The 72,089-nt window shown below is 37.1% G+C and overlaps 4 protein-coding genes across 6 annotated transcripts in view; 2 read left to right on the top strand and 2 right to left on the bottom strand.

Annotated features, from left to right (window-relative positions):
- Positions 1 to 7,803: 7,803 nt before the first annotated feature.
- Positions 7,804 to 26,032, bottom strand: mmp14b (matrix metallopeptidase 14b (membrane-inserted)). The gene is made up of 11 exons (XM_052133918.1): positions 25,869 to 26,032; positions 25,502 to 25,611; positions 17,351 to 17,499; positions 16,646 to 16,768; positions 14,598 to 14,905; positions 12,951 to 13,112; positions 12,401 to 12,567; positions 12,168 to 12,306; positions 11,902 to 12,052; positions 11,673 to 11,788; positions 7,804 to 10,942 (listed from the first exon to the last, which is right to left on the bottom strand). Exons 2-11 carry the CDS (start codon positions 25,592 to 25,594, stop codon positions 10,476 to 10,478), a joined length of 1,875 nt encoding a protein of 624 aa, XP_051989878.1. The 5' UTR covers positions 25,595 to 25,611; positions 25,869 to 26,032; the 3' UTR covers positions 7,804 to 10,475.
- A 10,593-nt stretch (positions 26,033 to 36,625) lies between these two features.
- sall2 (spalt-like transcription factor 2) lies at positions 36,626 to 44,127 on the bottom strand. The gene is given in 4 exon segments (XM_052134398.1): positions 36,626 to 38,107; positions 38,110 to 38,167; positions 38,729 to 42,282; positions 43,927 to 44,127. Coding segments are annotated over 4 exon segments (3,798 nt in total). The 5' UTR covers positions 44,003 to 44,127; the 3' UTR covers positions 36,626 to 37,997.
- Positions 44,128 to 60,893: 16,766 nt separating this feature from the next.
- cbln12 (cerebellin 12) lies at positions 60,894 to 68,162 on the top strand. Its single transcript, XM_052133409.1, has 4 exons — positions 60,894 to 60,995; positions 61,860 to 62,474; positions 65,739 to 65,858; positions 65,987 to 68,162. Exons 2-4 carry the CDS (start codon positions 62,178 to 62,180, stop codon positions 66,182 to 66,184), a joined length of 615 nt encoding a protein of 204 aa, XP_051989369.1. The 5' UTR covers positions 60,894 to 60,995; positions 61,860 to 62,177; the 3' UTR covers positions 66,185 to 68,162.
- Positions 68,163 to 69,522: 1,360 nt separating this feature from the next.
- The window catches only part of LOC127649485 (chromodomain-helicase-DNA-binding protein 8-like), a 41,644-nt gene continuing 39,077 nt past the window's right edge, over positions 69,523 to 72,089 (top strand). For all 3 annotated transcript variants that reach the window (XM_052134592.1, XM_052134594.1, XM_052134595.1), the window contains exons 1-2: positions 69,523 to 69,583; positions 70,263 to 70,400. The gene's annotated coding sequence lies outside the window, so the exon portion shown is untranslated. The remainder of the gene's footprint in view (positions 69,584 to 70,262; positions 70,401 to 72,089) is intronic.

Genomic DNA, 72,089 nt, shown 5'->3' on the forward strand with positions numbered 1-72,089 from the left:
TTTCTGGTGCAGAAATATGTGATTTTTTACTTGGTTGCTAGGGTAAGCCCATGTGGTTGCTATGCAGTTACCAAGGTAATACAATACATGGCTCCTTTCCATCCTGAGTGAAATAAGTGAACCCGGAAGTCTGTAGTGTTTTCTGGTGCAGAGATATGTGATTTGTTACTCGGTTGCTAGGGTAACCCCATCTGGTTGCTAGGCAGTTACCATATTGATACTAATGAAGTGTCCTTGCCATCCTGGTTGAAATAAATCAACCCAGAAGTCTGTACTGTTTTCTGGTGCCGAGATATGTGATTTGTTTCTCGGTTGCTAGGGTAACCCCATCTGGTTGCTAGGCAGTTACCATAGTGATAGTAATCAAGTGTCCTTGCGATGCTGAGTGAAATAAATCAACCCGGAAGTCTGTACTCTTTTCTGGTGCCGAGATATGTGATTTGTTTCTCGGTTGCTAGGGTAACCCCATCTGGTTGCTAGGCAGTTACCATAGTGATAGTAATCAAGTGTCCTTGCGATCCTGAGTGAAATAAATGAACCCGGAAGTCAGTACTATTTTGTGGTGCAGAGATATGTGATTTGTTACTCGGTTGCTAGGGTAACCCCATCTGGTTGCTAGGCAGTTACCATAGTGATAGTAATCAAGTGTCCTTGCGATGCTGAGTGAAATAAATCAACCCGGAAGTCTGTACTCTTTTCTGGTGCCGAGATATGTGATTTGTTTCTCGGTTGCTAGGGTAACCCCATCTGGTTGCTAGGCAGTTACCATAGTGATAGTAATCAAGTGTCCTTGCCATCCTGATTGAAATAAATCAACCCGGAAGTCTGTACTCTTTTCTGGTGCCGAGATATGTGATTTGTTTCTCGGTTGCTAGGGTAACCCCATCTGGTTGCTAGGCAGTTAACATAGTGATAGTAATCAAGTGTCCTTGCCATCCTGATTGAAATAAATCAACCCGGAAGTCTGTACTCTTTTCTGGTGCCGAGATATGTGATTTGTTTCTCGGTTGCTAGGGTAACCCCATCTGGTTGCTAGGCAGTTACCATAGTGATAGTAATCAAGTGTCCTTGCCATCCTGATTGAAATAAATCAACCCGGAAGTCTGTACTCTTTTCTGGTGCCGAGATATGTGATTTGTTTCTCGGTTGCTAGGGTAACCCCATCTGGTTGCTAGGCAGTTAACATAGTGATACTTATCAAGTCTCCTTGCCATCCTGATTGAAATAAGTGAACCCGGAAGTCTGTATGTTTTTGTGATGCAGAGATATGTGTTTTGTTACTCGGTTGCTAGGGTAAGCCCATCTGGTTGCTAGGCAGATACCATAGTGATACTAATGAAGTGTCCTTGCCATCCTGATTGAAATAAGTCAACCCGGAAGTCTCTACGTTTTTCTGATGCAGAGATATGTGATTTGTTACTCGGTTGCTAGGGTAAGCTCATCTGGTTGCTAGGCAGTTACCATAGTGATACTAATGAAGTGTCCTTGCCATCCTGATTGAAATAAGTCAACCCGGAAGTCTCTATGTTTTTGTGATGCAGAGATATGTGATTTGTTACTCGGTTGCTAGGGTAAGCCCATCTGGTTGCTAGGCAGTTACCATAGTGATACTTATCAAGTCTCCTTGCCATCCTGATTGAAATAAATCAACCCAGAAGTCTCTCTGATTTTCTGGTGCAGAGATATAGTTACTGCTAAACGGTTGCTAGGGTACTCTGTGTAGTTGCTAGGGAGTGGCTTGGCAGCTGCCAATCATGAATCTCCAAAGGCTGCTTGTCAGTATGAATGATATAAACCAACTCCCATGCCTCTGTGACATTCAGAATGGAAGATATCCCTCTATGGATTTTGGTTGTTAAGGTGCTCGACAATGGTTGCTAGGGAGGGGCTAGGAAGTGTTGATTTGATGCATGATTGGCTGTTTGCTGTCCCGAGTCAAACGAGACCACCCTTGTGTTTCTATGACACTTCTATCCGGAGATATCCCTTTGATCTGTTTCAATAGAAGTCTATGGGACTTGTTGCTAAGGTGCTCTTAATGGTTGCTAGGGCGTGGCTTGATAGCTTCACAATGATCCTGAGAGACTGATTGGTCGTCTGAGTAAAATGAGCCCACCCCTGGTCTCTATGACACTGTGATCCAGAGCTATGTTCAATACAAATCCCTATGCCTTTTCATTTCATGGGCCGTCCTACACCATTATAAGTCAATTGGGGCATTTTTGGGCAGCTCCTGCCCCCAGGGGTGCAACTTTTACCCCATATTGAGGTATGCTCTTACAGAGCCTGCCAGCCTCTTCAAATGTGGCAAATCACACGTTTCTGTGAAATCCTCGCTCGGAGCTGTGACGCCTCAAAGTTTGTCACAATGTTAAGTCTATGGGATTTTTCGGCCGCTTTTTTGCCCCTGGGGCAAATACCGTACCCCGATCGCTTATAAAAGTCATAGCACACGTGTCCTCAATAGGCCGTTCGATTTGACACCTCATTTGTGGGTCTACGCCAAACGGTGCGGGACGAGTTAGGTGCCGAAGTTTTGTACGGAGATAGAATAATAATAAAAAGAAGAAAAATAAAAATAAGTATGTGAGATTACAATAGTGATGCTTTGCAAGCACCACTAACTAGTCCTTATTCGTTTGAGTGACCAGAAGCAGTTCGTCTGTTTTGTTGGCGAGGGAGCGGACATTCACCAGATGAATACTCTGCAGCAAAATCCTAAAGCCGCTTTGACAAAGCTTTACAAGCGCGGCAGCTTGCTTCCTTCGGATGCATCTTTTGGATCGCTTTTATAGCACCGCTGCTTCTCCAAATAAAATATTTTAAAAAAAAAACGTCTGAATATTCAAACACAGGCAAAAAAATATCAGGTATACTCAGCAGTGAAATTAATATTCAGCAGTTCATCCCTGGTGAAACTGATTGGGAAAGAGTGACCAAAAAAACATGACAAACAAACAATAGTAAGAAAAACTTTATAAAGAGAGTGAGAGTGATTTTTGGATCAGGATTCAGATTTGACTGTACCGATCAGATCCGGTCACGCAGTCTCTGGTAGAGTTCGGGTTTCGGATGCCCATGCAGAGCTCTACTGAGTATATCGTTTTTAAGTCTTTTCAAACTAACTTTCATCTGCTGAGCACAAACAAAAATTTTTAGAAGCTCTGTAGGTCCATACAATGCAAGTAAATGGATACCAAAATGTTGAAGCTCAAAAATTACATAAAGGGAGCATAAAAGTAATCCATAAGACTCCAGTAGTTAAATCCATATCTTTAGAAATGAAATGATAGATATCTATCTATCTATCTATCTATCTATCTATCTATCTATCTATCTATCTATATATATATAGATATGTATATGTGCATATCGCCACCTACTGGGCATGGAGGAGAATTGAATAGTAAAAAAAAGACTTCCACACCTATTATATCGCTTCTGAAGAAATGGATTAAACCACTGGAGTCTTGTGGATTACTGTTATGCTGCCATTATGAATTTATATGCCTTTATCAATTTTGGTACCCATTTACTTGCATTGTATGAACCTACAGAACTGAAATATTCTTCTAAAAATCTTATCTTTGTGTTCTGTAAATTAAAAAAGTCATACACATTAAACGATAAGAGAATTTTTCTTTTTGGTTTAGCTATTCCTTTAACTTGGAACATTCCTTTAAGGGTGCAGTGAGAGACCTACAGAACAAATAAAACCACTTGTACAAGTGGAATTCAGAAATATTAGATCTTCATACTCCCCCTGCCCTCAGATCAGGCTACCATACCACATCCTGTCAGTTCTGTATGATAACTTCTGATGAATGAGCAATGTAAACCAGTTTTAACCCCAGTAAGCAATCTTCAGCAGACACACCCCTCCTCCATCCCACCACATTGCCTTTTGTGTCCAGCAGCCGGAGAAACTGACCACAAGACTCCCAGCTCCTTTTTCAAAGCCCACCTCTGATGTGGCTTTTCAGAACTCTTTTTAACCCAATTTCCTTCTCTTGCTACCCCAAACCCACTTAGTTCAAGCAGTAAAAACTTTAATTCTTCATGCAAAGAGTTACATCTGGCTGTTCTGTTTATCACACAAAAGCTGTAAACCACTGCCTTTTATCAAGACCATTACCACCATATACATTAAAACAAACAATATTCAGAATAAAGTTTGATCAATAGGGATTTTTCAATGATCAGTTCTTAAAATTTTACATAAAGTTCACCCAGTTTGAATCCCCCAGAATATGTGATTAGTTTCCTGATAGTTAGACATTTTAAGATCAATTTGGTTAAAAAATAATGTATTTGTTCTTGTGCGTAATTTTATTTTAACCGTTTCCCTTGTTTTTTTTTTTTACTTTGAGTTATACTTTGTGATGATGACATGGATTTATAGATAAGAACCATATGAGGTTTAGTGTTGTAAGGTGGAGGAGGGATGAAATAATCTAATCCAACACAAATACATGAGAACAGAGGGACCCCTGGTAAAGGAAATATTCAAGACTGAGACAAGGGGAACATATACCTCATGCTTTTGTTGTGGCAGTATAGTCATTAAAGTCATAAGGTGAAGAAAAATTGACCTATTGCAGGCCCGATTTTAAGCAGGGGAGTTTCCTGGAGGATTTTACTTGGTCAGAGTTAGGGTAACTGGTTTTGGTGAGACAGAGGGGGAGGTTAAAAGACTGAATCAGCAGCTTCTGGTGGGGAGCCCTTTCCTGCCCGCTTTGGAAATGTTTACCTTTAAAAAGGAGGGAAAAGAACCAAAGCTATGAGTTTAGAAATGTTGATTGTTTTACTTCCTACAACCTGTGTTTTTTCACATTGCCTGGCATTGTGGAAAAAACCACTGTTCTGCTCATACCACACCCAGCTGTCTTAAATGTAGATGTATGTTTCCCATAGCTCAACACATTTGTGCAGGTGCCTCTAGTTTATGTGCATTTCCAGCATATTCAGCATTTCCTACATAGATTTATCCTATACCAACATGTAACAAAATGTGCAAAGTCTCACATAAAGGTTTACATACCCCTTAATGTATGTCTTTGATTATTAAGGGCACACACTCACACTATATGATGTGTAAGCTGGAATGATCAAATAGTTTTTGTTGTGTTGTTCTGGGGAAATTGGAATAATATAGCCTTCACAAAAACACAATTGTAATTACACATTGTGCTGAAGTATATATTCATCGTCTATCTATAGTTTACATTTATTTTTCGGAAATGTATATAAAATAGAGAGCATGAATTGTCGGCTTACATTATAGATAGCTGTTTAGTGGGTGTTAGAACGTTTTCTGAGTCTGATTTGTTGGTAGATTTGTGGCTTATAACTAAAACTGTGTAACCCACATTAAGACTTAAATTTGACTTTGCATCATTTGCATGTGAAAATGATCAGTGGCGAATTTGCCATGAACGAAATCACTGCCACATTTTTTTTTCAAAACATTTATTTCTATTTATACATATAATCCTTTCTCTTAATTTAGAAATTTACAATATCTGGTTTATAGCTGGTTTCCTGTTGACCAGCTAATTCCTCAAAATGGTTAGCTAACTGGCTAAAAATTATCATAGACATTGTGGTCTAAATGAGATGTTATGATGTATCGTGCATATTTTAACATCTTCATAAAAAGTTTTGTTTTCTGAGCCTTAATCCACTGAAGGAAAGTTTTGATTAGTGCAATGCTAGCATGCTAGTACTTATCACTAGCTAGCAAACAAAAAGTAATTGGCAGGAAATACTTTCAATGAATGCTTGAAAGCCAACTTTAATCTGTTTATTTGACATTTTAAAGCCTGTCCTTTTCCTCTTTAGTCTGGGAAAGACTGGTGTTTTCTTGCTGATTAATAAATATGTGGAACCTCTGTAAAGCAGATGTTAAATAGCATGAGACTGACTTAACCCAAACAAGCACAGCAGTGGAGGTAAAACAGATAACAAAAAGCATGGAAGTATTTTCATATACTTCAAAAAAGAGATGAACTGGGGCAAAATGTGTTTTGAGAGAGAGACTTTAAATGTTTGTGGTGCCGATTAATGATTAATTTTCAGTTAAGCGAGTTAAAGTCACTGTGCAAAAACTGAGGAAACTCAAATCTACTTGCATGGAGAAGAAAGAGGGAGAGAAATTGAGGGAATTGTGGGCAGCACAGAAAGTGCTGAGTTTGTTTTTCATACTGCAGAATCAGCTGGGAAAAGTTTAAACTTGCTTGAAACGTGCACAGGGGGAAAATATGAAATACTTGTTTATGGGGATATGGTCGGACTGAAAAATATACTAAGCACAGCCTTTTGGAGCTACAAATCACAAATGGCTGATACGTTAATGGAAATTTCTGTCATAATTTACTCGCACTCATGTTGTTCAAAACCTTTATTACTTAATTTCTGTAACACAAATGATGGTGTTTAAAAGAAACTCCTGTAAATGCATATAGAATTAATGGGGACTGAAACTAACATTCTGCTTTTGTGTTACATGGAAGAAAGTTATACAGGTTTGGAACAACATAAGGGTGAGTAAATTATGGCCATTTTTATATTTGGGTGAACTATCCCTTTAAGCCACTTTGAAGGTCTGTCCAGATTCCTGGATATCTTGTTAGCTCACACTTAACATATATTTTGACAGATGCCTGATCAGAAAAAAGCCGTTTTATTTTGTTAATCTGAAAAGAACAGTGTTTTTGGAGAGCATCCAGTGCCAATGCAATCTAGGACCTTTCATTTATATTACATTAACAGCATGCACCTAAATAAGCCATTTGCCTTTCTCTGTCCTACAGTGTGCTGCTATTGAAGCAGTTTGGATACCAGATGTTGTTAATGGAATTCTCCTTCATCATTGTCCTCCATATGTCCATCCCCCCTGCTTCCCCAAAGCCTTGTGACTCACCCTTGAGAGCCAAAACATTAACTATTAAGCAAAGACTATTATTCCAAACTGCAAAAAGATCATCTTTGTCTCGTTTTACCTCATTGCCAAATTGTTCTTTCCTATTTTTTAACATACATATATTTAATGCCCCCCATATGAGCAAATGAAACATGAAAACAAGAATATTAACGAGACAGTTTTTTGCACTTTTTGCAATACATGCCTTATACCAAATCTATCTTAATTTGAGTGAATACCAAATACAATTGAGAATAACTGTGCCTCAAATCAGTATCTGGAAGTGTAATTATTCTCAAGGACACACACGCATTATAACTGAGATATGTTTCCTTGCGAACTTTGCCAAAGGGTTTGCAGAAATATAATCATTCCTGGTTTCACTTAATCCTTGGGCCTAGCCTGCATTTTCCATCCCACTTGCCAAGTGTTTTCGAGTCCCAGCAAGATGGAAGAGAAAGCATGGACCAATAGCACAAGAGAGAAATGCATGTCTATGCAAAAGAAATAAGCATATGAAGAGGCTGTCTTGCAGGAACTTTGTCTTATTGTGTGGTCATTATTTGTGGCATTGGATGAGATTCCCTAATGTGAGTTCTGGTTCTTAAAGGGGACTTTTGGAGGCAAAGAGTAGTTTGGAAAATATGGCAAAGAAAAGTTAGAAGTCTTGGAATAGGATGCAGGTTAAGGGGAACAGCTGGAGAATAGGATAGAGAGAACTGCAATTTCCTTTTAAATCAGTGTTGTACAGGTGTGTGAATGTAAAAAAGGTAAAAACAAAGACAAACATGTCAAACAACAGTTTTAAAAATAATTGTAGAAAGTAACAAGCAAAATAAAATAAAAATCTGACGGCAAAGAAAACTTAGAAAATCTTTTATTTCTTAAACATAAAGGTTTGAAAGACAAGCACTATGTTTTAGATAATAATCATCATCATTCAAATATTATTATTATTATTGTTTTTTCACTAAGTTTATATTCCACTTTTTAAAAAATCACCACCAGTTTTGAATAATTGTAAACACGAGCATTGAAACTTTATTTTAAATTTATTTCAGTTCAAAAATACAAAACCCACCCATTCACTTCCCCCAAAATTAAGGCCACTTCATAAGACATACATTATTGCCTGTCCAGCAGGACATTTTTAATGACAATTGTTAATAATAATAAAAAAAAACACATTCTTGACATGGAGAACAATAACAATACTAATAGTCAATGATAATGACATCATCATTATCAATAATAGTAATTATTTAAAATACAGTACAATATAAAGCCATACTACTGGAGGACATGGACAGACAGCACAGCTTTGCAGGCTTCTAAAGGCACTGTTAGTGAGTTAAGTATCAATTATCTTTGGAATGGCAGTTCTTTGGCTGCGGGTTTGCATGCGTTGGGAGGGGCACAGAGACTACAGCCCTGTGCTGTTTAAGTGTTTAAAGAGATAGTTCAAGATTTGTAACAACAACAGGGTGAGTAAATTATGACATCATTTTTGGGTTAACTATCCATTTTGAACCTTGTGCATCTGAGAGTCCTTACAAAAGGTACTGTGGTGGTATCTGATAATAACATGGTATTCAAAAATTACCATATTCATGTTCCATGGTAACATGAATATGGCAATCAAAGAATAAAATGGTATTGCAATGGTACATGTCCAGTGCCATCAGGGTTTCCATTTCTTTTGACCAGTGAAGCATGTAAAAAAAAAACGAGAGAGAAGTTTTGAGGGAAATTGCACTTCCTAAGAGCACTTTCTAGCCAATAGAATATTGCGGGGCATAAACAGAAAAAAAATACACTCATAGTCATCCTTAGACCCAGCACCCACATGCGTGAACATTATGTTTTGGCTTTGCTATAGGCTATGCATAATTTCATTTCATTTCAAATCAACTGATCTCAGTTCAGGAGACTCTAGGCTGTCAGTAAATTGTATCAATGGTTTGATGCATTGAGTGAAAACAACTTGGTGCCGATCACAGCTAAGTTTTTCTTTGGAAGGAATGGCAGCAAAACTACATATGGTAAGAGACCTCCTTAAGTTTTTACATTAAAACCTGTTTGTGTCAGAGTAGTCTCAACTTTCATCGGATATGCCATTTAAAAAAATGTATCGATTTATTGTGAAACAGCACGCTGTTAAACACAATGACCACGTACGTAGACTATAGGCTCATTTTCCTTAAAACATCCTATATTCACTGTGAATTATCACATTGAGAATCAATTGATGCATCCAAAAGCTGCAAAATGTTGCTTTCAAAGGATGTATATGAAGTGAAAATAAGGTGCATTTAAAACTGTTCTGAGGCCAGAGCAGATAGACAGCACACCGGAGGTCATTCCCTAATTAGGGAGCATCCTATAGCTTTCCTATGCAGCCAAGTGCATTCATACCGAACATCCGGTGAAAAGTTCAGTTTCAGGCTGCAGATTATGTTTGAAACACTCAACATGTTTGGCAGACATGGGACAGTGAATAACCAACACTCCTGGAAACAAAGAATTTGATAAAAAAATAAAATAAAAAAAAATGTTTTACCTTCTATAGCTTGGCATTATTTAAAATGCACAATTTAGTCCCACTGGCCACATATGTGAGCATACATGTTTAGGAAATCTCTCTGGTTTCTTATGGGCTACTAGTTACAAATCAAAAAGGGGAATGGAAAATGCACACAGCAGATACTCTCAGGTGGCTAGATATTTTCAGGTTTTCCTTGATGGTAGGAACTGTGTACCACGATACCACATTCAAATATCCATGGAAAAACCCAAGTTCTTTTTGGTACTTTATTGTTAGTAAGGTTGTGTCAACCTGAGATAGGTAAAAAGTCTACTGTTAATCTGTCAAAGTACTGATTTGACAGAGGGTAAGAATTCACAATGAGTCAGACATACAATAACGACCACAACTATAAAATTACATAAAAAAAACATTATAAAACGGCTAAACAAACAGCGATGAGCTGGCGTCATGGGCTACACCAGAAGGGAAAGAAGACATTGAGAGAAGAGGGGAGAGATACCATATGCCTTTTTTCAGCGTGCAGGAAGAGCTCGGCACAGGTGTGAAAGCAAAATGTTTAAAGTGATAGTTCCCTCCAAAATTTGAAATCTGTCTCCAAACCTTTTTGACGTACTTTTTTTTTTGTGAAACACAAAGGATGTAAGACAGAAAAATAGCCTCAGTCGCCATTCACTTTCATTGAATTTTCTTCCATACAATGAAAGTGACCATGTTAGAACATTTTGTCTAACATCTTTTGTGTTCCACATGGAAATAAAAAATTCACAAGGTTTTGAAATGGCATAAAGGTGAGTAAATGATGACAGAATTGTCATTTGTGGGTGAACTAAACCTTTAAGACCACTTATTATGAAATATAAAAAAGAGTGGCATCATTTCTAAAGTAAACAATAAAGGGTCCCTTTTTGACTTCTGTTTCTCATTTTTGTTTGCTTTTGTAAGTCCCCTTATTCCATACTATTCATTTTCTCCTCTCCTCCACTTCTTTCCTCTTTTCTCCCCTCTTTAAACCTTGTCCAATAGGGAGCGTTGGCAGTAGAGTAAGCGTCTCGGTGTTCCGTACCTACGGAAGAAGAGCAGCGCTCCGAGTGTGAAGATCACGCATACCAGCAGCATGAGTGGCACAACGACAGCTGCCACCCCTCCACCGCTGCTGGGTGCATCTTCAACCTCAATTATGATCACCTCTGTCTTCTCCTTTGTGCCTTCATCCCCAGTCTTGTCTTCCTCGCGGCCACGTTCACGCTCGCGTTCGCGCTCACGTTCGCGCTCACGTTCGCGCTCACGTTCACGCTCACGTTCACGCTCACGTTCACGGTCACTTCCTCCACCACCACCACCACCAGTTTTGGGCTCTTCATCAGGACAACCCATCCAATCTTTAAGTGCAGACTTGGGGTATCCAGGCTCCACTCTTAATAACTGGTTATTAAATTTCCAGTACTTATTGGCTTTGTAGAAGTAGGTGTAACCTGTGAATTTTAGATAGGAAAGATATAACTTGTTAGGGCTTGTATTGGATAGGACAGTGAGACAGGAAAGTAACGGGTAAGAGAGCGGGGCAATTGGATCAGGAAATGGCACAGGCAACAGCTCCAATGCATTGCGAGGATGCAGGCTACTATGGAGCAGAACAGTCTGGTTCCAAAAGTTAAAAAATCCCATTCACTTTCTCCATAGGGAAACTGATTTTTAATGATAACTCACAAACATTTAAAGACAGACCTCTCGCACCAAGGTTATTCAATGTATGTGGTACAGTAAATGCTTCTGCTGAAGTCATCAGTCCGTGTTATTTCAACTTACTAAAAAAATCAATACTTTCTCAATTTTATGATAGTATCTGTTCATGTGGAGAAACAATAAATAAAGTATTGAGAAAAATTTACATTTAATTGCAGAATTCTTGCTGAATAAACTACCTGTGGACAACTCATTGAATAATGTCTTTTAAGATCCTTTCGGTTCTCTACAGTCAGTTATTGATCAAAAACAACAAAAAATAAATGTTTAATTCTAATCATGCAAAAGCACAAATGTGATAAAGCCATTTGTGTCCCGTCTCTTGTTTTCAACAATTCAATGTAAATACGTGTAAATACTAACAATTATGCAATTAAACAATAAGCATAACAAATGCATAGTCTGGAGGTTGGTAAAAAAATAAATATAAGTAAATAATTACAGAGACAAAATACTTACTTTGATCTCGACTCATGAAGGCAGCCTTTATGTTGTCTGGAACACCTTGCCATTTACTCATAGATTTGGGGTAGTCTGGATCCACTGACTGCGTGTCTTCATTGTAACGATAATATCTGATTGACGATAAGCAACATACAGGTAAGTGTTTCATATACATGTACACTTCCTTTGTGCTTAGTTGAGTCATGCCTCATACTGTTATTTTTGGGATATTAAAACTACTGACTTGCTTCCCCTAAAGAAGTACGTGTTGCCAGTTGGGGTGTATAAGAGGGCTGCATCCAGTCTGTCCTTGGGGAGACCATTGCCCATCTCTCTTAGGGTCTTTGGATAACCTGACTCCAAGTTTGACTCCTCAAACACCCAATGCCTGTCCTCTATAAACCAAAGATAAAACTTAATGCTGTTGGTAACTGGAGCAAGAAGCAGGCCTATTAAAGGTGATGGACAAGTTTTTGCCAATGAAATCAGAGGACAGAAGAGGACCACTACCTTTGAAGAAAACAAATTTTCCATCTTCTCTTTCAAAAGCAGCATTAATAGTTGTTGGCAGACCTCTCCAGAAATGTCCAATTGGCATGGGGTAATTTTCCATAACTCTATTATTACGGACACGCCAGAACCACTTATCCTAAAACACAGAGACAGGGATGTTGATGAATACACATACAATACATGTACATATGTACTCCAACTCAATATGTACACAAATATTCCATTAGTACCTTAAAAACAAACATTTCCCCTCTGAAAATGGCAATGGTGTCAAAATGGCCCTCACAGATATCAGGGCCAAAGCTAGGTCCTCCTGGCCTCTGTGGTGTGGGGTATGGGGTGTGGTGGGGGGTCTGAGGGGTGACAGGCGGTCGTGGATCAACTCCGGTGTACGGCCCTGCAGAGCACAAAGATATGAGAATGTTTAATGTTACTAGCAAATATAAGTGAGAGGTATTGGTTATGGTTATTTTATATACTGCTTGCAAATATTTGTACTAGCTCTTTACTACATTTCTAGCAATTATGTAACTTTTCATTGTAGCACTTTTCATGATATGTAGGATGAATCACCTTTTGTTGTAGCATTCAAGTCAAGTAGATAAAGCATCTGCTAAATGAATATATGTAAATGAAATGCCTATAGCCTAATGAGACAATGGATCTGTTTCATAAAAGCATCGTAAACCTAGTAGTATATAGTAGAAACCATTGGTGCAATTGGCCTCTACGATCAACTAAGCTTTAGGGATAGGGTAACCTTCACATTGTTTTTCTTACCATAAAGCTGTTGAATGCCTCTACGGTCATCTTCAGGAAGCTGAAAGTTATCAGTGTCCATCCACTGGTAAAAGGGAGCCATGATGGCAGAGGGGTCATTGGAATGTTCCAAACCCAGGGCGTGGCCAAGTTCATGCACAGCCACCAGGAACACGTCATTACCTGCATGAAAGTAAACGATAACCATATTAGGTTAAGTAAGGATAGATTTTTACTAACCTTTGGATGCTGCTTGTGTATTGCACATTCAAATTAGAACTGAGAGCTATCGTTAACCCTCTAAACCCCAAGTATTTTATTAATAAAAGTGTTTCAGTGGCTGCAATTTCTCCAGAATTGACGATTTTGTTCTTTTGAACAACATGGGATGGAAATGTGGCTTTATTCGCACATTGTTTTTTTGCATATATTAAATTCACAACTTGGGTGGAAACAACTAATAAACACCTTGAGTGTTCAACATCACATACAAACAAGATAGATATATGCAATATTAACTCTAAAACTGCTCCAGTGAGAAGTCATTAAGACTTGTTTACCCTCTCTGGCATTTTGCGGTGAAGTAACGCAGATCGCATAAGCATTTGGGTAAAGGCATCTCAATGCTGTTATTGCAGGATAAACTACTATTTCTTCCTATTATGACTCATCATGACGAGCATATATGTCCATTGAGCTATTCAAAAGAGTTTGACACAGATTTGCGCTGTAATGAGTGACACTCAAGTGAGATTTAAGAGTGAGCATGCACACATACGGTTTCTATCAACTGTTTCAGATAGACCACTGTTTAGAATCAGACCGATATATCGGTTTTACTGATTAATCAGTGCCGATAATTGCTTTTTGGAATTATCGGATATCGGCAAAAATACGTAATATTAATTAATATTTAATATTTTTTATCATAATTTTTTTATTCCTCAACAATAAACCTCTGGTGAAATGTATATTATATCTTAATTTGTTAAATTATAATGGAGCCAAGTAACAGATTTATTCATTTTGGACTCTTGTTGCCTCTCTGCCTGTGTCCATCATAGTCGAAGGAAAGAAATTTTTGATCATTCTATAAATCTTTTTATTTTTTTTTACTATTGACCAATAAAGCAGTTATTGGTCTTTTCCACCTGGCCTTTTCCAGTCATTGTAACATCAGCTATGCTCGGATATTCTTTATTGCTTATTTTATACGTTACATCCTTTTGTAGTTCATTTCCTTCTCTTACTGTGCTGTGATTCAGCAATATAGAAAACTACAGAAAATACATTTGCAAAAGTCTCAAAGAGGGGCAAAAGTTGAGTAGAGACTACAAAACAACTTTTTGAATATGAGCATTTATGTCACAGCAGGGAAATTCAGAGAATAAATAAAGCTTTTCATACAAAGATGTTCCAAACAATCTTATGAAAAGGTAAGGCGGAGTCAGGGCCTGGGGCCAAACCCAGTGCACTAAAAGCATATGTATGAGCATGCCTTTTGCTTTCTTACACAAAATCCAAAGCAGGCCATTATAAGTTTATCTATACACTTTTATGCATGCCTTAACAAGAAACACCAACCATACTGAAATACTTGTCGAACAAGTTAGAACCCTAGGGTGTCCAGAGTATTCCCTAACTTCTACTGGTCTTTCCACTCCTTACCCAACAGGTCACGGTTGCCAATTGTCCAAGGCTCTGCTGCATCAAAGTGTGTGTCCCCTCCTATGCCATTGCCAGGGAAGTAGGCATGGGCCAAGAAGCCTCCTTCGCCATCAAATGGACTGGCATCACCATGGAAACCATCAGCGAAGAAGAGCATGATGTCTGCAAAGTTCTCGACCTTATCTCTGATGTCACTGTAAGGGATCTCTCGGAATCGCAGAGGTGTAACTCTTTCCCACACTTTGAAGGCTTTTCGGATCGCCTCAAATGTCTCGTATTCCCCAACCTTTGGCGTGTAGTTCTGTATACTGAGAATGGAGAAAGAGATGATAAGAAATGGTGAATTGGAGAGGCAATCAGAAAAGTATGCCAAAGGAAAAAGAGGAATATAGGCAGGAGAGAGGGAGAAAAAAGTGATTTACATTACAGACAAGTCACAGGAATTTTGGCCCAGGTTTTAGTGGAGCAGAATCTTATAGCAGGGCTGAAGATGGCTTTTCCATAAGTGTGGTGTGTATTTAATGAAGCATACCCACAGCCATATCTAAATGTTTATGCAAACCTCAATTAATCGGCAATGAGATGGTTTGGATACAGTTTAAAATGAACTTTTCTTTTATTGATCGAAAGGGAATTGAGTATAAGCGATAGTTTGCCCAAAAATGTATATTGACTATCTTGGCCCTATCTTAGGAGCGCTAGCGCTAAATGCAGCACTATACTATAAGTCGTAAGCGCAAAGTAAATGGGCATGGCCATTAAGTTTGGTATTTTTAAAAAAGCATGCACAAAGTCTAGGTACAAGTGGTTTTGGTGAAATTGGTGAAATTCTCAAGCACCACTTGACAAGGTCCTATTATATAGTCCATTCCTGTCAAGCACCAGTGATATAAACAAAGACAGCACATTCATAAGTATTTCGTAGTGTAAATGGAATGTAGGCAATTAATTTAAAGAATAGAAATATGGACTTATGCTCTTTTGTGCATTAACTGCATCCCTGTTGAATGTCAGACATATTTCTATGTCAGTGACATGCTTCTTTTATGCGCATGGACATTTTTATTCTTGTCAGGATTTGTATTTATGCCCGTGAAATTATAGAGAATGTAAGAGTTATTAATCATTTTCATCTCCTGACACACATATCATAGCTAGTATTAACAGTGGTTTTATAGGAACGCACTTCACTTCTACTGGTCAATTTTGATTTTGAAAAATGTATTTATTTATTGAAACATGAAAACCAAAAATATTTCAAAATTCAAATCACATTTCAAATGAAATGAAAATACAATCAAAATAACAAAGTGGTCCAAAAAATGTATACCAAATCCAAATATTTAACCCTCCCACTTCTTCCACCTTAAAAATCACTCTCAACAACAGGTGGAAAAATACCAGTACAAATTATCATAATTACCACTATAATATAAACATAATAATAATAATTGAAAAATAAACCATGACCTAAAGATAGTTGAAGACAAATCTAATAAATATTTGTTGAATAAAATGGCTACAACAGTGATTGTCATGGACATAATTTGATGTTCCACTATATTTTCAAAGACCGCTGGTGGAATCTCCAAATTGCAATTGCAGGAACTAAGTTTAGACTTTCTGTTGCAAACAGACGCGTTTTTGAAATGTCTTAACTCAATGACCAATTTTTCAGGAAAATAGCAAACAGAGCTTTGTGCCACTTCATTAATATACAATAAACCCACAGTTACCATGCATACACCCACGCCCACTTGCACTTTGCGTTTGGCACAAATTGCACTTTAGTGCTCTCACGTTAATCGGATAAGAAGTTGTGCACGGTTGTAGCGCTGCGCTTTGCATACAAAAATAGAGCCCTCTGTCTTTCATGTATCTTGCAGTATGTTAGTCACAGTCACCATTTACATTAATTGCATGAAAGTGAATGGCAACTGTCATTCTTCCTAACATTTCCTTTTGTGTTCCACAGAAGAAATTCATGCAGGTTTGGAACAACATGAGGGTGAGTAAATTATGCAGAATTTTTTATTTGTGTGTCTTACCAATATGTGACGTCATTTTTATCCCACTTCAGTCCCTGGATCGCGTAGCGCTTCTTTCTCAGGTTGCTCTTCAGTTCTGCTCCAAACTTGTCAGGGACACCACAGCGGGGCCTCTTCATTGCCCTGGCAATAACCATCCAATACATTAGGTCATCCACCGCACAACAGATTTAATTTCATTGAGTTTGGACAAGATGGCCTTTAATTTCTGTCCTCATATATTCTACATATTCCATGCACCATTGCACACCAGTGGAGGATTGCTGACACAATGCACAAAGTTTTCCATTCTCTCCTTCCATGCCTAACAACCACAAAACTGATGTTCCAAAATAATTCCACAGAGATCTTTTTAATCTCCTGAAATGGCCACAGGTGCTCAAAAATGCACAGCTCCCATGAAGGGAGAAAGTTATCACCTGAGGATGTCTGCCTTCTGTCTTGTCTTGTATGCCTTTTTTAAATTATATTTATATATTGTTTGTGATGTATTGTATGGTGAATCCAGAGACAATTTTCCACAACATGGATAATGAAGTTAACCAAACAAGGATGTATTCAAATGCCTTTCAAAGACATGCAACGGTCAGCTTTCAAAGAAACGCAACCCTGGGCATGACAACACTGGTTAATAATAATAAAATGTTTTCTAAAAATGATCACTTAAAACCTCAACCTTTATATATATGCAAACAGTTGACTTACGTTAGAGTAGCTGGATCCATGTTGCCAGTGATTTTCAGGCCATAAAATGTCTGCATGGCAGCAATGGCAGAGGAGACAGAGTGAGGTGAGCGGGCAGTATGTGTCCTGAGATCACCAGGTGGCAAGTAACCATACTGCTGTAGCCATGCCTAAAACGAGAGAGAATGATATGCTACTAAACAGTAACAAAAATGTTTATTTAACAAATGTATTTTACAATTGTTATAGATGTTGAAATTTTTTCTTTGGGTTTTCCTTTTTTGAGTTTGGTTGAACATAAGAGCATATTATGATGTCGTTCATGATCTGTTATGTGACTGCAATCAGAAAATAAGTGGTTTAAAATAAGCACTTTGGTTGTAGTCATTAAAGTCAACTGCAATAATTTAACTTTCACTAGCACACAAATACATTGGGTACAACATATATTTGGTGCATGAAAGTTGAGTACGGATTCGGACTCTAGGTCGGACTCGGACTTCAGTATGGTCTTAAGTCCAACTATATCCTTAAATCAATAGTTGTGCCCCTGATACATTGACACATTGTTTTATTAGTTTTGAAGTTTAAAATAAGCTTAAAACATTGATGTTATGGTTTTGTGTTGAGCTTACAGTTTAGATTAACTTTCTTGTCTCGACTCAACTGTTACAGACACGGTCTTGAGTTTAACTTGGCCCTATTTGGACATGACTTGAACTTGATTAGTTATAAACAAAGGCCCATTTTCAAGAAACCACTTCAAGAGATATTCAGTATTCAATACAAGTTAAGCTCAATTGACGGCATTTGTTGCATAATTTTGATTACCACAAAAATTGATTTAGACTCATCGTCCCTCCTTTAAAAACAAAAAGCAAAATGTTTACAGAAAAGGTAAGTAAGCCATTATATCACACTAAAATCATGTTAACACATTAGTTGTTTATGTTTTGTGGCTATACTTTTAAAATAGTTAGTATTTTAACGTTTACAGATTGGCCCCAGTGTAAGTGCCTCACTGGAACACATATTTTTGCTTCTTCTTCTTTTTTTTTTTTTAACAAAAGGAGGGTCAAAATTATTAGTATTGAACCTGGAAAATTCTTTTAAGCAAACACTTAAACTCAAAAAAGGATTTTGCGACTAGTTCAATTATTTAATAAACTAAAGCTACACAATTCTAGAACATTTAGTTTAATATAGTATATTTAGTACTTGATTTCATTGTGTTCTATCCATTCAAAATTTTTTGAGTTGGAACTACATGCATGCTTTTTGTGTTACCATTATGGTGATGAGTGGAGCTTGAGCTAACGATAAGGTCAGGTAGATGTTGCACATGAAATTTACATTTACATTTATGCATTTATCAGACGCTTTTGTCCAAAGCGACTTACAGTGCACTTATTACAGGGACAATCCCCCCGGAGCAACCTGGAGTTAAGTGTCTTACTCAAGGACACAATGGTGGTGGCTGTGGGGATCGAACCAGCAACCTTCTGATTACCAGTTATGTGGTTTAGACCACTACACCACCACCACTCTAAAGGGGGTCACACACCGAAATCCGTCTGGCCACAAAATACAAAATACATTTTTGTAATCTAACAAAATTAGATGATTGTTTACAAAACTAATCTATAAATAATGGCATTAATTAATTATTATATTATTTATATATTTTATCCCCTTTTCTCCCAATTTAGAATGCCCAATTCCCACTAATTATTAGGTCCTCTTGGTGGCACATTTACTCACCTCAATCCGGGTGGCGGAGGACAAGTCTCAGTTGCCTCCACTTCTGAGACCGTCAATCCACGCATCTTATCACATAGCTCATCATGCATGACACGTGGATACTCTGCATGTGGAGGCTCATGCTACTTTCCGCGATGCACGCACAGCTTACCACGCACCCCATTGAGAGTGAGAACTACTAATCACGACCACTGCATGTGAATCTACCCTCCCTAGCAACCGGGCCAATTTGGTTGCTTAGGAGATTTGGCTGGAGTCACTCAGCACATCCTGGATTTAAACTCACGACTGCAGGTGTGGTAGTCAGAGTCAATACTCGCTGAGCTATCCAGGCCCCGAACATTAATTAATTATTAATTAAATCCTGATTTTTAAGGTAAACTCACATATACTGCATAATTTAGCTTGGCAGTTACTATTGACTATTTAACTGGCAAGTTTCTTGAAATGATTTACAAAAACACAAGGGACTGGGCAAGGTTCCTTTCCACAATTCATGAAACAAAAACAATTAGAAGTGCTATAACACAGGGCATTATTATTCACCCACAATATACTACACAAAGAAACCTTTAAGTCATGTGTGGGTCTATGCTGATTCTAAAATGTATGACCTTGTTTTCCATGAAGGCAAAATAATGAAGCTACATTCTCTCTTTATAGAACAGGTTGTCAGATCTCTCTCAGGTACTGCACACAAACATGTCTAGTTAAAGAATCATGATGTTATTGACTGCTAGATAAGATGATGAAAAGTCATATGTTATCTGTCTGTGACTCCCTCCAGAGGACAGTCAATGTCTCCAGTTAAACCACAATATCAGTCAGTAATTTCCCAAAGAATTTCTGTTTAATTCCATTCAAACCTCAGAGACTGAGTTCTTATCCAGTAATCACTCCTTCCCTACCTCCTCCACCCACGCTCTAACAGCTCAGCAGTAACGAAGGGCAACAATGCCAATAGGCCCTGGGGCCCTAGTACAGCCTCGTTGAGCTGTTGCTCTTATTGAGTAAAACATGTGGATCACATGCGCTTCTGCTGTCTTTTGTCTCCTTTTTTTTTCCCCCATGTGAGTAAAGTGTTAACAGCAGAGGCTCCTTGGTGTGATCAGCATGTTTTCTGTCTATTATGGTCGTCTTTGCCTGAATGTGTTTTCATGTGTATTTTTTGGAAGCAGATGTGATTAAGTCCACAATCAGGTGCTTCAGGGCATGGATTCCAATTGAATGCACTTTTTCAGACGGACTTCCTGTTTCTCTCATACTCTATTCCTTCCTTCTGCAGTCTATATTTCTCTCTGCCTCTTCCACTCATTGTCTTCTCTCATCTGTGGGATTTCATATTTCTTTGTTAAAGGGAAGTTCAAAAAATGTATTCTGTCATTATTTACTCACTCTTCTGTCATTCCAAACCTGTATGACTTTCTTCCGCAGAACAGAAAAGATGTTTTGAAGAAACTCTTGTCCATTAATTAAATGGGCACTGAAGCTTTTAAGCTTTAAAAAGGCACCATTAATACGTCTTGTGTGCTATATTCCAAATCTTCATGTGATAGATTTGAGTGTGAAACAGACTGAAATTTCAGTCATTATTCACTGATATTTTTCCCCTCCGTTGAGTTGCCACCAGGTCATTAAATCATAGTGTTGAACTCGAGAACCAGATCACTTTGATTCATGAACAAATCATTTAGATTGGTTTTGTGAACCAGATCACATGATTTATTCATGTTTTCATGAACTCGTGAATACACGAGGAGAAACAGGGCAAATAACAAGATTTTATTGTTTGTATGGACCACTTTTATCATACTTTCTACTTTTTTACTATATGTTTTTTAGGGCTTCGAATCGATTACATTTTTTTAACTAATTATTTGCATAGTTTTCTGTGATTTATCGCGATTAATTATGCTACATTAAAAAAATATATATATTTTTTTTTTATGTAGCATAATTAATTCATATATTTATACTTTGTCTCAAAACTTGAAATATTTATTATAATTCTTTTAAATATTGAAATTTGTATACAAACATTTATATGTTAAATGTTCAATTAGACAAATTTTTACAGGTATAAATCTTTGATCCATGTATATACTAGAATGAGTGGACATGGTGTAATTAATAGTTTGGCAAAATCTTCTGCCGTTTTACATTGGACTTTAATAATTGGATCAAGTGTGCAGATACAATTCAAGCTTAATTGTTAAGATAAACGCAAGTGTACATTGCCAGTGCATTAGACACTACAAAATCTCAAAACTATTATTTCCTCTGGCTGCCGTTCATTCACTATCATGCACACGGTGGATCAATCTCATGCAGTTTCGCTTTTGACACAAACTGATTCAGATGACAGTGAGAATTGAGGGCGGAAAAAATGGATACTGCATTAACTGTGTTATTTTTTTTTACGCATTAAACAGTCTATTAAAAACAATCTTCAATAATCCACCTTTTGCGTTCCATGGAAAAAAAGAAAGTAATTAGAGTTTGGGACGACATGAAAGTGGGTAGATTATGACAGAATATTTATTTTTGGGTAAACTATTTCTTTTAATCCCCGACAATCCTTCCCCATTCATTTCCATCATTAGGCGTTGCTTTGTGCAGTTTTTTCTAGCTGAGTCCTCCACACCACAAACAAAGATTCATTGTTGGTTCACATATATCCATATGAGGGAAAGAAGGCTGGTTATAGGATATGAGATGGTGGGGGATGGCTAAGAGCGTGATAGATAGTTGCATAATGAAGAGTGTTTTGGCAAACAAAAGGTATTTGCCAGATGAAACAGGGAAAAAAATAATGTGTGATGTCCTTGTGTTATGCAACGTTTCTTGTGTTTCTTAAAAACAAGTTGTAAAATCTATCTAAACCCATTTGAGCAGAGTCCAACTCTCTTTGCCAGTACTTCCTGTGCTCCTTATAGACCATCAGTTTTTTCCACAAAAAAAGGCCCCCGTAAACTTTCATAGTAAAGTTAACTCATTCTTCCCCAAAGTGCTACAAACCATCAGGACACATCAGATTCACGTGTATGACTGATTGTACAATACTTTACTACTCTGGTATGCCACATTGGTGGTGCCAGCTTCACAAGATGGTCAGTTTATGATTAAGTAATTATACTAAGAATCAAGACCAAGTTTCTAGGAATGGGAAATGCTTACATTTTCATAGTCTCAGAATCCAGCTGCCCACAGTCATTCCATGGTCTGATGTAGAGTATATTGCACACAAAAAGGCAAAGAACTTGTACAAATAACAAACTCCAATCAGATTGCCCAACTGCAATGCAGCTTCCAAGAGTTGGGGCTCACAGGTTTTTATCACTTCTCTGGGAAACAAAATTGTGTACCAGGTTGATATATATGAGTGCTTGTGAACAAGAGATATTCAAAGTTTTGTGTGATGCATTAAAACTCCCATTTATTTTGGGCCAATGGAATAACACAAAGTCTGGGTGAATGCACGGTGAATCTAAATCCATCTTAGCATCATAAAATAATACAGTTCAGCCACTAAGTTATGCTAATGAACCTTAACAACTGGCTAAATATATCAACACTGCATAAACATTAGGACTGTCATCCTCCAAAAAAAAAAAAAAAAAAAGTCTAATGTGATAACAGCTTATAATAAAATTCCAGCTTGGAATTTTATAGTGATTCTTTAAGGACGAATCCCCCCCCCCATGAAAACTAGTGGTTGGAATCTTGGACTGAACCTACACCAGTAAATAATCAACTTTCCAGTGTGCAAGGATTCACCAGCTGAGAGCGGTCAAATGGTTCAAATTTTTGCACCTGGCATACTTGGCTGTAATAAGGGATAGGAAAAAATGTATTCAACTGGAAAATGGTGTGACATGCTATACTCCATCTAAAACTATTTTAAACAACATTTTGCCAATTTGTTTATAGTTATTATGCATGCACTTTTTTAAACTCATATTACTTGAGAGGCTACGTGGAATATTTCAACTTAATAATTCAATTGTTATACCTCAGGACCACATAAAATGAGCTAGTGAAGGCAAAAAGGAGATTAAAATTGTGGAAAACCTAAAAGAAATGGTGACAAGTTAGAGGACCTAAGATATACACATCCCTTATAAATTCATGTACTTTTTTTCCCAAAAATATTTATTCAAATTTTTGGGTGAACTAACCTTTTAAGCGCTACCGGAAATGGTCAATTTGCCATCCACTTATGCCAATCATTTTATTATTCCCCTTTTTCTGAAATTACATCACTTCACAGCCCACAATAACTTCTATTCTTTATCCGGACTTGCATAATTTACACCCCCACCACATTTCCTGTCTAAACAGATCTCTTTAGTGTCTCTTTTCTGAAGTGTCTCTTTTTGTTTCTTTTCCCCATTAACATCTTGGTTCTTTCCCCACTTTGCCACTACATCACTACCTCTTACGGTTGGCAATATCTCACATCTGTTCAAAATAGCAGTGTGGTCAAGAATGTACAGAAAATCCCCTGCCTTTTTTCTCTGGTTCTGTTCAATCCAGGATGTGACTATAGACACCAGTGGCCAAATACACTATCCAATGAAGTACTATGATGCCAGACATATCCCTAGGAGTACTGCATAAACTCATCAGGTGACTTATCCATGACAGTCATTAACGAGAATAGTACCAAAAATAACGTATGTCATTGTCTGTGTGGGAGTATACATATAGTTTACTTTTTCTCTGGTTTTCACAACAAACGGAGGAGGTATAAATACCAATAGCATTTAAAATCACAAGTGTTTATGGGTCTGTAGCATAAAGATATACTTGAGGAAACAGGAGAACTTCCTACAGGATTGTGATGACTTCCTGTGAGCCCAAGTTGACCAAAAAGTGAGGAAGAAAAGTGCTCATATGGAGTTAAACCATCTAAGCCCTCCTCTCATTTCTGACCAAAACTAAAGACAGATGTCAAGCAATATATCCCTTAGCCTTTAGTAGCAAAAAAAAAGCCCTTGCCCCCTAAACTCATCCTCAGCATATCCAATAAACCCTCTGGCCACAACATTTCTTCCTGTTTTCCTGTGGTGATTGGTCATCCTTTTTTATTTTTATTTTTGCTTCCTAAGCATTTCAAACACTGTGGTCTCTTACATGACCTTAATTCAGAATCGCGCACTGCTGCCCTAGTTTCTAAGTGTTACTTTGATTGCTGAGCAGAGAGATCACAGATTCTCAATGCTAAACCCTGGGGCAAAACATCTGCCACTGATTTATACTGACTGCCAGCTAATGAAGTCTTATTTATATATATATATATATATATATATATATATATATATATATATATATATATATTAAGTTTAAATAGTGTATATATATATATATATATATATATATATATATATATATATATATATATATATATACACTCTACTGGTCAAAAGTTTTGAAATACTTGACTGAAATTTTTCTCATGATCTTAAAATATTTTGATCTGAAGACATATGCTTATATTTTTTTAAATGAGTTTTGTAGACAAAATATAATTGTGCCACCATATTCATTTATTTCATTATAAAACAAACATTTTATTAAAAAAAAACACGTTTTTGAAATTGATGACCTGGACCAAATAATAAAGAATAGCAACCAATAAGTGCCCAACATGGGAACTCCTTCAATACTGTTTAAAAAGCATCCCAGGGTGATTCCTCAAGAAGTTGGTTGAAAAAATGTCAAGAGTACATTCTGCAAATTCTAGGCAAAGGGTGACTATGTTGAAGATGCTAAAATATAACACATTTTTTATTTATTTTAGATTTTGTTTAGATTTTGTTTATATATATATATATATATATATATATATATATATATATATAAATTCTTGAGGAATTTTGGATTGAAATATAATGCAGACATGTTTTTGACAGATTTCGTGATAATCACCCCATTAACCTAAAAGGAAGGACCCTTAATAATTAGTCTTATCTTGTCAAGTATGTTACACATGAGTGGCGCTTTCATATCATAATCTGGATCTGTGTTGACCAGTCAAGCATTTCACTGAATTTCTAGAGTGTTGTGGCATTAGTGTTTTTTGTATTGTCCCGAAGGTTTTACCTTGAGGTATGTGATTGTTTATAAAGTGTTTTTTGTCTTTTATATCTTTTGGTATAATGTCATGCCATTCTTATGGATGTTAGCAAGTCAAGATTTATATGTAGTTAGAATTCGAAATTATATAAATCAAGCTCTTTACATTAGGCTACATATATAAATATATTTGGTGCACAAAGTCATTTTACTGATAGAATGTATCTGTATCTTTCACACAAGATACAACATCTGCCTCCACAAAATACCGATTTGAATGTGTTATCAGTAACAAATTATCTCAAGTCTAAAGCAGAAAGCAAAGATACTCACCTCGGGTTTCGTGTCTTGTTTAGAGGTCGATCTGTGCACACACAGAAAGCCCAAGAATATGAGCGACAGCTCCGTAAACCCGCTCCAAATCATTCTTCAGTGGAAGTGACCTTAGTTGGAAATACGTCTTAATGAAGTTATCTTTACAAGGGTCAAAACATAACCACGCTTTCAGAAAGAAAAAAAAACGAAAAGAAGACAAGAAAAAAAGAAAAGAAAAGCGCCTTCTACTTTTGTGGTACAAAATCCACGGAAACTGGACAAAACTGAAGTTGATCAAACTGTAAACAAATTCTGAATCGATTACTGATGCAACACATTGATTGATACTCTATAGGCCAAAAATCATACTATTTTATTCGCTAACCTCAGAAAATGTTGCATTGAGAGAACGGTGTCCGGATAAACAACTATCATTGGGAAATATATCTTGTGACCTATTTCGCTTTCATTGCTCTAGTTGGTTCAAATTTCAGTCCTCGTTCTCATCTGCACAGCAACCCCCTTTCTTTTGGGCTGTAGACGTGGTCGCTCGATAGGTGTTGCCAAAAAACTGATCCTAAAAACCCAAAGCCCTCCCTACTCAACATTAGCCCATCCCGCTCGCTTCAACTACTCGAATTGAATGGGTTTGCCGACGACCTTTTTCTGCTTTGCTTGGCTCGACCTTGTGGACAGAGAAAGTACTTCATCTGTTAGCCACAACTTTTTTCTTTTTCTTTCTTCAAACTTTTGTTTAGCTTTTTCAAATGTAATTAATGGTTTTGCTTGACATTCATTTGGTGTTTACAATCTGTCTGTACCTTTTAGTTTCCACCTAAATAGTTAGCCTACTACAATTACTGTCATTACACAGTGTTACACCTTATCATGTTTTATCTACAGTAATATACATGCAACACTGTTGCCAGCTAGTTACTGTAAAAACCTGATAACAGTAAGCTACTGCAATTTTTGTGTACAGTAATTTACTGACTACTGTAATTCATAGCTGATGTATATTACTGTAATAATATTAGTTGAAAATTAACTAGCTGTATATATCCCTGACATTATAATTTTTAATATTTTATTGTTATTATTATATACAATGTATTCATAATATAGAAAACACATTCGTTTTTTACTTATTTTTATTTTATTGGAGCATGACAAGAACAGGGGAACTGGATCATGACATACAATAATTCTATAAAGTAAAACATTAAAGGGATAGTTCCAGTGGTGGACAGTAACGAAGTAAATGTAATTCATTACTGTACTTAAGTAGCTTTTTTGTGTATCTGTACTTTACTGAAGTATTTAAATTTGGGGAGACTTTTACTTTAACTCCACTACATTTCAAAGTCAAATATCTTACTTTTTACTCTACTACATTTTCAAAATCAGTCGTTCCTTTTTATTTATGAGTGGATAAAAACGTAACTGGTCAAACAAGCCACCAATCACAGTACAGCCGCGCTTTGTTTTGAACTTGCTTTGGCGGCATCTACTAAGCCGAACCAGGGTGCGTTTCCCAAAAGCATCGTTAGCCAACTATGGTCGAAAGTTCCGTCGTTATCATCATAGTTCAACGAGTCGGTGTTTCCCGAAACCATCGTTCCAACGAACATTCGCAAACAGCATCGCAGAGTTGTGTGGTTGGAACGACAGCTCTCGACCTGTGGTTGGAAGCAGAGTTTCTTGTTATTATAACATGTGGGCTTAAAAAATTATTATCTTGAGCCAAATAAGCAAGATGACATTCAGTACAATCAGTATCTTTTATTTAGAAGACATACAAATGTCCTTTATGTCTTTTAGTTTGTCAATAGATTTAAAGCACCGTTTTTGAAGAGTGCGCATGTGTGAACGTGCTCTAGTGCGTAAGAATGAGCCTATGATTGAATCTGGAAATAAAGCAAATAACTGAGAAAAATATGAGATAGTCCTCAGATGACATGTCCGTAATTTATAGCAAAACCATCCATCCATCCATCCATCTTCAACCGATTATCCGAAGTCGGGTCGCGGGGGCAGCTGCTCCAGCAGGGGGCCCCAAACTTCCCTATCCCGAGCCACATTAACCAGCTCTGACTGGGCGACCCCGAGGCGTTCCCAGGCCAGTGTGGAGATGTAATCTCTCCACCTAGTCCTGGGTCTTCCCCGAGGCCTCCTCCCAGCTGGACGTGCCTGAAACACCTCCCTAGGGAGGTGGCCAGGGGCATCCTTACCAGATGCCCAAACCACCTCAACTGACTCCTTTCAACGCAAAGGAGCAGCGGCTCTACTCCGAGCTCCTCACGGATGACTGAGCTCCTCACCCTATCTCTAAGGGAGAAGCCCGCCACCCTTCTGAGGAAGCCCATTTCGGCCGCTTGTACTCGCGACCTAGTTCTTTCGGTCATGACCCAACCTTCATGACCATAGGTGAGGGTAGGAACAAAAATTGACCGGTAGATCGAGAGCTTTGCCTTTCGGCTCAGCTCTCTTTTCGTGACAACGGTGCGATAGAGCGAGTGCAATACCGCCCCTGCTGCCCCGACTCTCCGGCCAACCTCCCGCTCCATTGTCCCCTCACTCGTGAACAAGACCCCGAGGTACTTGAACTCCTTCACTTGGGGCAAAACTTCATTCCCTACCTGGAGTACGCACTCCATCGGTTTCCTGCTGAGAACCATGGCCTCTTATAGCAAAACATCTAGCATTAATTCGATCGCAAACAGATTCATTAAAAGTAGTTTTTACTCCACCACATGTGTGACATCATTAACCAACGTGGTTGAACAACCAATTTGCGACAATACGGTTTCGGGAAACAGTCGTGACTAGCAAGTTGATTTCTTCAACAGTGCATCGTACTACGGTAGTGGAGCAGCAAGTTACGTCGTTGTACGGGAAACGCACCCCAGAGCCGTTAAATATGAGAGTTGCGAACATAGATGGTTGCGGCAGTGATCTCGCCGCCGCGCGGTCACGTGATTCGTGTAGCTCTCAATAGTTCCAAACAAATTGCGTTGCCAATGATTTTAAGCGGGGCAGAGAGCAGCAGCTATTATTGCAGCAATTATCGGTAAATATTGATGCATAATGTACATTGCTTATTATGTTGACACTAAAATGACTCATATAATAGCATTGTTTTTCTGGGGAGTAGCAGAAACACTGCATTAATACGTTTTTGTGTTTAATTTTGGAGGGAAATTGGCTGCTCCCATAACATAGAATATATATATATATATATATATATATATATATATATATATATATATATATATATATATTTGAATATGTGTGCATAAGTTCATGTAATGTGTCAGTATATATCATACTATATATAGGTGATATTACTATGTTATATGAGCAGCTCAATTACAGCAAAGTACATATTTCAAGCCTTTATTTGATATAATTTTGATGATTATGGCTTACAGCTTATGAAAACCCCAAATTCAGAATCTCAGAAAATTAGAATATTGTGAAAAGGTTCAGTATTGTAGGCTCAAAGTGTCACACTCTAATCAGCTAAACACCTGCAAAGGATTCCTGAGCCTTTAAATGGTCTCTCAGTCTGGTTCAGTTGAATTCACAATCATGGGGAAGACTGCTGACCTGACAGTTGTGCAGAAAACCATCATTGACACCCTCCACAAGGAGGGAAAGCCTCAAAAGGTAATTGCAAAAGAAGTTGGATGTTCTCAAAGTGCTGTATCAAAGCACATTAATAGAAAGTTAAGTGGAAGGGAAAAGTGTGGAAGAAAAAGGTGCACAAGCAGCAGGGATGACCGTAGCCTGGAGAGGATTGTCAGGAAAAGGCCATTCAAATGTGTGGGGAGCTTCACAAGGAGTGGACTGAGGCTGGAGATACTGCATCAAGAGCCACCACACACAGACGGGTCCTGGACATGGGCTTCAAATGTCAAACGTCTTACCTGGGCTAAAGAAAAAAAGAACTGGTCTGTTGCTCAGTGGTCCAAAGTCCTCTTTTCTGATGAGAGCAAATCTTGCATCTCATTTGGAAACCAAGGTCCCAGAGTCTGGAGGAAGAATGGAGAGGCACACAATCCAAGATGCTTGAAGTCCAGTGTGAAGTTTCCACAGTCTGTGTTGGTTTGGGGAGCCATGTCATCGGCTGGTGTTGGTCCACTGTGCTTTATTAAGTCCAGAGTCAACACAGCCGTCTACCGGGACATTTTAGAGCACTTCATGCTTCCTTCAGCAGACAAGCTTTATGGAGATGCTGACTTCATTTTCCAGCAGGACTTGGCACCTGCCCACATTGCCAAAAGTACCAAAACCTGGTTCAATGACCATGGTATTACTGTGCTTGATTGGCCAGCAAACTTGCCTGACCTGAACCCCATAGAGAATCTATGGGGCATTGCCAAGAGAAAGATGAGAGACATGAGACCAAACAATGCAGAAGAGCTGAAGGCCGCTATTGAAGCATCTTGGTCTTCCATAACACCTCAGCAGTGCCACAGGCTGATAGCATCCATGCCACGCCGCATTGAGGCAGTAATTAATGCAAAAGGGGCCCAAACCAAGTACTGAGTACATATGCATGATTATACTTTTCAGAGGGCCGACATTTCTGTATTTAAAATCCTTTTTTTTATTGATTTCATGTAATATTCTAATTTTCTGAGATTCTGAATTTGGGGTTTTCATAAGCTGTAAGCCATTATCATCAAAATTATATCAAATAAAGGCTTGAAATATCTTACTTTGCTTGTAATGAGTCTATATAATATATTAGTTTCACCTTTTAAGTTGAATTACTGAAATTAATGAACTTTTGCACGATATTCTAATTTTTCGAAGTTTCACCTGTATATATATATATATATATATATATATATATATATATATATATATATATATTATATTTATATTTAATGGAGTTGTGCAGGTTTATGTGAATGTATCATAACATTAGGATGTTAATAATTATGACCATAGACACTTGAGAAAAATATATACAGTAAAAACTGTAAATGGGTCAATGACGTGACGCCTACATTTTCTGTCCAACTGCATTTTTTTCAGTTAAAAAAAGGTTTAAATGCATAAAAAGGTACCATATATATGTAGTACCTCTCTATTATATGTACTCACTTTAACTTTTCAAAAACCTTTATTTATTTGTAATTGTTCTGTTATTTAAAGTGTCAAAATATCATGTGGTGCGACCGTCCGGCCATGACTGCGGTTTTGAAAACATCTTTGTCTCTAACATCTTTGACTCTAAATTTATTCAAATTTATTTTATGCCCTATTCGGCATTATTTCCAAAGTGTTTTGTAGTCCTGAACAAAATTGCAAAGCATTTGTATTCATATTTCCATCATAATATACAAACAAACTTTGTCCGATGGTGTCGGCTTTATGAAATATCATGTGGTGCGACCATCAAGAAACGACCACTTTGGGACTTTTATGTTGAAATCCATTCAAAGACTGGAAGTTGCATGATGTACCAGTTTGCCAAGGACCCATGGAAGCAGCAAGCAGGTTTGTAACTCTCTCACAAATTTGGAAAAAAGTTCATTTTTAACGGCTGGTATGTAGTTGCCACATTTGGATATCATGTGGTATGACCTCAAAAAAACATTGAATATTATTCTTTTTCTACAAATATATATTTTGATTATAAATTTCATAGTGACTTTTTGTGGGAAGCTAGCATGTTTAATTTAGGTGGATAATTCTGTGCCTGTAAATTTGAACTGAACTTGAAAATATCATGTGGTGCGACCAAATATCATGTGGTGCGACCATTGCAGAGTGTTTTCCATGATAGATATATGTCCTAGATTGGCAGTTTTTGTGCTTTTATATTCAATTAATGATTTATATACGTAAAGTACTTTATTTTAGTATTATTTGGAATAGATATTTATGCAGTCATTTTAGTAATTTTTTCTAATATTTAAGACACAATGGTTTATGTTTTATCTTTGTACAATATCATGAGAAAAATACAAAAATATAATTTAGAGAATGTAATTTCACTTTGGTAATTATGCATTCATTGTTTATTTATGTATTTATATATTTATAACTGTTTTCATCTATTTTACCAGAAGATTTGCACTGCCAAGCAAAGTAAAAAGCGCTCGCCATATTAATTCTGACCCTGCAGCAAGAGCGGAGTACCTTGCTATGATAAGAGAAAGGTATGTTAAAACATTCTTAAAACTTAAAAGAGCTGTTCAACAAAAAGCTAGAAGCTTTAGCCATACATCAGTTCAACTGGATCCACCAAACAGAACAGTTTGTGACCTAAAACAAAATCTAACTGAATTTGAAACTGGTCTTCACATTGATTTTTTGGAAAACTATGCCTGCAAGGTGAGTACAGAAATACAAGCTTATCATTTTGGAGGCAGCCGAAAGCAGGCCACAATACACACTTCTGTCCTCTACACAGTCCATGGCACCAAATGCAACACTGTCAGACAGCCTCCGCCATCATGAGCAGGCAGTGTGGGCAATCCTGGAACCCATACTGAAAGAGTTTCGGGGAACCTGCCCACAGATTACAGTTCTACACATAATCAGTGATGGACCCGTTACACAGTACAGGAACAAAGCAAACTTTTACCTCCTTAGTACTGCGCCTTTCCTTTCTGGGTTCAAGCATGTTACATGGAATTATTCAGAAAAGTCCCATGGAAAGGGTGCCCCGGATGGCATTGGCGGTGCCGTAAAGAGGGATGCAGATCTCTGCGTTCAACGAGGAGGCGAGCTGTATGAGATGCTGGCCAAAAAATCAGGGTCAAATATTACTCACCATTGGATAAGCGAAGAGAGCATTCAAAAGTATGAGGGGCTGATTCCAGGCAAATTGATGGCTGTGAGGGGCACCTTAAAGATACACCAGGTTTTGTCTTCAGAAGCTGCACAAATTAGTCATAGGGAGGTGTCATGCTTCTGCAAGCATGCCGAAATGAAGACATGCCTATGTTACCAGCCAGTGAAAGTAGACCTGAGGGACACCATGTGGCACACTGAGGATCCCTCAAGCGCACCTGAGCCTCCAAGGGAACAAGCTAGTCTTCAAGACTTGAGTGGCAAGTTTGTGATCGTAACCTATGATGATCTTCCATATGTAGGCCAGGTCCTTGAGGTTGTGCGAGAGGAAGTCCAGGTTAGCTCCATGCGGCAGGTGGGTGAAAAGAACTTATTCATGTGGCCACAAACTCCAGATGTCATTTTCTACTGTAAAAAAGATGTTCATGCTGTCATCTCAGAACCTGTTATGATGATTGTCAAGTTAAATGAAATGTTCAAAACAAAGCCATGAATGTGTGCTGCACTTATAAATGTTTGTGATGAGTTTTAGAAAAAAAAAAAATGTTTATGAAATGTTTGTGTTCATGAAAATTCTGTGAAATTTTAATAAAATCTGTTTTAAATCTATTTTTTGTATGGAATTTATCATTTATTGATCTCTTTAAATATATTTGTGACTATATGAGGTCTTCGTGTCATTTGGAGCGACCACTCATCATGTGGTGCGACCAAACCTAGCAATTACTGTATTCAATTCAAAATAAAATATATAATTTATGTGACTGAAATATTAATCACTGATACAGTATGCTTAAGTGAATGATATTTTTTTAAAAATTTTATCAGTTTTATGCGATTTACAGGAAAAATAAGGCTTTATTTACATTTAAGAAGGTGACTGTGACATTGAAGAACAAAAATATGAGATCATTATTTATAAAAAATCACAACAAATGCAAATCATTTATTTCTTAACACTTTATATTACTGAGAACTTGTTAAAAATGTTATTCAGGTTAAGGAAAATGTATGAATTTTAAGATAAATCACGGTCGCACCACATGACATTTTTCTAGGCCACGGCGAATTGAACTAGATGAAAAAACACTAAAATCACTTAATTAAAATTTTTAATATGAATTTATGTGTACACAACATTCTTAATGTTTGAACAATTGCAATAGATATCCTTATTTTGGTCATTTTAAAATTGGCCTGTTGAAAATCCTTATACGTCATTGACCCAAATGTATTATACCTTATGGGAACAGTCCCCTTCCCTCCAAAATTAAACACACAAAAAATGTATTCAATTCAAATATATATATATATATATATACACATCTGACTAATTAATATCATTTTATTAATAGATTGGTGTGCCAAGAGTGTCATTAGTCTTCATGTAGACTAAGCAAGAGTCTTGTGACAAATTATAATAGGAAATTATGGCCATAAAAAATCATAGTACTTGGATACTTAAGTACATTTGAAGGCAAATACTTTTGTACTTTTACTCAAGTGAATGTTTAAAGGCAGCACTTCTACTTTTACTTGAGTAATATTTTACCTTGAGTATCTTTACTTTAACTCAAGTACATGGTATGTGTACTTCGTCCACCACTGGATAGTTCACCCAAAAAAAAAAATCTCTCATCATTTACTCACCCTCATGCCATCCCAGATGTGTATGCCTTTCTTTCTTTTGCTGAACACAAAAAATATTTTTTTTAGAAGAATATTTCAGCACCGTAGCTCCATTCAATGCAAGTGAATGGCGGCTAGAACTTTGTAGCTCCAAAAATCACAAAGGCGTCATAAAAGTAATCCATAATACTCCAGTGGTTAAATCCATGTCATCATAGGTGTGGATGAGAAAATTATCAATATTTAAGTCCTTTTTTCCCTATAAATATCCACCTTTGACCAGCTCCAACCAGTAGGTGTTTATATGCACAAAGAATGTGAATCACCAAAAAAGAAAAGAAGAAGAATGTGTAAGTGAAAGTGGAGATTTAACCACTGGATTCATATGGATTACTTTTATGCTGCCTTTATATGCTTTTTGGAGCTTCAAAGTTCTGGTCACCGTTCACTTGCATTGCATGGAACTACAGATCTGAAATATTCTTCTAAAAATCTTTGTTCGTGTTCTGCTGAAGAAAGAAAGTCATACACATCTGGGATGGCATGAGGGTGAGTAAATAATTTGAGAATTTTCCGTTTGGGTGAACTCTCCCTTTAAGTAAAAGACTACACAACATATGCAGAAATTAAAAAGGTAACAATGATAAAAATGCATACAGATTAAGTAGCTTACTCTGTGGAAAGAAGGAGATGAGCATCTACTTTGCACTCTACAATCTCAAGAACTATTAAATATTTTCAGTGATGTTTAGGCAGTGCTAATGGATCCTGGTCAGAAAAATATCAGGTTCGGGACATTTGCTTTCTGATATTTGTTTTAAAATTATCCAGCATTACAGGTGCATATGAAATGGTGACAATTAATGTTTTTCATGCATATCACAGTGATGTTAATTTCTACCGTACTACACTAATATCAGTCATTGTTGTCTATCAGATACCTCTCTGCAACGTTTATGAAAAACAATGAAAATATGACCATAAAAAATTATGGAATTGTGAACAATGATAATAATAATGAAATTTATGAAAATAAAAAAATATTCATAAAAAAAAAAAAAAACTGAAAACAACCATTAGACAACATCCTTTATAAGTCTTATTAGGTTTTCACACAAAATCTCCTTGCAGTATTTGGGAAGGTTAGTTTATAATTATAAAAACCTAAAAAGAACATTCTTAAAACATTAGGAATTGGTTGGGGGAAAAAATGGAAACCATACACTGACATTACATTTATGCATTTGGCACTCTTTTATCCAAAGCGACTTACAGTGCACTTATTACAGGGACAATCCCCCTGGAGCAACCTGTAGTTAAGTGCCTTGCTCAAGGACACAATGGTGGTGGCTGTGGGAATTGAACCAGCAACCTTCTGATTACCAGTTATGTGCATTATCTCACTACACCACCACCACTCACATTAAGGGAACATTCTGTGTTTGCTGGGTTGTGATACATTTCCTGTGAATATATTTGTAGCTACGCAATACCATAAAATGTGTATTTCTAAAATATCCATAGACCCGTAGCATACGGGCAGGCAAAGAAATTATTTTAGATGTCCTACTTGGGGTTCGTGCCCAACATGATCACACGGAAAGTCTGCATGTGGTTTCCATTCTGGGGCTAAGCCTCATGGGTGCATTCAGTGACGTTATTGTGTTTTCCCTAAAAGCAGAGGTCGTAAGGTTAGCACTAGTTGTTACGTTGAGTGGATGACCATGAGTAACATTTGACATCATACTAGTTTCACGAAACTCTAAATTGTTTAGGAAAGTATATGGGGGCATCATCATTGTAATATGGGATGATTACTGGGAATGGTATTTGTACCATCAATTGTATGGCTGTTCATACCACACATGCAAATATGTTGCACAAGGCAATGGCTTTCTGTAAATGTAAGCACATTGATATGTAGGGAACAAAAGTGAAAGATGATTTCTTAAAACATATTAGCTTTTCCATTGCTCAGGGGTCAAGATGTTGCGCTTAGTACACCAGTTTATTTGAATTTTGGTTGCCCTTGGATACAAGCAGTTTCCAAATAGCACCCCTGCCATAAATTCCAGCTTTGTGAAGCTCACTAAAGTACATCCCATCTGTAAGCTCAGACTTAAAAACTGACAGAATTAGGCTAGGTTATGCTCTTATTTGCAGTAATTATGTCATTTTGTTTTAATGACCTCAACATCATCAAACTAATATTTCTGCATTTATTTTGTTTACAGTATTTTAAATAAACATGATCATTCATTATATTTGCTACTCACTTTTATAAATGTAACTTAACATGCATAAGTTTTTCTCTTTAATCATAACAACATACAGTATATATCAAGACCCCCCCGCCCTCTCTCTTTTTGTGTCCGTTTTATGTGCCTCTGCATGGTTGTCATGGTGCAGGAGATTAAAGGCCAGTCCTCAGACAGATTGTCAACGCTTCATCCAGTTTCTCCCTAACTGCGCTTGATGTGGCACACAGAAGCAATGCAGAGGAGTTTGATTGTGTAAAGGAGAAAATGGATTAGGGAGGCCTGTGTGTGAAGAAAATGCTTTTTTTTTTTCTCAGACCACCTAGGAAGAGTAACTGTGGACGTTTTATAAATATATGTACAACACAACACAGACCATGTGTTATATCAACAATATGCATTTAAAGAATTGCTTATTATGGTTCTTTTCATGAATACACAGGTTTTTATTAACTTTTTTTCTTTTATCTGTACTATGAAATTACAATTCACAGTCTCAGACTCATACACCCAATTCATTTCTAAGAAAGATACATTATGGAAATCCTATGTAAAGGTATCCAGACAAAGAACAAACACCACCATAAACAAACATTGCCACCAAGAAATATAGAAATCTATTTTAAGCTAGTGTTTCATCTCAGAGTGAGTACATTTATTTCTGCTTTTTTCAATAGCTACACTGAAATTAAGTAACAAAAGCTTACTCTGACTAAGATACAGGCATGTTAAACAATCTCAACTGACTCTTTAGTCTAGTTGGTGTCAAGAGCAGTATATTATCAAGCACTGTACAGCTGAACAGGACAAACATGAACACAATAGACAGGATGACAGGTCATTTACATATTTTTTTGTGTGTTTTCTTCATTTTAGAACTGATCCAAATGTTCCTTAACGCCAATTAAAAGCCAAAAGATTAAGTAGAATTATAAAACATTTAACATATAACAATTTAAACAGAATATATTTTTCACCATAACTATTAAAAACTTAAGGATTATGCCAAAGCTTTTTAGTATTTTGCAAGAATTGGCAAGAGCTTGTATTTTGGCTAACGCTTGATTACATCCACATAGCTCCACAAACTGCTTAGATTCAATAAGAATTGATTCTATGACTCTTAATTTTAAAAACACTCCCTCCAAATTTGACCATCCTTTCACTAAGTTTGATTAAAAATCCCAGCATATTTGTTTTAAAATATTGTTGTTCTTTAAAGTTAAACAAACCGTTCACTGATACAATTTTTCTTAATGTTTTATCTTTTTTGAGAAACAGACCAAAATTTTAATCATATGCAGAAAATCTTCCCCTCTAAGGCAATACAGCTTTTAAATCTCATTTATACTTGTTCATGTTTAACCAATTGCCCATATTGACAGGAAAGGACCAAAAGTATGTTACATCAGTGAAGTCAAATCAAAATGTGTGCAAGCACGAATGAGATTTCAGAGGAATGGTGGAGGACAACATTTTCAGTGAATAATTACTTCATTTCTATCTGTTCCTAAAACAAAGCAATTTCTTAACTACCTCTACATTTTCACTTTGATAAAAACAAACAAAACCATCATGACAAACTTGTACACTGACAAAACAATTTACAGCCATCAAAAAGAACATTGCATAATATTCAAGGAAGTACTACAGGATATATTTAGACGTTACATTCCAAGAATTGACTGCAGTTAAATGGCATCAAGCACTCACATATATGCATAACATATATTACAAATAAAAGTATTTCAATAATAAAGTAAGATCTGGGTGCAAGATCTAGAACATTTTCGTATGGTCTTTTGTAGTTCTGGTTAAAAGCTCTGATGTGTGTAGATGTTTAGGAGGGCTTGAAACTCTTTCAAGAAGCTCACTGATGCCCTGGTGGTAGGAAGGTTGTGTGATGCAACACTCTCTCTGGGCCCTTAGTTTTTGCAGGAGTTCGAGTAGCCTTGACAACTCCTCCATGGTGCTTCATATGTCCCTTGAAGTAAAAACAATTTATATATATATATATATATATATATATATATATATATATATATATATATATATTAGTATGTATCAAATTAAACTGTATATTCACACTGAATGACAATAATGTATCTTCGTATCTACAGCAGTATATCTTTCAAAAATGTATAAAGAATTATGGTCTTTGTTCACAAGATTATTATTTTAAATATCCCGAAAGTCTGTACAAATATGGGTAAAAAGGTTTTTAGTTATGCTGCTCCATTGGATTGGAACCAGTTACAAGATAAATTATGTTTTAAAGAGTTGGTCTCTCTAAATTAATTTGAGTCTCTTAAATGATTTGGTCTCTGATTTTCCTGATTGTAATTGTTTTAAGTGATATGTGTACATTTTGTAAATGTAATTGAAGTATTTGTTTTATGTTTAAATTATTTTGTTTTAATTAAGTGTGCTGCCTGTCTTGGCCAGCACCCTCTTGCAAAAGAGATTTTAAATATCAAGAGTTTTTATTTCTTGGTTAAATAAAGGTTAAATAAAAAAAATGGATTAATTCAACAAGGCCACTCACCTTCAATCCACTGCGACTTGCATACTCTTTTCCACATTCAGAACAGTGGTAAGTTTTTCTCTCTGGCATGGGAGGTGGAAGACTGGGAGTCAGAGATACGCATACAGTAGATTCTGTTCTGTCATTTTCAATTCCTGTTGTATCTTTTAGGTCAACTTTATCCTTTGCAATTGAACTACAGTGAGCTTCCATTATGGTCTTCGCAGCTTGTGTGTCAGGCTCATCAGGCACGGTCTCAGCTGGATCCCCACTTGTCTTGTTTAAAGCATCTGATACTACATTTGCATTAATAATCAAATCTGGAGTTGTCATTTGAGTGTTTTTTGGTGTTTTGTGTGCTTTATCTTCTCTATTTTCATCCTCACAGATCTCCTGGGGGATTGATTTGGATGTTTCAACAAGGCCTTGGTCAAGCTCCACTAGTTCTGATGCTGGATGTGGTAGAGGAACTCTTGACACATGATGAGCTTGTATACTAAGAAGATCCTCCAAATGTGAGCTTGATCCAGAAGTAGGCAAGGAAGATCTATTTTCACTAAATTCACAGTCATTTCTGTGTGGACTGGCTTTCACCGAAGCAGAGGAGCAGGACATTGCTATATCTCCTAGGAAAGCAGTATTGCTAGAAAGTTCAAAAGATAGTTCATCAGAGGCAGAAGGACTTGTTTTTGCTGAGACTGGGTGGGTGAAGGTAGGGACAAGAGATGCAGCAGATTCTATTGGAGAGGCTATACTGACAGAGAGGACAGGGGGATCTGCTCTGCCTGATGGAGGAAAATAGTGGGATGGATTCAGGGAATGGTCAGGGCTTAGGTCAAAAGGTGGTATAAGACCTGGGCTAAGTGGACCAGGTAGACTGGAGGTTGTGGGACATATTGTGAGAGCAGTACTGACCTCGAGGGGGTTAGTTTGACTACTAATGGAGCATTTAGAATCTGTTTCTAGATCAGCATGTTGTACCTGAACATCGGAAGTTCTAGGGCTGATCTCTGAAGCGGGGAGTTCAATAGACTGGGATTGGGATAAAGTATCACTTTCTGTTGAAGTATCATGCTCTGGTGGCAACTGTCCTCCTAAATGCATGCGAATATGATGTTGCAGCACAAGGGCATTAGTAAACTTCCGCTGACATAAGGGGCAAGAATTTTGTGCACGACTGTTTGGTGGGCGTGCTCGATGCGTGGCATGGTGAGCTCGAAGGCTTCCTTTAGTTGAGAAGGAACGTCCACACAGCTTGCAGGGGAAGGGGCGCTCGCCTAAATGGGTGGCCTGGTGCAAACGTAGCGCTCTTGGACAGCTTAGCACCCGAAGACACACACTGCACTGATTAGGGGCAAGTGCTCCAGCAGAATTCATAAGACCCAGATAAGGTGACTCCTTTCTGAAGATAGATGATGGTATCTGGACGGTAGATGATGAAAGTGCAGTGTTTGCATTTGTACTGAATGTTCTTGTGCTCATTAAACTACTGCTGCTATAGCTTAAACCACCTGTTGTGCTGTAGCTACTGGTAGAAGTCTCCCCAAAGGATGAAACCCAGTGGGACTGTCCATGTGGCTCCTTCTCTAACTTCTCTACCAGTTTTTGCAGTTTTGATGTGTCTGAGATTGAGGTGGAGATGGATGGAGCAGTGCTAGAGGCTGTGAAAGGGAATGTAACCTGTTGTTGTGGGGTTGTCAGAAAGGATCCTGTTGGAGTTGTGGGCCTGAGAAGCCCATGGCCTGGATGATGGTGGCTGGAAGATGCCGGGAAGAAGATTTTGGGTAATCTGGCAAGCTGAGAATAAGCAGAATGTGGGAGTAGGGAAGGTATTGGAGGGGTGTTCTCATCAAAGCACTGTTGTTTCACTCCTTTAAACAGCCCAGCAACAGACGAAGTGGATGAGGCAGGGGCTGAAAGCAGGGTGGAGACAAGAGAGGAAGAGGATGAGGGTGTGATTGAAGAGGTAGAGGATGTAGAGGCCGCAGCAGCTGCAGCAGCAGCACGGTTGAGCTGAAGGAGAGAGTGTGCTGTGGTCAGCAGGGCCAAATCAATACTAGGAGGCAGAGGAAGAGATGAAGTTGTGGTACGTGGTGAGGCAGTAGCACCCTCAAGACTCTCACCACACAGATCATCCGCTTCTTGCGGTTTCTGATGCCTCTGAGCAGCACTCATGCTAGTGGAGGACATAGTTTGTGTTTGTGCTGATCCTCCCATGGATGCCCCTGTCACAGATGCAAATAGGGAACACGGAAACAAAGAAAAAGAGAGTTCAGGGTTTTGCTCACGATGCCGCAAGAAGTGGACCTTGAGATTCCCACGTGTGGTGAATTGACTAAAACATATAGGGCACTGGTAAGGACGTTCCCCTGTGTGTGAGCGCAAGTGTATCTGCAGGGATGAATCACTGCTGAAGAGCTTCCGACAAAAGCGACATGCATGATGCATACGCCCCGATGATAAAGTCATACCTTCTTGCACAGAAAGTTTTGGATTCTGTGAGGGGGCTGAAGGGGCAGCAGCAGCTGCTTGCATAGCTTGGTTTGGAAAAGTCTGACTACTCTTCCCTCTGGCTCCTGTGATGTCAGAAGCTTTCTCATATTGAGTTTGGGTTGGTAGACCAAGGGAAGGTGTGAGTGGATAGTTTATGGTAGCAGATGTGGACATTGATGAGGATGTGGAAGAGTGAGTACTTGTAGGACTGGTGAAGTTTGCTGGAGTAACTACTCCACTATCAAACTGTGTCTTATGGGGACGTAAGATGTTCAAAAGAGGGTAGGCATGTTTAGAGGGCTTAGCGGTTGTCTGAGGGGGAGGCAGGGATGAGAAACTGGCCAAAAGGGGAGCCACTGAGGTAGGGGGAGGTGATGAGTTTTGCTGAGAAGGTTTTGGGTTGCTATCAGAACCCTTTAGACAGAGCTGTGGCAGTGGTGGTAAAATAAATGGCATTGAATCCAATTCATAAGAAGCTCCCCCCAGCCTCAATACTTGCCTACAGATCTCTTCAGTCATCTGCATCTGATGGATTTGCCTCTGCTGCAACACACGTAGCTCTTCGAGGATGAATGCGATGCTGATAGGTGCACATGCTGGGGCTGGAGGTACTGTGCTTGGGCTGGATGAAGGTGTAACTGGGCTTGGGGGACCTCCAGGCACAGGACTGGGGCTTCCATGATGTAGAGGTGCGCAGAGAGAAGCAGCAGAAGAGGAGGATGAAGATGAGGTTGTAGTAGCTGACACACCTAACTTTGGAGAAGCCATGAGTGATTGGGTGTGGAAGTGGGTAGGGGGCAGAGTTGGCGCAGCAGTGGAAATACACTGCTTAGTAAATTGGCTTGAAAAACAGGATTGTGGGATGTCAGGATTTTGGGCAAGGTCTAAGGAAAATTCTGTGGGTTGACAGGGGATATGAGTGTCAGGATGGGTTGCAGTGGCCAGAGAGGTTGTTGTAAGCCTCCCTACAGGTGGATTTAGGGTCAAGGAAGATTTGCCGCTCTGAGTTGTAGAGGATAAGGTAGTGCAGGAAGTGTTCTTTGCAAGAGTAGAGGAGAGTGACTTTACTGCCAACTGTTTCTCTGAGAAATCAGAAAGAGACAATTTACTCAACAATATAAGCCATTATGAAATACTTAGCAACCACATTGCTGAAGGGAGTATATAATATTGTTGTACTTTTGATACTACTAGTCTAGTTTTTAAATATGAGCCCAATTAGTTGCAATAGTATAAAGCAACACAGGTAGATATTATCATAATCATGAAGACTGGATCCAAAGTCCTCTTACTGATACCATCTAATTTAATTATCAGTAGTTTGAGGAGTCATTTTACAAACAGGTCTTATAAATTAGGCAAGCTGTTTTCAAATCCATTTATTTTATACTTCCAATGGCTTTACATTTTTATTGATTATTATCAGCACATATTGTTGTCATGTTGTTCCAACCCTTTTCTTACTTCCATGGAATACAAAAGGTGATGTTAGGCAGAATGTAACCCACAGTCAACTTTCAATTTCATTTCATCATCTTTTTCCATTCAATAAAAGTGAATGGTAACTGAGGATTAGGAATAGGTCACTCTGTGTTTTGTGTTCCACTGAATAAAGCCATAGCTATACAATAACTATATTTATATAAACTTTCCAATAACTATACATTTTATTTTCATCAAGATTTTCCCTGTTAATTTGCCCCAAACTTCAGCCAGTCATGTATTTGGGTGTCTCTCCCCTCCTCTCTCTTTATCACCTCAGTCCCTCTGATCTGAAATCCCATCCATCCACTAACTTTCAATGCTCATTGCACCGCTAACAGCCAACTTTGTTTCCACAGCAACCCATGAACATGGACAATGAACCTTGCCACAAAATTCTACACTCCTTAACTGGCTCACCTACCCATCTTACAGATACACAAGACTGAAAGAGTGAATGTATGCTATTACATCTCTTATATTTATTTAAATAAAACTTCTGTCCTAGCCCAGTGAAGCCTGAAAGATCAGGAAGCATTAGTGTTTTTGTTATCACAACATAAACAGCTAGATTGCCTTGTATGTCTATTTATATTTCACTGTAATGTTCTGTGTGCACTTGTTTCTTCTATCACCAAAAAAATTCCTTGTGTACATGAAAACACTTGGCAATGAAGCTCATTCTGATTCTGATTCTAAAACCTTAAGTTTACAGAAGAAGACAAAGCAGTAATGCATAAAGAGTTTCCTGTACTTGAAGAACTCTAGAATTTAAGTCACAAATCGACGCACTTTTATGCACATAGTTCTTAGAGGTTAATGCCTCACTGCACAAACAAAACGCCTTATGGAGACAATGAAGTCTCATGCCATTACAGTAACAGCACTCAAGTGGCTCCTACTTTTTCTGGTTCAGCATCTCCTTGCATTTTAGTTTCTCCCCACCATTTTATCTTCTTTTCTTTAAAACATTCACACTAGCCATGCAAATTATATCCTGGGTGGTCTACTAAATTCTAAGCTTGGAAACAGTTCCTACAGGGGCATATGTTGGGTTGGAAAATGAAAAGTACTAATTGGACACAAACTGTTTGGATGTAATTATGTCTAAGTATTAGCAGAATATTACTAATTTGTTTGGATGAGTTTCATTTTACTATCCTAAAAAGAATCTTAGATTTGATAACTAGATGATCTTTTAATGTCACAACAAATGATTAAAATTACAGTAAAACTTTTCTCACCATTTTGAAGTAGCCACGAAGTGTTGATGATGGGGCTAAAATAGTGCTGAGGTCTTTTCTGTTTCCGGCGTGACATGATGCAAGAGACGGTCAATGGCTAATTGGCTCATTGGTTGAATGAGATTTAAAATATTTCCCTTTGTGCTAAATTACAATAAATCTTACAGCATCTTTTCTGAGAAGCAATCAAAAATCCATCTTTAATTTGTAAAGAAACAAAAGGCCAAGTAGGAAGTGCATACATGAGCAGGCACTGTCTCAAAAGGGAACTAAACACTTGGCAAACTCAATCTGTCTATTCAGTGTCTATTTAAAATCCAAAGACAACTCTCCACCTCCTTTTCCAATTTCACTCTCAAACACAGTCTCGGCTTGTTCTCTCTCTACATTTGCATTCAAATAACGCAGAACACCACCTACTCATGCATATACCCCTCCTTTCCCTTACATGCCCCAAGTTTTAGGGCGTTCCCCAGAACCTTTTTTTTTTTTTTTTTTAAACCACAATAGTAAATATTAAATAATTACTATAATATACCAAGTTAAGAGCAAGTAAGGTAGCATAAGAGATGTAGTAGCCTTTATATAAAGTGTTTTCTTGAGTGAACACTAAATGACAATGTTTTTAATAAGCCTAGCAAAAATGTCATGGGACCACATGTGTATTTAGAATGATCATACTTGATAATTTTTTTATGTCACTCTCAGTTATGTCATGACATTATTTATTTGTTTATTTATGTTTTTGTGCTTTTTTCAATTCACTATTTACATCCCAAAACTGAAATTAAACTTAAATTTGTTAAGGAAAAGTTCACCAAATAAAGTTTAGCAGAATTACAGCCTCAGTCTCCATTCACTTCCACTGTATGGAAAAAGATGCAGTGGAAGTGAATGTTGACTGATAATATCGTACTGCCTAACATATCACTTTAGGTTCCATGGAAGAAAGAAATGCATAAATGTTTGAAACAACAAATGGGTGAGTAAATTATGAAGGAATTTTCATTTTTTGTGACTTATTGTGACAAAGATTATTCACTGAACCATACTGTAATACCCAACATATAATTAAGAACGTTAATACACCCCAACATATGATTTAAAAACTTGCTTGCACATACATGTGTGTGTTAAGTTTAGCCTTTAGAACATATTTGAAGGCCCAAATTAAATTATCTTATGTGAATAATTTAATTGAGTGAATGAAAAATTAAAACAATACCTAGAATTTGTATAGAGCAATGTCTTGTTTTCAGAGGGGTTCATTTCAGTCCACTATGCCCTTGTAAGCCTATTTATTTTAGAATTCCATAACACACAAATGTCTTTAGAATTAAAGTTAACGAATGCTTCTGGGGATTTTTAGCTATTTTTTAGCTTCTGTTTAAATAGCTAATTTAGCTTTTACAGCCTGTAGTTATGTACAATGTACACATGTACACATTACATATTTAAATCAAAACGTCAGATGGCCAGGGGAAACCATCATAAATGCTTGTCTTTAATAATAAACTCAAGGTTTTATTATTAAAAGCATATCATGCTAAAACGCAATACTGTAGCATATTTAGCAAGCATTTGTAAGCGGTTATAAACCTAGTGAAACTATTGTACAAAACTACAAATGTCATAATTACGTCAGCCAAATGCAGGCGGGAAGTACAACTCTACTGTACACGCAACCTGTTGCATCCTCGGGCGCGCGCTTTATGATCATAACCAATATGATTCATATTTACTATGACTGCAAGAAGTACTCTTCCGCAGTCGACACATCTAGAAACAGTATTGTAAATGGTGTAAATACACGGCGCTACTTACCAGGAGACGAGTGTCTTTCACAGCTGTTTGTGAAATTACAAGACAGAATGTGGCGCGCAATGTCTGTCTCGGAGTACCATCATTGCTGTTCCGACATTTTGCCACCAAGATGCGCAGTCGGCATTGACAGCAGTTAGTTCCACAGCTAAATTATTTATTTGATGTACTGTCTTTAGTACACGGTGTAATATGATGTAGTCGTGACTGGTCATTTGTCACCCATTGTTCGATATTTGGGTTGATGGCACATTGCGATATCGAAAAACTGACATTTTGTTAATCCTGTCGTTCTAGTCTACCCCTCCCTCGCTGTTCCACTCGCTTTGTATTGGGTAAAATGGCTCTCTCCCGGCATGTGTCTTTGTTGAGCAGACTTTAGCTCTGCAGCATCGACGGATGTCTGTCCATGAGTCTGTCGGTCCAAACCGGACATTGTATCTGTCTGCAGAGTAATTAACGAGAAATAACAGGCAAAGTAGTTCCTTTGTTCAAAGCCAATGCTCAGTTTGTGTGACACACGAAGAATAAGTTCGTCTTTGGGATAACATTATTTTAATTACATTTTTTACAAAATAATATTATAACATTACAAAATCAGCAATGAGGAAGACAAAGGAAACCAAATCATCTATAAAACTGCAATTTTAAGCCTCTTAACCACTCAGTGCACATACTTGGTAATAAGTTAGCCTATATCTTGTAGCCTATGACTAAAACATTTAATTTCACTGCTTACAAATGAGAGCAAACATGTTCATGTCCACTGCACTAAGTAGGAAATAGCTTTCCACTGGGATGGTTCTTTTATTCCTGTTCTTTTTGCACTTCAAATCCATGATTCAATCTGCTGATCAAATTAAATTGAATTAAATTGACAATTGATGAAGTATTGCAGATAGCCTGTTGTTTTCTTGTTTGGTGTGTAGTTATGTGGTGCTTAGTTATTGTAGTTTGTCTACTTCCAAGAGTAACTTACATTACAAATGTGTCACCATATATTGTCTATTTTTCTGGAATATATACACTCACTGAGCACTTTATTAGGAACAGGTCCTAATAAATTGCCCGAAGTGGTCTTCTGCTGTTGTATCTCATCCGCCTCAATGTTCGACGTGTTGTGCATTCTGAGATGCTATTCTGCTCACTACTCATACAGAGGGTTGTCTGATTTACCGTAGCCCCTCTGTCAGCTCGAACTAGTCTGGTCATTCTACGTTGACCTCTCTCATCAACAAAGGCATTTCTGTCTGCAGAACTGCCACTCACTGGATGTTTTTTTGTTTTTGGCACCATTCAGAGTAAACTCTAGAGACTGCTGTGCATGAAACTCCCAGGAGATCAACAGTTACAGAAATACTCAAACCTGGCACTGACAATCATGCCACAGTTGAAATCATTGATGTAAACATTAACTGAAGCTCTTGACCCACACTTGCCTGATTTTATGCATTGCACTGATGTGACACAATTAGCTGATTAGATAATTGTACGAATAAGTAGGTGTACAGGTGTACCTAAAAAAAAGTGTATATAATGCATATATTTAGCCACAGTTATCCCAATTTTTGGGGTGGGACTGATATCATATACTGTATATCAACATAGTTTCCTTAAGTAGGAGGAATATATATATATATATATATATATATATATATATATATATATATATATATATATATATATATATATATATTAAATTCCTCTCCCTCTTAAAATTGTCTTTATTGTGCTTTTAATACAGCTGATAAAACTTGGTATTAAAACATTTCAAACATCATTGAAGGAATCAAGAATACTGACCAGACACAGTCTGTGTTTTCTTATGCTTGAGATACTTAATAGATTATCTTATTGTTCCGATTCATCATCCTCACACCTTTTTTTAATGTATAAAATTCAAAAACTCAGAAAATGACCAGTTGTAGTCAAATGGGTACAAATACTATACACTCACTCACACTTAAGTGCAGCCACTTAAGGTATAATTAAAAAAAAAAAAGAAATGAATGTTTAAATTAAATTTATTTAAATTAAAATTAAATAATTCATGGTAGCACCATTTTTAATGAGAATGACAACCACGCATTGAGGGATGGACTTACATTTCTTCAATGGCAAGCACAGTATAAAGCTGTAAAAAGCTCCTAGATCACATCTGATTTCCAACTCATCAACATTATTGTCTACTGAATATTCTTGGAAAGATGATTTTTCAATGTTTTGTCCATGGAATGATCCAAGGACACTTTAAACAGCAGTACAGCCGATTGAAGAGACTATTAGTGAATAAGGTCTATTCCCAGGTGCACTCAGTAATTTTTTCCTCATTAAAAAACTTTAACTCCTAAAGCCATGAATTGTAATTTTGCAATATATGTAGGAATCAGGGCTGGATAGGTAATCTGGCATACCGGGCATTTTCCCGGTGGGCCGACCGGGGCGGACTGGTTATCGGGAGAACCGGGCCGGCTGCGAAATGATCAGAATGGGCTTTGATAAAAGCTGAAATGAGCCCCCAAACGGTGCCACTATATGCCTAAGGTGGCAGCGATATGCAGAAAGAGAGCCCCCCCCCACCCGTTCAACAACTTTTGGGTCAATTCCTATGTAAAATCCAGGGCTGATTTCTCTTCCCAGTCCACCCCTGGTATGAAATCATGATCACTCACATTAAAATGAAGACTCCAGTTGTAACAGTAACCTTATAAAAGCTGTTTTATTCTACATGGAGAGTGTCCACACATGGGGGCTGGCGTGTTAGAATCACATGACTACTCGCTTAATCTCAGTAACTGTTAGGGATGGGCGATACTACTTATTTTCTTTTCGATCCGATACCAATAATTTCAAGTTCAATATTGTCAATACCGATACCAATACTGATACTTCTGTAATATAATACAGATAATTTATTTTGATAAAATGGGTAATTTAAAAGAATATTTTTATTCATTATTCAAGTCATAATTTTCTTTAGCCTAAACAGAAAATGATTAGACTTCTATTTTGTTTACCCTTACAATAATTAAACATTTCACTACAGTAACTATAGTTTAACCATGGTATTTAGTTAATCCATAGTTACCACACAATTAACCATGGTTACTACAATATTACTTTAGTAAAACCATGGTTAACTATTTTTAATTACTTACTAACAACAATTACACACAATTATAAGAAATAAGAAATGTCACCTTTTGCTATGTTGTTATTTTAGCGTGAAGTTACTTCAGAAGCAGTGGTGTAGTGTCTGAAGAGGTGGGCAAACTGTGAATTTATACAAAAAAACGCATGCACCCACTCTCTAAAATTAATTTACATTTATGCACAATTCATGTAAAATGTGTAAGAATTTAAGTTTCTTGCTGGCATGGTGTAGAGTACACTGCTAAGAACAATGGCATGGTAACTTCATGTTAAATATGTATTTAAATTAATAGGTATGATTATTGTTCCTTTTATTGGGCTACTATGACATTTTTTAACACTTTATTATTATTCTAACTAATAAACTAATAAATTATATGCAATAAACTGTTAAGCATTAATATGAGTGTAGTAATTTTCACGTTAACACGTTATCTTGTATTACCATTTATAGCCTACATAATAATTAATGTTTTTTTATTATTTGTTTACTATTATGTGCTTTTCTGTGTAGTGAAATTGTTTTTTTACTTAGAAATATAAATGCAACTTATTTGATATCACGAGATAAACCCACCACTGACAGCAGTAAAAGTTAGAAAAAAAGAGCATAAAGCATCAAGGCAATAACATGCAGTATTTTCACAAAGTTTAATTGCATAAGTTACATTTAAATGTATATTATATGTTATATGTATGTTATATATATATATATATATATATATATATATATATATATATATATATATATATATAGGGAAATAAATATGCAGTGCAAATTATAGTTTCTCCAGGGTGCTTGTGCATCACGCTGGAAACGTCCCGCCCATTACTGAAACAGATAATATGATTGGTTAGGGGTTAGTATCCAATCCCGTCTGAAATGAACGTTCTGATTGGTGGATCAGTTTATTCCGACTGTCTGTCTTGCCAGTGCTCCCCGGTGCATCTCTATGTGCGTTTAGAGAGAATCTCTGTACATTTTTTTTAATTAGTAATAATAAAACACAGTTCACTCAACGGTGCTGCGGCATTGCGTTATTATTTTGAAAATGTTCGTTGTCAAAAGCTCGTTGATCTGGCGGCCACACGTATCATCACTTAATTCAGGAGGGCATACGCAAAATCCTAAAACAGATAGGAGGCCATACGGTATATGCCTGTGTATGCCCTAGACTACCAGTGGCGGCTGCTGGTCTTTCAAAGAGGGGAAGCTCATTTTCGGCCTACATTATAAACTTATTTACCCTATTTTTTGCACTAAATCAATCTTAGGTGATGATCTGCCCTGCTGTTTAATTCTAATTTTTTCCTCGTAAGGAAGACTTTAAAATGGCTTCGCCAAAATCAGGTCGACAATATTAGCACCGTCTGCCATCGTGCGCAGTTTCACCCGTACGACGCTAGCCTAGCCTACTGTATGAATGAATGAATGAACGAACGAACGAACGAACGCTCTAAAACAAAATATATTAAACTTGGTAAAACTGAAACAAGGAATGTGGTGTATAATTGTGTGAAATGTATTATGCAAATTGACTGGCAATTTCGCCAAACAAATATAAAGAAATAGGTTGCAGCAGTTTGTCTTTCAACTACACTTGAGAAATCCGCGATGGGACTGAGCGCGAAATAGCTTCAGTGACTTCTTATAGTACAGATTCGCTGTCAATCAAAAGGAGATGCAGTCTTTCGACAGATCCTCCAATCATCACGCGGAAGCCCGGAGTCCGGGCCAGCCCACTCCTCATTCACCTCCAGAGACGCTGAGCGTCCGTGGGCGGGACATAATCGCAGCATTTATCAATTCAATTCAATTCAAATGAGCTTTATTGGCATGACAAATTGTACATTGTATTGCCAAAGCATGTATATGAGCATGAAAAATAACAGTAGAACAAATTCTGTATTGAACAAATGAAAAAAATATAAAATATAAAATTATAAAAATATATAAAAATATAAAATAAAATATAATATATATATATATATATATATATATATATATATATATATATATATATATATATATATATAATAATAATAATTAACAGTGTATATACTTTTATTGGTGTGTGAGTGTGAGTGAGTGTGAGTGAGCGTGTGTGTGTGTGTGTGTGTGTGTGTGTGTGTGTGTGTGTGTGTGTGGTGTGTAGTGTGTGTGTAAATGGGCGCATCACTGTTTGGTCGACTCTTCCCTCTTTTTGTGGCAGGAATTGATGTATTTTGCTGCTAGTGAAATGCAGTCTCTGTGTTCACCAAGTAAATATTGAGCTTGTGCATCATTCTTTTTGAAGTTGGGACAAATCATTTCAAATTTGGGAAAGAAGTGTTTTCGAATGTTATTATAATTAGGGCAGGTGGTTAAGAAGTGCAGCTCTGTTTCTATTTGTCCTTGGTTACAGTACGGGCATAACCTGCCCTCTCTGGGCATCCAGCTCTGCCTGTATCTGCCCTTCTCTATCATCAGGCTGTGGTCGCTCAGTCTGTACCTCGTCATGTTTTTCCTCAGTTTGTGGTCTCTGACTGTACTCAGGTATTCTGCTGTCGTGTAGTCTCTGTTTAGGGTCAAATAACATTGTAGTTTACTTTGTTTTTGTGTTGTTTCATTCCAATAAGTTCGGTACTTTTCTTTTTGTGTGTTAATCATTTGGTTGGGCCGGATTGTGTGGATGAGGGTGTCCGTGTCCTGAGGCTGATTATTGTTAGTCGGGTTAGTCTGTGTGTGGAGCCTCAGGACCAGCTGGATGATGGGACTCTTCTCAGCGTTCACTTCATGGTTTTTAAGGGCTTTAAAATGATAAGAGTTGGGGTCACTCAGTTTTAGATGTTTCCAAAATTTGATGGCTCGTTTCTCAATGTGGATTAATAGAGGGTTTTGGCCTAATTCTGCCCTGCATGCATTGTTCGGTGTGTTCCTCTGTACTCTCAGGACACTCTTACAGAACTCTGTATGCAGGGCTTCAATCGGATTTTTATCCCATTTGTCAAATTGGTGATTTAGGAGAGGACCCCAAACTTCACTGCCATATAGTGCAATAGGTTCAATGACTGACTGGAATATTTTGAGCCAGATTCTGATTGGTATTTCAAATTGGATAGATTTTTTAATGGCATAGAAGGCCCTTCTTGCTTTCGCTTTCAGTTCATTCACGGCCAAGTTGAGGTTTCCGTTTGCACTGAATTTCAGCCCGAGGTAAGTGTAGTTTGTGGTATGATCAATTTTGGTCGTACCAAGGGTGAAATGTGTCTCTTTCCCTGACATCTGGGTCTTTTCTGGAACGTTATTACTTTGGTTTTAGTTGGGTTAATGGTCAGGGCCCAGGTCTGACAGAACTGATGCAGGAGGTCCAGGTTCTGCTGTAGACCCTCTTCTGTTGGAGACAGAAGATTCGTTGTCAATCAAATCAGCATTTATCCAATGACCGTCTATTTTCGGAGCACTGAAAAAAACTGTTCAGAGCAGCCCCATTGAAGTCAATGGACGCTCGGCTTCAACAGGGAAATGCACTGACGCTACGGGAATGTATGAGAAGTAAATCGAGTCAGCCGACCTGCTATATGTAATGTAGCTGATTCTGAACGAACTCGTCTTCGAGATGAACGTGTTCTAACGCATTTTTAGTCAATAAATTGTTTACACAATAGTACATATTTGACCATAATTTTTTTGACATTATAGGGGAAGCTGAGCTTCCCTTGCAGTCTTAAAGAAATCCCCACTGTAGACTACATACCAGAAGCTGTTTCTCCGAGTTTCCATCATTAGGCCTACCTCTATGCACTGATCCCTCTAGTTTGAACGAGCCTTGTGACGGAACAAGCGCTTGTCTGCTTGTGTCTTTCAGCATTTATGAATGTTAAGATGAGTGGATAAGAAACAGTTCCCATCCTGCACAAGTATTTGCTAATATAGCCTAATAAATTTTATTTAAATGTGAAGCTTATGATTATTGTTCGTGGTAACCAAATAATAATATCCCTGGTTAAAAAAAATAATAAACAATTTAGAATCGATATTTTTGTGTGATGATCGATATTTTCGATCAGTATCGGAAGTATTGATACTTTTAGGATCGATCCGCCCATCCCTAGTAACTGTCCTGTTATTTGACACTTTTGATTATTGAAGTAGTAATCATGGCTGACTGTGGCATCTGAAACTGAAAACTGTCAATTTCAAATAATGCTGTATCCAAGCCGCTAGGTGTCAGTGTAAGATGACATCAAACGTTACTGAGCGCTCCTTTAATATCCAGAAACAATTATAAGTAAAATAGGTCATAGGTTGATTTCCTCAAAAAGTGCATACACTGTTGCGACCAATGGCATGAGTTGGGCGGGACTATATGTTTGTCCGACAAATGGCAGACGGAGGGTGTATTCAAAGGTCTGCCTGACAATAATATTTAATTTAACAATTATGCTGGTGACGCTAGTGATGTAGAATTTTACACTTCAGCTTTAATAACATATACAGATATGGAAACCCAACTGAATGGAAAAAGAACAAACATGTATATCTGAACCATTTGCAAAGAGTGATTGCTCTGCGGTTCCTAAATGTGTGGCACAGATGTGGAACAAACTTCCTTTACAACGTTTCTTAAATAATGGATTAAGAAACAACAGTAATGGCAGAGATAATGCTTGTAAATTACATTTTATTACATAAAATCTCTCAACATCATTGTTTGTTTGTTTATTTGTTTAGATGTCCGATACAGTATATATATATATATACACACACACACACACAAAGACAATAAATTGTATGACAACATATACTGTATATGTTTCTAATTTAAATAGGAAATAAAACTGATGACATGTTCCAGAGGTCTGGTCTCTGTTTTTATTTTAAAGTTACAATGTAAGTAAAATAAAATGAATGCATATGAGGTTTTTTTTTAGCCAATGTGACATGACAACATGTGAAAAACAAGTCTTATTTGATACTGCACTTAATACTGCACCTAACCCTTGTTTTTTCCAGGGTCTGATTCATATTGTTTACAAACAATAAGTAGAACTGCTTGTATTAATAGATAAGATTATGGTATAAGAATTCAGTATAACTGATTTTAGAAGGCTAAATCCAGATTAACAATTTTAATAAAAACATCTCAAAACAGACAATTTCCCACCATTCTCGTTTCATAGTACATAAGTGTATGCATATTTAGACCAGAAAATTTCACAAGACAATAAGTGATTAAATAATAAACAAAATTCCACATACAGTATCCTAGGCTGTATAAAACACGTTTAATTTGTAATAGCATTTAGCTTGAATAACATGAGCCTTTTGTATGGAGAGATGCATGAACATTTTAAAATATTTTATGTTTTGTTCCACGAAAGGAATGTAGTACTAGCGTGCGTTTGGAAAGACAATAAGGATCAGTAAATGCTGATCACATATATATTTTAGGCGAACTGTTCCTTTAAATAGCAACACAATTGACAAATATTGTGTTGTTATTGTTTACTTTATTTTTCCATATCTTTTCAGAGGCCTGTTGCACGATGCCGGTTTCAGTGGCTACCCAGGTAAGTTTGAGTTTTGTTTGAGCAAATTCAGTTTTTTCGGGCTCAAGAAAGTGGGGTTGGCGTTCATTGTCATAGCAACTTACGCCACACAGCTAACCTGCTCTGGAGCAGGTTTTATTCTGGGTTACAGATCGCAAACTGATGGTGAACCAATCAGCTGTGCGTAAAGTGACATCTCTGACGCAGTCTCTCGCTCCAAATAAAAGCGCCATTCCTGGGAAATATATATATTAAATATATTTAGATTCATATACTACGATTTTATATATTATGCCTACATATTAAGATATTATAAGATGGCTTATTTGGGAGATCGTGGAACATTTTATCTTTTGAGCAGCACAATAACATTTATAATTGAGTTTATTCTTTACATAGGCTACTGTGCCTGTATGCAGTGCGTATTGCTGTGAACCTCGGAAAACAAGTGCTTTTAGAGGTTTTCAGGTCATTCTCACGCTTTAAAGATTTTTTTTTGTGTGTGTGTGTGAGGAGTCAGTACAAATATACTGGTAAAATTATATTTTTATATCACACAAAATGATATTGCTTGCACTTAATTACATTTTATTAGGCTTTTAATTTAAGTTCAAATAAAAGCTTTAACGTTTTGGATAAATATAGAGATTATTTTCTTTCTTTTTTTTGCTTTTAAAATTAATTAGCATGTGTCTTATTGTGAACCTACAGTATATCTGTTAAATTAAAAATTATTGTAAAGCTACCCACTTAGATCACTTACAGATGTGTAATAATTTAACTCACACTTAAATAATCATTCAAAACAGTGACTGGCCATGCTCCTAAAACAGAGCCAGAAAAACAACCTTATATGCTATAACATCCAAAAACAAAACATTTACAAAATAACATCCATATTTCAATACCTTCAATTACTATCCCTGGACCACATGGCCTCAATTCTGTTCGATGCACATATTTAGGTGGGCAAGATCCATCCTGAGGAGCAACCGTATACACAGCTTTATAATCATCTGGCTGAGCTATCACTTTAAAAGATGTGCCCATCCACAAATCCTGAATCTTATGTGTTCCTGAAAATTTTTGATACCTCCGATAAACCACTTGACCCACATGTAAAGAACTCTGCAATGAAGGTGGACCAATCTGTCTCTTCCTAACTTCAACAGCATGCTCCATCTGTCCCCTTGCTTTTTGATAAGCCTCTTTAAATCGCTCTTGATACCCCACCACCTACTCATCAACTGTCTCTGTAGCATCTGTCTGGCTTACCCCAAACAAAATGTCAACTGGTAAATTCGGTGATTGCCCAAAAAACAGAAAATATGGGCTATAGCCAGTGCTCACATGTTCAGTTGTATTATAAACAAAAACTACTTCTGGTAAATAATCTACCCATCTTTTCTTCTCGGAAGGTGAAAGAGTCCTTAACAAATTATGTAGGGTTCGATTGAACCTCTCGCACTGGCCATTGCCCTGTGGGTGATAGGGGTAGTTCGACTCTGCCTAATCCCATACATTTTACATACATTTCAGACCATCTCTTTCTCAAAACATCTCCCCTGATCCGAATGAATTATTTGGGGAACTCCATACTTGTGAATCCACTCCCTAACAAGAGATTTTGTCACAGTCACTGCTTTTTAGTCCCGGGTAGGTACTGCAACCACAAATTTTGAGAACACATCATTAAAAATTAAAACATTCTCCTTACCATCACTAGAAGGCTCTAGAACGGTAAAATCCATAGCTACTACTTCAAATGGTCTTCTAGCTAACAAAATACCCATTTCAGTTACCAGTTTTGGCACTGGGGCTTTTGCCACAATACATCTCTCACAATGCCTACAATAAGTTTCAATATCTTGAAGCATTCCTGGCCAATAACATCTAGCCCTGACCAGCTTAAAAGTGCATTCAACGCCCTGATGCCCATGTTCGTCATGTAGCACACAAAGGACTTCCTCCTTCAAACTCTGAGGTAGGAGCACCTGTTTAATTTGGCCTTGTCTAGTATCCACAAATTGGCGATACGAAACTCCCTCCTCCTCTATCAACTTCTCCCACTGCCGCAGGAGTTCCAAGGTCTTACCATCCTCTTTAGCCCTCACCAATCTACCAGGTTTAACTTGCTGACTCCAATACACAAGAAACCTTGCAATAATGGGGTTGGACTGTTGTTGGGTTGCCCACAACTCAGGTGAGAACACCCGGAAGCTACATGTGGTTGTCTGCTCATTCACCATCAATGTATGATCCTTCTCTTGAATTTGATTAAAAATGCTTCCCCCAAATACATCTACCTGTGTCTGCCATGACAACGCATCTGCACCTACATTTTGACGCCCTGGCCAATAATGAATTTCAAAATCAAATCTGGCCAGCTCTGAAAACCATCTCTGCTCAACGGCTCCAAACTTGGCAGTCTGCAGATGGCTCAAAGGGTTATTATCTGTAAACACAATAAATGTGTGACCTACCAAATAATCACAAAACTTATCTGTGACTGCCCATTTCAGTGCCAAAAGCTCTAATTTCATAGCACTATAATTCTCCATGTTTCACTCAGATGGCCTCAACCCACGACTTGCATATGCAATCGGTCTTCTTCCCCCCTTCCCCTCTTGGGACAAAATTGCTGTAACCAACTTCTCTTTTAATACCTGGAAAGCAGACTCACACTCAGAACCCCACAATTCAGAAAGGGGCACTCTAACAGTCTTTGCTTTACCTGCCTTTGGTTTAGCCAATGCTGCCTGGGCATGCAGGGGTGCTGCCAACTGAGAAACATGTTCCACAAATCGCCTATAATATCCTGCAAAACCCCAAAAGGATTTAAGTTCTGTTACTGTACCTGGTCGTAGCCAATGGGCCACCACCCGTGTCTTCTCAGGATCTGGACAGCAGCATCCACCGTCACACCATTAGGTATTTTACACATGAGACCGCTCCAGTTCTGGCTCAAACATCACGTACCACGGCACGCCTGGCACCAAGAGCGCATGCACATCACTGTGACTTGGCGCTGTCTTGCTCCTCTAGCACCATGGACAGCTCCAACCTTTTATCAGCAGGGTATTATGCTGGGTCAGGTTTTCATTGATGAGCCTGGCGCAACACCTCCTCATGTAGAGTGAAAGTCATCTCCTTTCCCTGCGAGCGACATATGTCGCGAACCACTTGAAATGTGGAGCGGACATGCTGTCGCACCAAGGACTGATGGCTGGGAATGGAGACTTCATTCTCAGATGGTTCTGAGGATTTGGGAAGTATTCGGCAAAGTGGAAATCAACCTATTCACCTCCGCGGAGACCACCCACTGCCCTCTTTGGTACTCCATGACCCTAACCCCACTGGGTATGGATGCCTTGGCTCACAAGTGGCTGGAAAAACACAAATACATGTTTCCCTCAGTACATCTTCTTCACTCTGTCCTCTGCAAATCTGAGAGGACAAGGAAAGGGTTCTGTTGGTCGCGCTGAAATGGCCCAACCAGTCCTGGTTTCCGGAAATGACGGTGCAACTCTACCTATCCTAGAATGAAAGTAGGAAAACTAGTAGTCTCATTATAAGTCTTGCAGAATTCTTAAACAACATCAAATTTTGTTAGTAACAGAAGACTATGTGAATAGTGTAGGATCATATGGGCAGATGAAAATTATTCGCAAAATTATTCGAAAATTATCCGCTAATCAAAATTTTTCGAATCCATGTAAACTGATATTTTCCTTTCAAGTTATTTACTAAGACACAGAGGCCTGAAAAAAGAGATAATTAAAAGCTGATCTGTTGAGTGTCAACCGTCTTGAGAACCAAGAGTGTTCTGTGGACACACCAAAATTCCTCCTCTTCCAGGATGTAAATCAGGAATGTCCTGAACGTTAATAATCACATGACTTAAAAACTACTCTTATGAAGAAACCCCATGCCAGAAATCTAAAAGAAGTCCCTTTGTTTCATTCATTTAGTAACACCCAAACACTTAAAAATTAGACATTTCCTGTGTCACATGCTAAAAACACATTACCAAGACACAGAGCTAAAGCAGACTCTCTTATGAGACCCTCAAGATTGCAATGACAACACAATTTTAATTCTAAGACATTTCATCTTAATCCATGAACATTTCCCACAAAGTCACAGTACTTTGCTGACTTAACCCTCTAAAATGCACAGAATTAACCTTTTTGAACCAAAATGTACACAATACATAGCCTTGCTAGATAATTCTGAAAATGATGTTGTTATAACCTGTAGTCACTTTGCTAAATGATGAATTGATGATTTTAATCTTTAATCTTGTTTATTCATGTCATATTACTAAAATGTTAACCATTCATAATAAATCACATCATGTTTACTATCACTGAGATTCTTTCTACATTTCAGGAATGTTTGTGTTAATATTTTTTTTATATATATTTAGTTGTATCCGAGATATGTAACATGTATGATTAAAACATGTACATTTTGAGCGGGTAACGGGAGTCTTCACAAACAAAGGCTCTTCAATGATCATGTGACTCTGAAAAAGACACTTCTTATTGGCTAAAGACACCTTTGGGGTCCTGGCTCAACAGTACAAAGCCTCCCCACCAAGGACGCTCTGTTCTCTTATCTCTTACTTCTTACTCTCTTGCTCTATTTGCGCTCTTAGCCAATCTGCCCAGGATCCACACAATGTACAGTCCAGGAAGGATCGGAATGCAAAGTTCAGTAAGCTCTTCTCTTCTCTGTGCTACGAATCACACACGTGACATGGAGTAGCGAGTCACCATTGCTGGAGGCCTTGCTTTAAAACCCTGCCTGGTCTTTCCATCACCCATCCATTGACACAACAGACAAAGAACTATTCGACTAACCACAATCTTAACAGAGATCCAAAACATTGACGGAACAACAAGAACTTGCTGCAAAGAGCCAAAGAACCAAAGCAACGCAAGGAAACAAAAGTACATCTCCAACTTTCGCAGAAAGTACTGGTGTCTCTTTCTCTTTAATTTGAGTAAAATCGATCTCAAATCACTATATATGAAATTAAGTGTCGATGGTTCAAGGCAATGTCTATAGACTCCATAAAGTTAAATTATGCTGTACAGATCATTTCATTCACCTTCTGTTACAATTTACTTACCAACCTGTTTGTCATGTTTGTCTATGTGTTTATATTAGCAATAAAGTCTTGTTTGTATTCAAAGTTAATTTCACTGTGGTATTTTGATAAATAATCTCATCACTTCATTATTTGAAAGATTGGTGAAGGTATGCAGGCACTTTAATCCAAACCATGTACATTTATACTGCCAAATTTCCCTTCAATAGTCAACAATGGGGGAGACTGGCACCAAACCAGAATAACCAGTCTAGACCAGCATGGGAATTGCATGCAAGTGAATGGTAACCAGATTTTGAAGCTCCAAAAATAACATAAAGGCACCATAAAAATAATCCATACGACACCTGTGGTTTAATATATGCCTTCTAAAGCGATGCTATCACTTTGGGTGAGAAACAGATCAATATTTCAATCCTTTTTTACTGTAAATCATCACTTTCACTTTCAGGAAGTGAAAGTGGAGATTTATTGTACAAATATTTGAATATTGTTCTGTTTCTCACCTAAACCTATTATATTGGTTCTGAAGACACGGATTTAACAACTGGATGCATATAGATTACTTTTATGCTGCCTTTAAGTGGTTTTTGGTGCTTGAAAGGTCTGGTTAACATTCACTTGCATTGTATGGAACAGAGCTGAAATATTCTTCTAAAACATTTTGTTTGTGTTCTGGAGAAGAAAGTAATACACATCTGGCATGGCATGAGGGTGAGAAAATTTTGAGAGAATTACATTTTTTAAATCCCTTTAAGAAGCACTGAGATCTGACAGATATGCTATTTTCATGTTTTCAGAGTTGGCATCCATTCTTTATAATCAACAACACTTTCAAGCATCACTATCAGCACGTAAGTACAGCAGTACCGTACATTTATTTTTAAATCTACACATTGCAATTCATTCAGAGTGTATGTAAAGTTATTTGCTACTTTCACTGTGATGTATGTTTTGAGAAAATAAACAAATTTGAATATTTATGAAAATTGAAAATGGTTTAATTTGACAGTTTTCCTTTTACTGTATTACCTTTTCTGCTCTTTCTGATATTTTGATAAATTTAGATAAATTCAAATATCGCATGATGCTGCGTCACATTTGTTTGTTATGTTCTGTGTGCCTATTGTCTAACATTTTCATTTACATTATGCACTTAACACATGCTTTAGACTCAATGCTGTCATTTACAGCTACAAATGCAATTTTTGCCATGCTGTTTGCATCAATAAAGATACAAGGATAGGATTATTAAAGAGAGGGAGGGAGGGAGTGGAGGGAGGGAGTGGGGGTGGTGACGCTGGTGGATTTGGGAGGGGAGTGTCTTTGGTAGACAGAATAAGTGAAAAAAGATCTATAAGCTGTCAGGTTCATAGTCTTACAGAATATCTGACATCTCACATCATTGTACCTGGGAAAACGAGGGACGTTCCACTACATCACACAGGTGATATCACTATTTTCTGTTGTTAAAAAGCTTTAGAACATTTTTATTTCATCTTGTGTTACTTCCAGGGAACAGAATTCCCTTAACTTAGTGATATAGTGATTTGGAGTTTTATATAACAGTTAAGTGCTATAAAAAGTGTACTCATTAATAATTTAAAACATGAAAATACTTCAAATAGGTTTTTATTCTTTTATTAAAACTAAAATGGTAAATTAGTTCATGTTAGCGCGAGTGGGGAGTTTTGAATTAGAATTAGTTCTAATGAAAAAAAAAGTAAAAAAAAAAAATGAGGGTTGTCTCAAGATCAACCACAAAGAAAGTTGACCTTTGTAAATGTCAATGCTTCATAAAGACTATAAACATGACTTGAATGGTAATTCAATGAGGGGGGTCGGGGCAATCAGAATCTGATTTAGATAGATATATTATGGCTTCATATTCTGAAAGATTTTTTTCATAGTATACTAAGAGATATTTTTTCTGGTTTCAGGATTTGCATGTTGTTGTCTGTTGTAGTGTGCCAAGGCACTGAGGAGAGAGAGGGGGTTTAGCCAATAAGCAGGAGAGAAAGATGGAGTATCATATGGGAGGGAGTCACTGCATGTTATGGAACGTCAGGAGGGAAGTGAGAGCGTGTTAAAGACAGATGGTCTCTCAGTGGAGTTGTTCCTTTTTCTCTCATTTGTTCTCACTCGCTCCTGGATGCTGCTTCCCTCTGCTGAAAGGGATCCAAACTGTTACCTCATTGTCTCATCTTCATCCTTCACTGCTCCTCTTCCTCCTCGCCCACATGAGCATACCTGTTGGCTGTTTCTCTTACCTTGTCTCTCTCTCTTTCTCTCTCTCTGTTTCTTCTCACAGGTTGGCTATGATGATGGATCGTTTTCAGAATGATGAGAAATCTTTATATGCCTTTCATACCCCTCAGACAATTTAACAAGATAGCGCAGAAGTAGATCTTCATCAGAAAACAGATAGAAACAGAGCCTGTGGACATTCTAAAAACCTATTTTAGCCAAACAACTTAAACTTATATGGTAGTTCATAACAGCTCAGTTTTTTTGGAACTTTCTACAGATCTAGTCTTCAGTTTACAGAAGACAACTCACTCAACTCACTCGACTCGACAGAATATTTTCTACTCATTTCAGCTGAGATATCACAATAATTGTTGAGAATATGCAGCCAAGCTTTGGTAGCAACTCCAAGCAAGCTTGGCTGCCCATGCTAATACCAGTCCTACTTCTTCTAATAGGCCCTCTAGTGGTTAGAGGGCAAAATGACACTGAGCCCATCGTTCTTGAGGGTAAATGCCTGGTGGTCTGTGATTCCACACCCTCTTCAGAGCCAGCAGGGAATGCGCTGGGTATGTCAGTGCGTTCAGGTACTGGACGTGTGGCCTTCTCTGCCACTCGCCAAACAAACCATGAGCCCACAGACATGAGCAACCGTACCATGATCATTTACTTTGACCAGGTAAGCAACCTTGCCTCTTAAAAAATCACTTCACTTGCTTTCCTGTTAAAAAAGGCCAGCATTGCTTGTAAAGACCATGTGTTGTGTTTTGGTTGCTGGTATGTTAATGTTCCTACCAGGCCTCTTATAGTGCACCCAAAAATGAAAATTCTCATAATTTACTCACCCTCATGCCATCCCAGATGCATAGGACTTTCTTTCTTCTGCAGAACACAAACAGATATTTTTATAAGAATATTTTAGCTCTTTTGGTCCCAGAATTTTGGTGCTCCAAAAATCATTTAAAGGCAGCATGAAAGTAATCCATAAGATTGCAGTGGTTAAATCCATATCTTCAGAAGCGATATGACCTTGGAAGCGATTGGACCTTCAAAGTTCTGGCCACCATTTCAGTTGCATTGTATGGAACTACAGAGCTGAAATATTCTTCTAAAAAATTGTTTTGTTCTGCAGAAGAAAGAAAGTCATATACATCTGGGATGGCATGAGGGTAAGTAAATGATGAGAGAATTTTCATTTTTGGGTGTACTATACCTTTAAAGGAATATTCTGGGTTTATTACAAGTTAAACTCAATCGACAGCCTGAAGCAGTTTAGTTGTATAGCATTTTGAAAACACACACCATTTCAAAGCAGATTTACAGAAAAGTATGCTTCGACAGAAAAAAATGGATATAGATGATTTTTTAGATTAGATTCAACTTATTGTATTGTGCAAAATACAATTACAGAGCCAATTAAATGTAGTTAGCATCTAACCAGAAGTGCAAATAGCAATATGAATAGATAATATATATATATATATATATATATATATATATATATATATATATATATATATATATATATATGCATTGAGCTGGTCTCTGCTTCTCTACCTCATACATTTGCACTCTAAAAAAAAAACATATTGTATATACTCACATATATATATATATATATATATATATATATATATATATATATATATATATATATATATATTGACCTGCTCAATGCAAATGTTATATATATATATATATATATATATATATATATATATATATATATATATATATATATATATATGTGTGTGTGTGAGTATATACAATATGTTTTTTTTTAGAGTGCAAAGTTACGAGGTAGAGAAGCAGAGGCCAGCTCAATGCAAATCTATATGAATACAGTACAAGGTGCAAATGAAGAAGTATAAAACTGAAGGTGCATTGTACAGAATGAAGTATAAATATTTAAATATGTAAATATATTTATATGGCCTGTGACCATAACAGTGTAAGACTCCTATAGCATCTCCCAGATGGGAGAGCTGAGTAAACAGACTGTGGTTGAGGTAAGAGGTGTCTTTGATAATGCTTCTCACCCTTCTTAGGCAACGTTTGTTGTGAATGTCTTTAATGGAGGGTAGATGAACACCAGTGATGTATCGGGCAGTTTTCGCCACCCGCTGGAGTGCCTTCTGTTCTGAGACAGTGCAATTGCCATACCAAACTGAGATGCAGTTTGTAGTAGTACAGTAATGTCTTCTTGTCATAATAGTGCAGTTTAAAAAAAAGACATGATTGTAAATTGTGCCTTAACATAAATAATACAAAATAATTATATTTATATTTAGACCCCCAGTGAGCAAGCTTAAGGTGACAGTGGCAAGCAACACAAATCTCGATAAGATGTTGGTTAAAGGAGAATAATAACCTTTGGGGAAACCAGGCTCACTGTGGGGGCCAGTTCCCCTCTGGCTAAACAGCATGAAAATAAAGCTAATATTAGTTATTTACATGTAGTACAAGTCAAGATTTAAAATTAGTAAACTAATTAAGTGTTAGGTGCCAAAGTTTAAACAAAAATATATTGTATTAACTGTAAGATTAATGACTAAAATCTTAGAATTTGCATTCTTAATTAACTGCGGAAGTGCAAACAGATGCATTGTCTATTGTTATTTGGCTACTGAAGGCTTCAATTAATTTATTATCCACATATTCCACTTTAAGTGTATAGTCCATCCTTTGACCAAGGTGATGCAGGCAGATGTTAATAAGGTGCACTGCAGTTCGACTGTAAGCTTGTGGCAGATTAATTTCTTGGTGGAGTCCATCTTAAATCCAAGTTTCATGCAGTGTCTGGTGAAGTATCCCATGTCTGACGGTTGGTGCTGGCATCAGTTCATCCTCTGTGAAGTCCATCATAGTAGACTGAAGGGATATGGCGAATTTTGGGAGGGTTTAAAGGTAGAAATGTGCGTCTTATAATTTGATAACATTAATTCTTCTGTTAAATTTTGTGTATTATTTGAGATGTAAATTGTAATTTAACAGTCGTTTTAGGGTTTAAGGGTTTGTTGATATTACATTGTCATAGCGATGTAAGGTCACACTAAAATCACTCTAAAATCATGTAACATGCATTTTGTTTGTCTTGTGGCTATACTTTTGAAACAGTGAGTATTTTAACTTTACGGATTGGCCCCCATTCGCTTCCATTGTAAATGCCTCACTGGAACCCAGATAAAAAAAAAAAAAAAGGAGGGGCAAGTCAAAATAAATTTTTGTGGTAATCAATATTATGCCACAAATGCTGTCTATTGAGTTTAACTTGTATTGAGCCTGGAATATTCCTTTGACTAGCTTAATCAGCAAGCTTCCCTTTGACAACCAGCTTCATTAGAAAAACCATGCTTGTTTATTATCATTTTTTGCTGAATAACATGGTTATGATGATCCACCTTGTTTGTAATTCTGATCTTTTAAAGATGTTTAGAATAAGTTAATTAGAATGGGAAGCTTTCCAGATGAAAATATCTAAAACAGGCATCCAGAGACCTCCATGTGCTATCTGGTATATTATAATTGTTTACAGATCTCCCACAACAATCATGGAAAACTTGAAAATATGAGGTAGATTAAATAAAATAGTTTTCCAGGCCTGGATCAGTCATGGAAAATTTAAAAAATTAATAAAAAAAATGTGGGTCAAAAAGGTCATGTTATTATCTGCTCTAAAAATTTTAATCAGCTAAATATTGCTCTTGTGTAAAATCTTGTTCATAAGCCATAGTGATTTTTGATTTGTCAGTGAATCGCTCTTTTGAGTCAGCTGTTTTTTATGAATTGGTTGCAACATTTCACAAATCAGTCTGAATGATTCAATTACAAATTATTTAAAAAAATCTTTGTACAGTTATCAAAACTACCTAGAAAGGTCATGGAAAATCATTGGCCAAAAGAAGCTGAGAACTGTATGTCTGTTTAATCTGTTTTTATTCAGATCTTGGTGAATGTGGGTGGTCATTTTGACCAAGAAAGTAGTATCTTCCTCGCTCCAAGGCGAGGGGTGTACAGCTTCAATTTCCATGTGGTGAAAGCATACAACAGACAAACCATACAGGTACGTCATCAAGTCATAGTATGATACTGTACATTCTACATGGTATTTTCCAAGGCAGAGTCTCACAGTAGCTGTAATATTGAGCATATAATATAGTGGAGTCTCTCATAATCTTTTCCCTCTTATAGGTGAGTTTGATGCTGAATGGATGGCCAATGATCTCAGCATTTGCTGGAGACCAAGATGTGACACGGGAGGCAGCCACTAATGCTGGACTTGTGATCATGGAGAGAGGGGACAAGGTTTACCTCAAACTAGAGAGGGGAAACTTGATGGGAGGCTGGAAGTACTCTACCTTTTCAGGCTTCCTGGTCTTCCCCTTGTAAAGGATGATCATGTGGGGAAAGAGATGATCTGTGGGAGGAAATGGAAATGGGTCACATTCTCTGCACTCTGGAGAATAGATTAAAGGGACAGTTCACCCAAAAATTCAATTTCTTCACTCATGTCCCAGACTCATTCTTTACTCAAGTTCCTCATGTTCCAGACTCGTATGACTTTCTTTCTTCTGTGGAGCACAAACGGAGATGTTAGATAGAATTGAAGTCTTAGTCACCATTGACTTTAATTGTATGAAAAAAAGATGCAATGAAAAAGAATTGTGAATGAGACTAAAACACATTAACATCTTTTGTGTTCCATGATAGAAGAAAGAAAGGACATGGAACGACATGAGGGTTAGTAAATTATTGTTGCATTAAAATTTTTGGGTGAACCATCCCTAGTTAGAAGTGCTAGATGCCACAAAAATGGGAAATCAATGATCATGAATGTTTTTCCTGTATTTTAATTTTGTCTGAGAGCAAAAATGCACAGAAAAGTTTATTCAAATTAAATATTACTTGAAAAGATTAGTATTTGGAAATGCCATTACAAGTTATATGTCTGTATTTTTTGTGTCATGTATTTCAGATATTATGCTAATGAGTATGGTCAAATTAAACATTGTATTTATAGGAACATAAAATTGGACTGCCATAATAATATATTTTAAATTACGTATTTAATTTTCATGTGAAATTTCAGTTTTAACTGTCCATTTTTGCCTGCTTACTGAAGTTTTTTTAAAAAAGAGAATCCATATTAAACAGTATTCCTTAACTAAGCACAAATATTTCTCTTCATTCTGTGAGGTGAAATAGAGCTAAGGTAGTCAGTACTTGAGAAGTTCTCTCCTTTATGTTCCCTAATGCTGTTACCTTTCTGAATGAGGCATTTCACCTATAACAACAGCTGTTTGTAAATATAGCTCTCAGTATCAGAGCTGGCACGGTTAACCTTAAATCACCACAGAAAGCAGCATAGCATAATGGATAAAAACCACAGTACCACCGGTCGAGCAATGGCAGATGGAGTTTTTGGCAGGCAGACGTGCAAGTGTACACTGGACTCCTATGGACCATGTAGGGTGGGCTGTCAGAATCGATAAGTTAAACTTAATTGGTTTAAAGACCCTCCCATACACATTCACACACTTATTCACACATGCAGCACAACAAAATGACTATGCAATGAATAAAGGTGGGGCAAAGTACAGGTGATAGACAAGGTGAATGTTTGAGGAAAGGAGATTTTCATATTAACAACCACACTGTGTCACTCGAAGAAAGCAGGGCATCAAAACCTGCTTATCGTGATATGTTAAATAATCATGCTTAATACTTTTTTTGTGAATGTAAGAGTTATTTATCATTAACCCTCAAATGCATGAGAATTTCATGAAACACTTACATATTCGGGTATTTAGAGACCCGACACTTATCACAAAAGGATCTACAAAATGAAAACACAATTTTTTATATATATTTAATGTTTATTTAATTTTTCATATATCAAAGAGAAAAAGCAACAAATCCGGACAAATCACAGGATTCATTATTTTCCCACTGAACTTTCCTGAGATGCAACTGGCTGTCAAAAACATACTGAGCTACACATAACACATATGATATAAGATACATATAAGCTACACATGACCTAAGTATTTTCTCTGGCACTTGTTGAGTATAAAAAGTTGTTGATACATAATTAAAATAATTTCAGTAGTACACCCAAATGACAATAGTCATATACTTTTCATGTGTTGTTCTTGGAATAGTTTACTTCCATGTTCTTTCTTCGTCATATAGAAATGTCAAATGTAAATCACGACAATCACTAAAAGATCAGCGCCATTAGATGTGTAAGAAATAAAATGTATAATATGTATGTGTAGATGCATATGCTGATAAATCACCATTGTTGTTGATTCATTGTTGCAAATTAACATGCTATAGTATTTATTTGTATTAATATAGGACTCATTCCTCTTATAATAAACAAAGAAATAGATATCCTATGATTGTAAACTTTAATAGATATAATAGATATGATATATATATACTGTATATTTTTTGGGTGCAGTTTTGTGTGTGTGCGTGTGTGTGTTTGTGTTACACTATTTATAAGAAAGAGATTGAGGAATACTCAAGAGGTGTGGGCACAACTCCTACAGGGGGTGGGAGTAGGTCCCTGGTCACCTTAGATCTGAGGTATGCATTTAATGCAGTTTAACAGTGCAGTGTAAAATGTTTCAGGCATGATTCTTCATATTTGACCATTCTTCCTATATTAAATTAAATTATTTTTTTAGAATGCCATGTCCTTCAAACTAAATCAAAGACAAATTAGAGTGGAGAGACAATATACATAAAACAATACACATAATAGTCTACCTCAACAATGGAATGGTTTTATAAAAGCGTATAAAACATTTAAGGAAATTGAAACAGTAGGCTACAACCAACTGAAAATGGTTGTTATGTTGAGTTTTTCTGACAACAGAAAATGCTTGCTAAAGCCACAGCAGACATTATATTAAAATTCTGTGTTACTGTGTAATTTTACACACTATATAAATACGTTCCTATTGACGTTAAGGTGCAACAAAAAGACTGAGTCAGAGTCAATAAGACAGAATGAGGACAGTCAGTAGCCTCCCATACAAATAATTGTTTTTAATATATAAATTATTAAAATGTGATGTTTGATGTGTGAATTTGATGTCTTTCTCTGTCGTGGAATTTTAATTGCATGGCTATTTGAAATAGGCTTTTTATTTATTTATTTTTTTACATTGTAAAATCGCTATAATATCTTCCTTATAATCTAATGCATAACAGCATTAAACCCCTAAACTAAATTCGTGATGACGTGCATTTAAATATATGCCAAATGCATAATAATACAACATCATATAGGCTACTTTATTGAGAACATTGTATGGCTATATTATTGTTAGAATTTTTTTTTTATAAAGCCACCGTGAAAGTATTTTCTAAACATAAAATAAAACGACATTATTTTTTCCTAAACAGTTGTTGTAAAGAAATGAATCAATTGCCGTTTAAATTCTAACAAGCGTGCATCATTCACAACACCGGTAGATAACAAGTAGGCCGCATTTACTGCATTCTCAAGCAAACTACCCGTCCGACCGAAACCCAGTAATGTCTCCCGCCCTGTAATTCTGCACACCGGAGTGATTGATAACCTTTTCGGCAAATGGAATGTTTGACTTCTGACAGCCGCTATGAGGACCGACCAATCAGCGCTCGGCGTATGAGCCCGGGGGCTGAGCTTTCGTCGCGATCGCTGGCAAGAAGTTAGTTCCTGCTCTGCACTGGCCGTTTCCTGTAATCGTACAGTGTTGTGAGACGGAGAAAGCCATGTGTGTCGATGCAAAGGTAAATTTAGCTCCCCCAAATTATTGCGGGGAAAGTAGGGGTAGTGGATGGCAGTGTTATTAGGGCATATTTGACAAGAGAATATGCCCTAGCCAAGTCGAAACAGCTTTGCGGCCTTGTCTATGTCTGTTCGTAGTCGCGCTATGGTTTTTGTAGCACGTTGCCTTTGGTTTGGTCCGGTTTGTTGATGAGAGATTGAGAGACAGTCCGAATGGAAGACTGCGAATGACTGAGAATGATGGAGCGTCATTGATATAGTTTACATCGGCCATTAGCAAAAACCAAATTGATCTGCCATATTTAGCATTTATAGCAATAGGAATCGCCATTGTGAACATTGATGGGGTTTGCCGACTGTCTGTTAAGGACTCTTGTTTCACATAGATGACATGTCGAACCCTGCATTCGAGTATTTGTTTTGTTTATTTAAACATTGACTAGTACGAATTGAGCTTGGCTTTAATGAATAAGGTGTTTAATTTATGTGGCACATTTTTGTTTTCTATTTGACTTTTCAAAATAGTGTTAAGATGCTATGTGGTCACTTGCAATTCAGCCAGTCATGCCATGCAGTGATGGCAATGCCATGCAGTAAGATGCACAAACGGTTTACTTAAAAAGTCTCATGCCTGTTAGTTTATATATAAATATTTTCTTATTATGCTTTTCTTGTCTTCAGGGCATCAGTACACACATTCATTGATGGACGTTTTTGTATTTACTCCAACCGGCAAGGTAAAACAGTAACTCTAGAGAGTAGGAGAGGACCGAGTGGAAGGAGAGTGAGTAAACTCCTCTCCCTGAAAATACATTACAGGTAATGGTACCTTCTTTACTTTCATTCTGCTTTGCGTTCTGTTTTTCATATAGGAGCCTATTTAAATGCACTATAATTTGGATGTAAGGTATGATTGATGCTGTTTATTCATAAATTCATAAAGGAAGATTTTTTTTGTTACATGCAATTTTAAACTTATTCAACATAAAAATCAAAATGGACCCAATTTACTTTTATTACTACACATTCCAGTCTTATTGTTGGCAATTAATTTGTGTACAAATAATGTTTGTCTTAGTGTTGTCACGGTACCAAAATTTCAGTAGACGGTACCGATACCAGAGAAATATTACTGTTCTCGATACCAATTTCGATACCAAAGCAAAAATATGATAATGTGCTATTGAACACACCAGTTTAGTTATTTTTAATTATTTTAAGAATTATAATTTAAGGATTATTATTTTCCAGAACTTTCCAGAATTGTATTTAAAGTATAATTTCATCATTAAAATGGTGTCAAATTAATACATTCTTAAAAGTTTTAACTAGTGAAAATAGAACATTTCAACATGCTCTTGCATTTATTTATTTTTTGCCAAACTTTATTCAACAGTTGTCTTGCGTGTGATATTTTGATTATTATTACAGTGAATATTACATTTTACTATACAGTTGTAATATATTTGTATTCAATTTCTTCAATTTAATGCATATAGATTTTATTTTGAGTTGTGCTTTTATTATGATGTGTGTTTTTTGCCGGAAGCTTCACTTTTCTGGAAAAAAACGTTCGGGTCACGGCACATTGATCATTGAAGACCTTTTAAGTCCCGTCTGAAATCTCAACTCTTTACACTGGCCTTTGAGTCTGACAAATGAAATGTAGGACACTGTTTTAATGGGTTTGTATTTTAGATTACAGATGTTTGTGTGTATGGTCATTTTTAAATGTTATGTTTTAAATTGTATTACTGTTAAGCACATTTAAAGTGCAGATGCTATGATTTTACTTGTATGAATATATATATTTTACATGTGCTGCTTGGTTCACAATGGATTAGTGCTCTGCCATCTGATACATGAATGATTCTCAATGTCTGTGGAGTTTATAGTGGATGAGCGGTCTGATTTATTTAAAGCACACATCTCTTCCACAGTAAGATTGCAGCCTTTAGCTGTTTAATAAATCCCACTAGGATATGCCTCGATTTAAATTTGATTTATTGTCTATTTCAGTGTACAAGGAGTAACGGAGCATGTGTTCAAAATAAGCCTGTGAGCATGTTAAAGCTGTCATGTGTTAGTCAAACATACAGCTGGTACCTGAGAGTCGGTACTACCAGTACTGCAGAAACACTGGTATCAGTACAACATTTTTATTTTACAACATTAGTCTTAGTAATCATTTATCAAAATCCACTTCTGAAACAGCTTTTTCTTTTTGGCTGTCATTGCCAAGCCCTCTTATTTTTTTTTTAACCTGTCCAATAGTGACCTCATTTAACCCTTAAACTATACCTCGGGTCAGGGGCGCTTACACCTCAACTGAACTTCAGCTGACATAAAAATATGCGCACTTCTGGTGCACACATTAATAGTAGTACAGGAATTGATTGAAAAGAAGTGACTACTAGCTGCTTTGAGTCATTGCTTTCCTACTCTTGATAGAAAATAATGATCAAACTGATGTCTCCCTAAAACAATCAAAATGGTCAGGCATCAGCA

This window comes from Xyrauchen texanus, chromosome 9, assembly GCF_025860055.1.
Source record: "Xyrauchen texanus isolate HMW12.3.18 chromosome 9, RBS_HiC_50CHRs, whole genome shotgun sequence".
Classification (NCBI taxonomy): domain Eukaryota; kingdom Metazoa; phylum Chordata; class Actinopteri; order Cypriniformes; family Catostomidae; genus Xyrauchen; species Xyrauchen texanus.

What these genes read in the sequence shown, in the direction of transcription:
- mmp14b (XM_052133918.1), bottom strand. Translation starts at nt 25,594, where the DNA reads ATGATTTGGAGCGGGTTTACGGAGCTGTCGCTCATATTCTTGGGCTTT. An exon ending in AACAAGACACGAAACCCGAG is followed by an intron (nt 17,500 to 25,501) that starts GTGAGTATCTTT and finishes CTCTCGTTTTAG; the next exon opens with GCATGGCTACAGCAGTATGG. An exon ending in TGGCAACCGTGACCTGTTGG is followed by an intron (nt 13,113 to 14,597) that starts GTAAGGAGTGGA and finishes ACTTTCATGCAG; the next exon opens with GTAATGACGTGTTCCTGGTG.
- cbln12 (XM_052133409.1), top strand. Translation starts at nt 62,178, where the DNA reads ATGCAGCCAAGCTTTGGTAGCAACTCCAAGCAAGCTTGGCTGCCCATG. An exon ending in TGATCATTTACTTTGACCAG is followed by an intron (nt 62,475 to 65,738) that starts GTAAGCAACCTT and finishes GTTTTTATTCAG; the next exon opens with ATCTTGGTGAATGTGGGTGG. An exon ending in ACAACAGACAAACCATACAG is followed by an intron (nt 65,859 to 65,986) that starts GTACGTCATCAA and finishes TCCCTCTTATAG; the next exon opens with GTGAGTTTGATGCTGAATGG.